Genomic DNA, 61,602 nt, shown 5'->3' with positions numbered 1-61,602 from the left:
TCCCCTGCCAGGACCGGCAAGCAGGCGCTGGGGACTTCTGGGGGAATGTTCATTTGCTGAGACTGAGCTGCTGGCAGTGCCTATTGACCCAGCTGAAGCCTGAGGCTGGGTTAGGAGTGGGAAGCCCCTGTGAGGAGAGTGGGAAGGAGCCAAAGAGCCAGCCTGCTGTCCTGCCTCTAACCCCATGCCTGCCAGGCATAGCTGTTCCCAGAATCACTGAGGCTTGGGGACAGCAAGGGAGCCAGGCCGGCTGGGTCAGGGGAGCAGCAGCATTGAGGCTGCCTCACCCTTATTCAGCAGGACCCGTGCCTGGGGATGTGTGTGTATAACCATGAGGTTAAGTCTGTGTGGGATCTGCGTGGGGCTGTGAGCTTGTATGTGACTTTCAGTATTTTTGTATGTGTCTGCTGCCTGTGGCCTGTTAGTGTCTGTGTCTGTGTGTTTGTGTGTCTGTGGGATTTTGAGTATACAGGTGTGGATGTGAGTTATTCTGGGGAAAGTGGTCCTTGACATGCCCCCTTCTCTCATGCCCCAGCCTCAGGGTTGGGCCCTCCCCCTCTCAGGGAGGGCTGGGATGGCAGCTGGCTTCTGGGGACCAAGAGACCTTCTAGATGACATCCTACAGGAACCAAGGCTCTATGTCCTTCCCCACTTCTGCAATTAGCAAAAGAAGGGGTAGACTGTGCACAGGGACACCTGGGTCCCTCATTCTGCTCCAGAAGCCCATCTGCTTCTCCCAGGGCTGGCCCCTTGGGAGAGAGGGGCCTGGGCTCAGGTGTTCCCCCAGCTTGGCCCAGTGCTGGCTCTGGGCTTGGGGACTGAGTGGAGGTGGGAGGACAGGGCGAGTGAAGCACCCAGACATTGCTGGGGATTGTCTGCCCTGCTTGGGCATTTGCAAAGTGTAAAAGGTGAGACTTTCGCCCCAGGGAGGAAAAATTTATTTTTTAAAAAGCAGATTAGTATATTTCCCAAGGCCTCTGCCATTGGAAGAGAGAGAGAGAGAACACTAGCCCCACACCCTCTGGCTGGGCTGCCTCCCTCCTTGGCAGGTGGCCTGGACTCAGGACCAGCCTGGAGGCCATCTATACGTTTTGCCCAGGGAGACTCCTTTCCCAGGTCCTCTCCACTGGCCTCAACTTCCCAGCCCTTTCCTGTACCCAGTCCCCCTAGGGGGCCCCTCCTCCCTGCACCCACGTGTATAGGAATTTCAGGTGCCTGTTCTCAGCCAGCCAGTGCAGATATCACAAAAAAAAAACTGAGGTCTGTGGGCCAATCCTCCAACCTGTCATCCTCCTAGCCCGTCAGTCATTCAGCCAGTCCCTCCTCATTCCCGCTCTCCCACCCAGTCTTCTCCATTTGTCACCCACCAGCTCCATTCATTCCTCTCCTTCCTTTCCCTCATTTTACTTATTGAGGCTTTTTCATCTAGCCCATTCTCAGAGATAATCTGAAGTACATTTCTCTCCCTAGATCTGAAAATAACATTTTATTGAATTCTTATGTGCCTGCCTCATGTACAGTAACTCATTTAATCCTTACAAATTCCCATGGGGCATTTTTATCTTCATCCTTGTTTTACTGAGAAACTGGCTAATCAATGGGTCCCGAGGTTCTGGGCCAAGTGGCAGAGCCAGGATTTTAGCTGCGCCTCCCGCCTTCTGGACCACTGCTCTACACTGCCCCCCAACGACCAGGCTTCGGGGAAATGAGGTCTCTCCTAGCGTATTTCCCTCTCTGTACAGAAGCCCTTTAATCTTGGCATGGAAGGCTGAGCATGTGGTGGGCTCTGCTAAGCCGAGGAAGGAACTGCTGCCTTGGCGATGGACTGCCCCTCCCTTAAGTCCCCAAAGATTCTCCTGAGTGCTGTTCTGACCGAGAGCTGGGTAGGAGGGTGGCTGGGTGGGGAGAAGGGCCTGCTGGAAACGACCCCAGTTTGGGGGTCCTGGGGGGCGGGGTATGAGCACAAGACACCCTAGAGGATGCCCTTTTTCCCAGTCCAGTTCACTGCTCACTCAGCAGCCCAGGAGGCCAGGGGTCTCTGTCCAGGTCAAGGGAGTATGTGGTGCGCAGAGCATGAGGAGCGTTCACAGAAGCCTACCCTTCTCCAGGTGCAGAGGAAGGGCCTTGCGCGCGCTCCCAGGCCTATGCTTGCCGGCTCCCCAGTGGTCCCCTGGGTGGTAGACAGGAATGGTGGCTGGTCAGCCTGACTCTCCTTGAGCCCCCAGGAGCTGCGGGCAGGAGGCAGATGTGGCTGTTACTGCCTCCACCCCCCTCCCCCCCACCCCGTGGCCTCTCCAGCCCTTCCCCAAGTTACCCAGCTTTCCCTGGGGCCCCTCCAGTCTCAGCCTCTGCACAGGGGCCCCCTCTCCTTTTTCCCCCAGGGCAGGAAGAGAAGCACACCGTCAGAAAATAATTTAATAGAGAAACAATGAATTACATTCTCCAAGCCCAGCCACCTGCAGGGCAGAAAGACAACTCTTGCCCCAAGGAGGCTTTTAAGGGCAGAGAGAAATCTCACACACACACCCTCTGTGATTTTTTAAAAGAAACCCCTAAGTAACTCCAGGTGCGTACATTCTTCTTCAGATTAAAGTCACCCTCTCCTCCTCAGAGTCCCTACAGGGGACTGAGGAGGTATTCACAGCCCCACTGGAGACGTGGAGCTCCAGGCGGAGAGGGGAAGGGCCTTGCCGGGCCACAGTCTGATGGTCAGGCCACCCCCATGCCTCCTCCCAGGCCAGAATCAGCTCTGTGGCAAGTAGGGTGTTCCCCAAAGAGGATGGAGGTGGGAGGGATGAGGATTGAGGACCCTCCCCTTGCACCCCCTGGGCCAGGGCAGGAACAAAGCATGGGTTTCTCAGATTGGTCCTACCCCTAAAAAGAAGATTATTTTCATGCTTGAAGGATTATCTTAGAATACAGAGAGGGTGGACAGGGCTCAGCTCCCAGAAGACCAGTGAGTTCTACAGGGCTGAGTACATACTGTGGGGTGGGTGGTCCCTGAGGGGTCTTGAAGTGCCCCATTCCAGTGCAAGGAGGGAGGCAATAAGGGCTCCCAGGAAGGACAGGGGTGCAGCTGCCAGCTGGCAGGGAGGGGGTGAGAGCCCCTTGCCTTTTTCTCAGATCAAAAACAGAAGGCTTGATGCCCCCAAATCGACAGCCTCAGGGCCCAGCCACCACCAAGTAATACAAGTCACATGAAGGAAACACTCTTCTCACAGAGCCCTGCTCCCCTCCCCCAGGGCCAAGGCCCAGCGCCCCCAGCACACACCATGGGCCATCTGACCCGCGAGGGGTGCTGGGGACCCTGGGATGTGGGGGACTCAGAGCTGCCCATCTAGGAAGGCTGCTCTGCAGTGTTGCAGAGGGCCACGGAATTCTGGGCGTCAGCCTGGGTGACTGTGTCCCCAGCTCCAGGGGGCTCGCGGTCTGTCCAGTCATCCTTCTGAGGTCACTGCAGGGTGCAAGCTGTGGAGGGGTAAACGGGGAGGGTCAGTCTCAGGTCTCTGGCAAGAGAGGCAGAATCCAGGGCCACCCCAGCCTTCACCCCTCCCTGGGTGGAGCATCAGACCCCAGGGCAAGACTCACAGCTACGAACAGACTCTAACAGCCCCTCTTTGTCCAGGGTCTCGGCTTCCCAGCGAGACTCCCTCATCTGTGGAACATAAAGGCAGCACAGTGGGTGAGAGGCAGCCAGAGACACGGACAGGAGCCAAAAGGAATGGCCGCTGAGCAACCGAGTACGCGAAGGACAGAGACAGCGATGGAGAGGCCTTCAGGAGACTGGAGGCAGACACACACAGCAGAGCGGGCGACAGAAAGCCACAGGCAGAGGGAAGCAGAACCCATACAGCTTCATCCCAACATGGCCCCCCATATGCCCACCTTGACCTGCTCCTTCAAGTATTCAGCTCGAGCCATGAGGTTCTGAACCTGCCAAGGGAAGACATGCCCATGGGTGTGGGGGGCAGAGGGCCTTCAGTGGGAGTTCCCTCTCACCCCTGATGCTCTCCAGAACCCCAAGTCCTTCATCTGCACTCTTCCAGGAAGCTCCCCAACTGCAGCAGCCCAGCTGCCTTTCTGGGGCCAGCTTCCCAGATCCTGCCTGCCCACTGCCCTGACCTGAGCACCCGAGCCCCGACAGAGTGCACGGGACCACTGACTTATCAAGTCTGGGAGGTCTGACTCCTAGACATGGAACACCCCAAGGGAACCCGAGAAGGTTCCCCAGATGAGAGCAGGGTAAAAGGGGAAGGAGGAAGCCTCCCAACCCTCCCAACCCTAGTGGGCACCTCAGTGTGAAGCAGCTCCCGCCTCCGGCCTGGGGGCTCCGCTGCAAAGAGAGGGAGGGCGCAGTGGTGAAGGCAGGGCAGCGGGGCTCGGGGCTGTGGTGATGTGGGCGGGGCCTCACCTGCCAGCAGCAGCAGCAGCTCCTCCAGGCCATGCTGGTATAGGGCCAGGGCATCCTGCTCCCCACCAGCTTCCTCCTCCTGCAGCCACAGGGACACAAGGTCACTTAGGGTCATGACCTGGATTGCCCCCTGCCCCACCTGGATCCCTCCCGTTGGGTACAAACCTTGGCCATGGCAGCTGAAGCCACTTCTAGAGCAGCAAGGAGGCGTGGCTTGTCCCGGGCCATCTCTGAGGAGGGGCAAAAGCTCAGGATGAGGGGAGCAGCCTGTTTTTTCGTCTCAGGGACCCTACCCCAACCTGCCTCCCCTTCAGGCTGGAGGGAAGTCGCTGGGGGCTGGTGGTCAGCCAGGAACTAGGCCTACCTCTGAGCAGGTCTCGGGCAGAGGCCCCTTGCCTCAGCAGGGCCCGATTGGAGGAGGAGACGATGGCCTTGAGCTCCTCAGCCCGGGACACGTACTGCCCCACCTGCAGGAGGACAGGAGGCTGAGGAGGGGCTGTCCTAGCCTGCCTCCCTCGCCAGCACCCTCCTCCAAGTTCTTCCCCTGGGTCTTCAGTGACTGCCCCAACCTGTAATGTCAGTGGCCAACCGAGGCCGGCCTGGCCTCTTCCCAGGAGAAGTTCCAGTTCTAAGAGAGCCAGTCCACAGGGGGCCCAGGATCCCTCGCCCTCAAGTGGACTCTCACTCACCCACCTTTGCCTTAATTGCCTCCTTCCGCTGGGCATCCACTTCGTCTGCAGAAAGTGAGGGTTTATGTGAGGAATGTGGAGCGAGAGGACCTCTGCCCACACCAAACCCTCTGGAATCCCCAAAAGCACCAGTCCAAGATTTACCTTCTGCCTTGTCTCCCACAAAATTCTGGATGGGCAGCTGCTTCTGGAATCCATCCGCTGCAGCTATGGCTGACGCCCCCTCCCCCCCCGCCACCGCCACTGCCGCAACCAGGGGCTCCAGACACTCACAGTGCAGTGCAGGCACGAAGAAGTCCAGAGCCTTACAGTAGAGAGACAAGGCAGCTGCAGCATCCCCCTCCTGGTCCTTCTTCACAGCCTGCACCACCAGGGCGGTCTGGGGGACGGGCAGATCAGGAGTCATGCCCACTCCCATGCTCACCATGAGGCAGGAAGAGAGGTCTCCTGAGCTCACCCTCTGCCTCCTGTTGGGCAAGTCACCTGTTCACCACTGAAAGGGGTAGATGAGACCCACAACCCATCCTCACCCCACCCCATCCCCATGGGCCTGCTCACTGCTTGTGCCAGGCTCTCCCCACTGGGCATGTGTTCCAGGTCCACCCAGGGGTGGGCGAAGAAGTCCTGGAAGGAGATGCGACGGCTGGGGTCCCGTTCTAGGAGCCTCTGCAACAGGTCCCGGCAGTCTCGGGAGAGCGGAGGCCGCAGGGGGAGCTGTAGGGAGAGGAGGGTGGGGGACAGATCACACTGGGCTCCAGCACCTCAGCCCCCAGCCCAGGGCCCCGTCAGGCCCACCCTGTCCTGGGATGCCTCTGAGGTACATGTTTGACAGGTGGAGAATCTGAGACCCAGGAGGAACAGTGACAGGCCAGGGTAATGGAGCAGGGGAAAGGCAAGCCTCCTCCCCCTGGCTCCTGCCCATGCCCTCAGTGGAACACTCAGCTGTCCTAGAACCCTGTTTCCAGGTGCTTGCCCCTCCCGGGATTATCCTCCTGGGAAAGCTGGGTCTGGCTCTGTGTTGGCCTTCTCCCCAGGGGCGTCTGCAACAATCTGGGGGACAGGCCCTTTGCTCCCTGTAATGGACTAATCTGGGTCCCTGGAACTGAATGTAGCCCTGACCAGTCTAGAGCATGCCCCCAGCACCACAAAGGTGGCCTGGAGCCCGCACTCCACACCATTCTGGTGGAAGTGAGGTCTCCAACCTCAGGGCCCTGAATCCCTCTGTCCCCCAACCCTGCAGGTGCCAAGGCTCTGCAAGACCCACCTCAATAACCCGGTTGCTCCGGATCTTCTCTTCCAGCTCCGAGAACGACCTGGAGGCAAAGGGGGGCTGCCCGAAGAGGGCTTCTGTGGAAGGGAGGCAGAGGGCAGGCTGGGAGGGGACAGGGTCGAGCCTGGCCTGGCCCACTCCTGGAGAGGCAGCCTAACATCCCTCAGAGCAGTGGTCCTGGGCCAGCATTCTCATTAGAACCCTTCAGGAGTGGCCCAGAGGGCACAGGCCTGAGGACACACCATGCAAACCTCGGGCTAGGGCCAGGGGACAGAGCTCTCACCATATAGGATGACCCCCACAGACCAGAGGTCCACACGGGCGTCGTACTGCCGCTGACACACCATCTCAGGGGCCATGTAGAGGGGGGAGCCACGGAGCACATGCTTCTCATCCCAGGGGGACATGTGCTGTGCAAAGCCGAAGTCTGCAAGCAAGAGGCCGGAAGCAGGGCTCAAATTCCAGCTGCTTCTGCTCCTGGCCTTAAAGCTTCACCCTGGGCTCTAGCACAGGGCTCCTCCATGCCCTCTAGACTCACCAGGATTAATGCTACTTCCCTACTGTGTTCATGCTGTTTCTCTCATGATTAGCCTGTAACATCCTTTTACCTCTTCCTTTGGGAGCATAAATCTTACCTCTCCTCCACAGTCCCTTAAGGAACCTTTTTTCCTAGGAAGTCCACCCTGATCACACCAGCTATGAGGATGAGGGGTCACCAGGGGCCAGACCCTCCCTCACTGCTCCACCAAGTTCAGGTTATACCATGCCCTCTGGCCTCCAGCCTCAAGTCAATTGACCAAATCTTATCAGGGCCCATAACCACCTCCTCCCCCACCTCACACCCTCCAACACTGCCATAGATGGGTCATTATTTGAGCCCCAATTCTGGGGACAGACCAAGTTCTGACCCTGGTCACACACTGAGCCCTGAGACTGGTCACACACTGAGTCTTGACTCTGACCCTAGGCCAAGCATGACCCCATCTATTACAATGCTGGAGTCGAGTGTGGGTAGCCTGAGAAAGGTCCTACCTTTTGGTGATGGGGACCATCCCTGGATCTCCCAGCCTGTTGCCATCTGATGACTCAACAGAGGGTTCCATGAGAACCGGGGCTGCTGAGTAAGCCCAGGCAGAGGCAGACCCTGCACACCCACCCTCCAAACCTCATTTCTGCGTTCCAGACTCACACCTGCCAGTTTAAGGTGGGGCTTCTCCAAGGAGCTCAGGAGAATGTTCTGTGGCTTCAGATCCAGGTGAGAGATGTTCTGTTGGTGCAGGAACTGCAGGGCACTAGCTAAGGAATAGGACCCATGAACAGAAACAGGTCAGAGGAGCCCATCTCTCACCTGCCTCTCGCCTCCCCAGGCTTACGTCTGCCTGCACAACCTTAGTTCTGGCCTGGCTGGTTTCCTGAATACTTTACATTCAAGACCAGCTTCCTGCCACTTCTAAGAATTTGCCCTACCCCCACCCTAAGTGACCTCCTTCCCTTCCCTTGAGCCCCTTCACAAGGCTCCCCTCTTCCCAGAAGCCTCCCTGGATGCCCCAGCTCTTTAGGCTCTTGCCCTTTTCCTTGGTAAAGCACTTGGGTCCCACCCACTGGGCCCTGGAATGTTCTATGAGGTCCTTATATTATGTGCCACGTGCAGATGGGGCTCCTCCCTCTGTCTCCCTCACAGCATCCTTAGGCCAGAGATGGGCACATGGGAAAGATGAAGCCCTAAAGCAAGCTGGGACAGTAGGCAATTGCTAAGAGTGCCTGGGCTCTAAGCCTGATGCAGGGGTGGGATGGGAGGGCAGAGATCACTGGAAGGGGTGTCAGGCTGGGGTCAGAGGCTTTTACCCAACTGCTGCATGAAGACACGAGCCACCTTCTCAGGCAGAATCCTGCGGGTGTGAATGAAGCGAGACAGGTCACCCCCTGCGCAGAATTCCATGATGAGGTAGATGTTGTCACTGTCCCACTGTGGTTAGAGGCAGAGAGGCAGCTTGAAGAGTGTCCCTTATCCAGCCCCCTTTGGGAGTGGCCCCACCCCAGGCCCGCACCTGGAAGTCTTTCAGCTGTACGATGTGGGGGTGTTGAATGCCCTTGAGGATCTCAATCTCTGTCAGGAGGTTTTCCACAGATGCCTTGTTCAGACTCTTCTTGGCCACGCACTTGATGGCTACCACCTCACGAGTGTCCTTCTAGGTGGATAGGATATTTGTAGATTCTGCCTTGAGAGGGCTAGGGCCCATGCCTGGCCAGAAGGGCTCTGGTTCCCTCTGCCCCTCTCCCTCTCACTGGGCCTACCCACTCTCTCCAGCATCCAGGCTTCCCAGCTTCCCCTTCTCAGGCCAATGAAGCACCAGATTCTGAAATCCTAGCTTTCCAACTCTGCCTGCCGTTCGTTCTCCAATCCTCTGCTCAAAAATCTATGTCTTTGTATTCTAGACTGCCTCCGCTAAGGCATGTCATTCAATACTCTAGAACTGCCCAGTCTGCTTCCTAATTGGGTCCAGCCTTCTAGAACCCTATCCCACACCCTTCCAGGCCACCAGCTATCCTCCCTGTTTTGAGCCTATTCTTCAGCTACTGACACCAAGGCTCCATCGAGGTCTCTCTACACAAAACAGGGGTGTGTGTGTGTGTGTGTGTGTGTGTTTGTTTTTAAGACCAACGGGTGGAGTCAGCTCCGGCCTCCTCCACCGAAGGTCAGATTGGGACGTGGCAGGCCGCAGACTCCAGCCTCTCCTCGTTTCCCAGCCCGGCCCCCACCTGGACTTGCTCAGGGTCTGGCAGGCATGGCGGCCGGGCCCTTGGAAGTTCTCGTGCCCCGGATTCCTGCCGCGCACAGGAGCCCCGGGGCGCCCTGGCCTGCACCCACCTTGGCGTAGGCCTTGTACACCGTGGCATACGTGCCACTGCCCAGGCGCTCGGTGAGGATGAAGCCGTCCAGTCGCGGGGGACCCCAGCCGGGCCCCGCCATGCCCGCCGCCCCGCGCCCGACGCCAGGCGCTTCCTGGTTCCCGGCGCCGGGTTCCGGAGGGCGAGCTGCCGCCCGGCCGGACCCCACGCTGCCCCCAGCGCCGCCCGCCGGAAGTGCAGCGCAGAGCCGGGCGCCGGCTCCCCACCGCCCCGCGCCCCGCCCCCCGCCCCGCGCCCCGCCCCCCGCCCCGCGCCCCGCCCCTCCAGGTGCCCCAGGTGCGGCTCCTGTGCGCATCCACGGCCTCCACCCCCACTGGAAATCACATGTTCCGCCAGTCCCCGCAAGATCCATTTGCGGATCCTGAGGCCCCTGCGGGCCGAACGGAAGTGAGCAGAGGCCAGCGGATGAGATCACCCAGGGAATCCCGTCCAGGCTGGGTTAGCACCCCAGAGATCGCCCACGTGAGAGCAGGAAGAGAGGAGCCCGGCCCACCAGGTGCGTGTGGTGGAGGGCGGGGGGCACGGGGAGGGGGAGATTCAAAGAGGTGCCCTCCCCCCAAGACCAGCAGCTCTGAAAGTGAAAGTAGTGGGACAAGAAAGTCCCATGGAAGAGGCCAAGCAGACTTCTCAGGAACGGGCTCATCCCCAAGGATGAGGGGCTTGGCCTGTCACAGACCAGCCATGGCGCAGGGTGGCCACGTGCAGCATCTTGACTGTCCCCTCACCCACTGCTGGAGCACCTCAGCCCCGACCCCTGTGAGCCACCCCCATCCTCCCAAGTCCTGCAGACATCAGAACCAGAGTTGTCTGAAAATGTCTTGTTTTTATTTAAGCACAAAAATTGAAACATAACATATACATTTGTACAAGAAAAAAATATCAGAAAGGAGTTTACGAATCCTTGGTTGCTGCCATCATCATTCAGTGGCTCTGGGGCTGCGAGGCTAAGTCTGAGTGAGGGCTGCCTCTGGGTGGGTCCCAGAGGCAGAAGGTTGGCCAGCTTTTTGAGAAGTTCCCTCAGTCCACACACCCACTCTACAGCCTCTGGAGGACAGGGTGCAGGTTTTAATGTGGACTCCCAGGCACCCATCGTAGTGACACACTTCCCAGGGAATCCCCAGGACCAGTGAGGGTAACCTAGGCTCTACTCGGGGGATAGGGGACCCTGGAGGATTAGTCTGGACTCCTCAGAAAGGTGGCTATTCAGTCTAGCCTGAAGGTTGCAGTTCCCCATTGATTCCCCCTGCCCTCCCTCGGAGTCCCGGAAGCTAGACATTGCTGATGGTGCGGGGCGCCGAGTGGGGTGGAATCTGAGGCCAAGGCAAAGACAGCTGGCCCTCAGAAGGAGAGGATATCAAAACAGAACCAAACAAAGCACACCATGACAGTCAGACCCCAACCTCCTAGACACTGCCAAGGCTTGGCAGGACAAGTCAGGGTCAGCGTCCTCTATCCCTCCCCATCCCCAAATCCCAACCAACCCCATTGCACATTCAGTAAGTCACAAGAGGGAAAGACTCAGGGAAGGCCCCAGAGGGCACAAGGTGTTACCCACACCAGTGGGTACAGGGGCTAAAAGGCTATGAATCTGTGAGAAACACAAGGCAGGGAAGAGCCTGGGGCAGCCAGGCCAGAGGCTCTGGAAGCCCCGAGACCAGCACAGAGCGATCTGGGGAAGAGCTGTCCACTCGCCCAGGCTGCAGCCCATCTACAGGAGAGCCGACCCTTGGGAGGCGACCCAAGCCTGGGCAGGAAGGAAGGACAGAACCGTGGAAGCCACAGGCTGGGTCTGTGAAGCCAGCTTCAGGCCAGGCCTGCTGGGGTAGGGGAGGGAGGAGTGGAGTCCCAGGACCCTGGCAGAAATCAATTCCAGCTGGGGTGGGCCCACGTCAGCTGGTGATCCAAGATGTGTACGTGTGTGTGTGAGAGTGGGTGTGTGGCGAAGAGAACTTCAATCCCACTGCTTCCAGAGAGAAAAGAATCCTACCAAACCACCGCCAGAGAAGAAAGCGTTTTGTTCTTTTTCTTTTCTCCTGTGTGGAAAAAAAGTCCCTGTCCCTCCCTCACTCCCCTTCCCTGGGGCGGAAGGGAGAGCTGGTTGCTGAGGAAGGAGGAAGAGCCATGGCAAGACTCTCCCCAGGTCTGTGCTGGGCATAACCACTGCTTAAGGCACCCATGGAAAGTGCAGCTAGAAGGCAGACGAGAGAAAAGGCTGGGGCAGAGGGAGGAGAGTCAGGAGGACTAATTCCCCTGGAAGGCTCCCCGGGCAGCAGACGAGGCAGCGCTGCGGAAGGTCCTGTTGCTGAAGACGCCCTGGGAAAACTCCTCCTGGGCCTGCTGGAAGCTGGCCCCTGTCCGGCGGTACAGGGAGTGCACCTGGGGAAAGAGGCTGGGGTGAGAGAAGCCCACCCTGTGGGCCCACCAGGAACTGAGCCATTCATGTTATACTCCCAAGGGAGCCACCAGGAACCCAAGCCTGCCTGGCCTCTCACCCAGAGCCTTGGGTAGAGCTGCTGGACCTTTGGAGACCCAGGATGCTCAACTCCTGTAGTGATGAACATCCTCATGGCTACGGCAGGAGAGAGGCACTTGCTTCCTCAGGTTTGCTGTTGGCCCAGCACCCACCACTTACCCGCTTCAAGAGGAAGACCGAGAGCACAGCACAGAGGGTGAAGAACCCAGCCACCACCATCATGATGATCGACAGAGCCAAATGTTTTGGTTGCAGTGTAGACACGGCTGCGATCCAACCACTACAAAGGGAGGAGGAGGCCAGACGGGGAGAGTGAGAGTGGGCCTCAGAGGTCCCTGAGAGGGAGTCTTCTCCAAGTGGCTGCTGTATGCTGACCACCACCCAGGCATCTCCCTGCAGCACAGAGCTCTATGGGCCAGAAGCCCATGGCTATGAGAGGCCAGGCCTCTGTGAAAGCCAACAGGCCCCAGACTGCCCATGGGGAATCTTCCGGCCGTGTGAGGTCTGGAAGGGAGAACGTGGCTGCTTCCCTCACAGTCAAGAGTAGCACTGGGTAGGGCCATTTCCTGCTGTTTTGGGGATTTGGGGACCCCCCCCAAAGCCTGGAAAGCCTGGCTGCTTACTCCTAAGTGCCCACTCTCTGGGAAGGAGGATCACTGGACAACCCACAGCGTGCATCCTGTCCCTCAGCTCCTCCCACTGAGGCCTAGGAACTGACCCTCTGCCTCCAGTCAGTCACATCACCTTCCTGAGCCCCCGTGTCCTCATCTATAAAAGGGGGTCTCTCCACACTTCCTGATTTAAAAGCTTACCATAAAGCTACATTTATCAAAACAGTCTGGTACTCGCATAAGGATAAACATATAGGTCAATGGAATAGAACTGAGAGTCCAGAAATAAAACCATGCATCTGTCATCAATTGGTTTTTGAGAAGGGTGCCAAGACCACTGAATAGGGAAAGAACAGTCTCGTCAACAAATGGTGCAGGGACAACTGGATATCCACATGCAATGACTATCCACGTGCAAAACAATGAAGTTGGACCTTTACTTTGGCCACATACAAAAATTAACTCAAAGTGGATCAAAGACCTAATAATAAGAGTTAAAATTATAAAAATCTCAGAGGAAAACAGAGGTAACTCTTCATGATCTTGGATTTGTCAATAGTTCTTAGACATGACACCTAAAGCACAAGCAACACAAGAAAAAGATAAATTGGCCTTCATCAAAATTAAAAACTTTTGTACATCATAGGACACTATCAAGAGAGTGAAAAAATAACACACAGAATGGAAAAAAATTTTTAAATTACGTATCTGATAAGGAGCTAATGTCCAGAATATATAAACAGCTCAGTGAAGAGACAACCCAATTACTAAATTAACAAAGGACTTGAATAGACATTTCCCCAACGAAAATATACAAAAGGCCATCAAGCACATAAAAATGGCCAACATCATTAGAAATTTAGGAAATGCCAACAAAACCACAATGAGATATCATACCTCTAGGTTGGCTATAGCAGAAAAAAGAAGGAAAATAGTGTTGCTGAGGATGTAGAGAAACTGGAACCTTCATACAATGCTACTGGGAATGTAAAATGGGTCAGCCACTATGGGAAACAGTTTGCTGGTTCCTCAATAGACTTACCGTATGACCCAGCCATTCCACTCCTAGATACATACCCAAAAGAACAGAAAACATGAAAACAAGTATCTGGAAACTTGTACACAAATGTTTATAGCAGCACTATTCATAACAGCAAAAAGGTAGAAACAACCCAAATGTCTATGAACTGACAAGTGGATAAACAAAATGCAGTATAACCAAATAATGGAATATTATTTAGCCATAAGAATGAATGAAGTACTAGTACACGCTACATCACTCACCTTGAAAACATCATGCTAAGTGAAAGAAGCCAGACACAAAAAGTCCCATGGTGTAGGATTCCCTTTATATGAAATGTTCAGGATAGGCAAATCCGGAGGGACAGAAAGCAGTTTAACAGTTGCCAGGGACTCAGGGAAAGAGGGAACGAGGAGTGACTGTTTAATGGGTATGGAGTTTCCTTTTGGGGTGATAAAAATGTCCTGGAACTAGATAGTGGTGATGACTCCACAACCTCTGAATGTACTAAATGCCACTGAAGTGTATGCTTTAAAATGGTTTAAGTGGTAAATAAAATGATAAATTTTATGTTATATGTATTTTACAATCAATAACAAAAAAGGGGGGATTATATCCACCCACCTGTGGGTGTTATGAGGTGAGATGAGAAAGGCTGGAGGCTGCAGAGCTCATCTAGGCAGGCCCAGGCAGGGCAGTGAGGGGTGGAGCCAAGGCCAGAACTCAAGCATTCTGACTCCCCGTCCAGGGTGTAAACAGCACTTATTAATCACAGCCCTTCTACCAGGATCTCACTTAGGGTAATGAGTAATGAAATTAGGTCACCACTTAAAGAGAAAAGGAGCCAGATTAGAAACAGCAAGGTGAGGGGCCGGCCCCATGGCCGAGTGGTCAAGTTCACATGCTCCACTTCAGTAGCCCATGGTTTCGCTGGTTCAGATCCTGGGCACGGACATAGCACCACTCATCAAGCCATGCTGAGGTGGCATCCCACACAGCATAACCAGAGGGACATACATCTATGTACTGGGGTGCTTTGGGGAGAAGAAGAAAAAAAAAGACTGGCAACAGATGTTAGCTCAGGTGCCAGTCTTTAAAAAAAACGAAACAAACAGTGAAGGGAGATAGAAGAGGGGTGGCAGGAGGGCAGCATGCACTTGCTTGGAGTGCAAGGTGGGTCAGCCCCCTCCCCACTGCTCTGGACTTGCCAGCTCTACTGGAGGGAGGGGACCAAAATAGTATAGCCCTTCCAGGCTTGGGTTTTCAGCCACATGCCACCTTGACCTTTCTATAATGTTGCATGTGCACTGGGGCAGAAAGGAAAACACCAGCCATCAGCTTTTCTTTTTGAGACTAATTTTGAGTTGTGGACTGCAGCGCCCAGGAAACTCAAGCCAGCTGTATGCTGAGAGAGAGTAGCCAGAAGGAGCCAGTCCATGAGAGGCTAGGCTCCAACTCCTGATGTACAGGGCATCTGGAAAAGTCACAGCTCAGGGTCTGCAAAGGCCAGGAGAGCCATCAGCAGCTGCCCAAACCCAAGGCTCATCTCGGGCCTGTGGAAATAGCACCAGCTTCCAGGAGGGCATGGCAGGAGAAAAGGAAGAGGACGCCGTCCAGTGCAGGACACAGCCCTGGTAGCCTAAGGATTCAGGCCACATTCACCCACAACACCCTAGAAAGTGGCAAGCAAGGTAAGACAGTGAGCGGCCACTGGTGAAGGACTGGAGAGGGAGCAGGAAGGCACACCCAAGCTGGCACCCCCCACCCCCACCCCAGCTCCCTGCCAGGATAGAAGATGAGTCATCTGTGCGGCATCTCTGGGAGTGGGGAAATGGTGAGAGAGGCCAAACCACCTCCAAAGCGTAATTCCCTCTGCGACGCCCCAGGTCTCACCTGTCCCCCAGGTTAGGGATGCCGACCAACTGGATGACGTAGATCACTATTTGACAAAAAAATACAAAGAAGAACACGAAGAAGCTGAAAGAGTTGTCAGACCTGTGGAGAAAGGGGGAAATCAGAAGTCACAAGAGGACTTGGGGCTCATTCCTCGGTATTCCTCACCTGGTATGACATCTCTCCTCACTATGAGCCAGGTGGCAGGATGGGAGAGTAGACAGAGCTCCAGGGGACCAGCCACACTGTCCATAAGGCCACCGACACACAGACACCCACAACCATAATCAAAAAGGGCTTGCCTTTCACTGCCTTCCAGTTTAAGGGGTCAATGCTTGACCTCTTCCTCAAACAGCTAATAAAGTTGCTCACCCAAAGGACAATATCAAGAGCCTAACACTTATCTGCATTTCATAAGAGGCAAGAAAATCTAAGCCAAAGGTATAAATCTCTAATAATAAAACTGTAGGCCTGGGTAGAAGAAAAGGTATTTGAGGAGTAGAGAACACCAGACAAAACTCTATCTCTGTGTCCTTGAGGGCCCGAATACAGTGAGGGTTCAGGTCCTGCCTGCTGAGTGCAGGGGAGGGTTCAGCCACTGCCCTGCCCCCTCCTTCCAGGGCCTGCTGGGCTCCCAGCCCTGAAAGCATCAACTCTGAGGAGCAATTCCAAAAGCTCTAGGGGTCTTTGAGGTGGACCCATTAATGTCCACGGTGTCTATTCTAGGTCAACTGGTTAAGTACTGGCACTCAGCAATGCTCAAGAGTTACTGGGGAGGTGGGGGGAGGCATAAATGAGCATGGAGAGATAAGCAGCTGAGAGCTTATCTGACTCTGTCAGAGAAATACACTCTAGAGCCTCAGAGGGGAGCTAAGAAAGTCCCCTCCCTCTTCGCACTGACTGAAATCCCACTGCACAGACTGGGAGCAGTGGGAGGGCAAGTAAGCTCCTGATCCCCTCTCTACGTTTCCTGTGCCTAGTCCAGGGACAGTGCCCAGAGCAGACCTCAGGCACAACAACTGAGGAAACTGGCTTTTGATCCCTGTCTGCTCTCACTATGTGTGGGAATGGGAAAGTGAATTTCCCCACCATTTGATTCTGCTCTAAGATTGGAATGGAGACCCAGAGCATATGGCCCTTGGCCTGCCACCTAGGATGCCAGCCATACACTCACCCCTTGCCCTACTCACCTAAAAGCCTTATAGATGGGTCGGTACCAACAAAGGAAGGCACAGGGGGTGAACATCACAAACCACAGGATGGAGAGGCCAAAGTCTATTCCCTTGGTGTTGTCGACTAAGAACCAAGCCAGGCAGGCAAGCAGGTTCAGAAACAGAGTCACTGAATGCACTGGGAAGGGGGAAAGGAGAGAGAGATGGGCTGGTACCAAGGTGGCTGAAGGGCTCCCCAACATGGCAGACCACTCCCTGGAGAGGAAATGAGGTCCATGCTGTGAGGGCAGCTGGAGAAATACGAGAGGACCTTGGTCTGTACCTAGGCAGGGTTAGCTCCCAAATCCTGCTTTTCTGGGACCTCAAAACCAGGGACTAAACCAAGTTCCTAAGAGGTGATGGGACAGCCCAGGTATCTGATTGGTGGCGGTGGAGGGGGGAATGCAGACCAAAGGGCTGATCCTTGGGGAATGAAGTCTTCCTCTCAACAACTCTCCCCTGGCCCTGGATGACCCACAGTGGAGCTACAGGGAGTCTTTGATCCTCACTCCCAGGAGCCCAGGGGCCTATGGGGAGGGGAGGCCTTCACCTACAGAGGGCCTTTCAGAGCAATGAGCTCCACAGGAACTCAGAAGCCTCTGGCTAGTCCCACCCTACTTGATCCGTGGTTACTGGCCCTTTCAAGGAGATTCCCAGGACAGGAAGCAGACTGTGGAGGGCCAGTTATGCAGGTAGAAGGTAACCCCCTAGCCTGGCCTAGCACTGAGGAAGGCTGGAGTCTGCCAGGGAGGAGCAGCCACAGCATAGGTAAAGCTCTCAAGTCACATCCCATTTCACCCTTGAGCTCAAAGTGCAGGAGGGGGACTCACACATCCAGAGATAGTAGAGCATCTTGCATATCCGTTGGTAGTCAGCAGGGATCTCTATGGAGAAATCCTGATAGAAGCAGGGCTTGATGGGGCAGAACGAGGGCAGGGGCGGCCAGTTGTTCTCTCTCACTGTGTGGAAACAGGCGACCAGATGAGGCCCAGCCTCAGCAGCAGCATCGTGGAGTGCACATACAGGCCCAGTTTATGGGCCAAACCAGGGCTCGCAGAAGGGTGCCAGGAAGTGGGGCTCAGGGTCTTCATGGGTATGCAGCGGGATGGGAAAAGGGTGATGAAACACCAACACTCACAAGCTCACTCCAAGATAATGGACCCCAAATGCATGGGAAAACACAGAACTAAATGGCCTAAGTGATTATTTTTATGACAAGCAGCCCTTAAGCACAAAAGTTCATCATCACGAGCAAGGAATTGTGGCACCAGTGCCCTCACTCTATCAAAGAATTTCAGAGCTGGGAAGGAGTGCAGAAGTAATCTGCATCCATTAGGATTACACTGCAGGTCTCCTGAATCCCACCTTATTGCTTTTCCCCAGGACCAACACCATTCTAAGATGATCAAGAGCTCAGCAAAGTCCCCAGGCGGCCCCAGGAACAAGCAGGCTCAGGGAACTCTCCTGTGCCAGGCACAGCAGCCCAGGGCCCGCGGGGCCTCCCTTACCATGTAGGTTGGTCACAGTGTTCTGCAGCTCCCGCTCCTTGCGTTCCAGCTCAGCTGCCTTCCTGTCCAGCTCTTCCTGCTGCCGGAGCAGGCTTGCCTGGGCTGCAGAGGCCACGGCCTGGAGGGAACCAGGGAGGTAGAGGGCAGCCAGACACGAGACATAGGGACAGTGTCAGCCTGGGTAGGAAGTCAGAAGGGCCTTGCCCTATGCAGGGACAGGCAGCAGGGAGTCCCAGAGGCAGTCCCAGCCCCACAGTGTCTTGGGTACCTGAGACCACGACAGAGAGGCCAAGGTGACCTGTCCTCTACTACCTCTGTACCACCTCTGGCCCCCTTAGCCATTACCAGGGCTCTCCTCTCCCCTTCATCCCTGAGCTTGAGATAGAACTCTCCCCCATCCTGGAGTCCAGGCAAAGTTCAGGTATAGTGACTTCTGGGGTATCAGCAAAGGGCAAAAGGCCTCACAAGAGACTGACCTGTAGTCAGAAACCCAGAGACCCAAGCCCCACTTGAAGAGCCTGGAGGGCGTGCATGTGAAGGGAAACAGTACCATCCTGTTAGCAGTGAGTGGGGAGGGCGACACTTGTGGGCAGACCGTGTGTAGCTGGAGTCTCTGGGGTCTATATTTAAGCAGCTCCCCCGCTCCATCCCCAGGAGCTGCCACCTGAGGTCCACCTGACCTGTGACCGGCTACATTCCAGGACAGCCCCTTAGGCTTGGCCCTGCCCTGCCTGGCTTTCCTGATGTGCAGAATCCAAGCTTTTTCCCTCTTCAGGCAGTGCAGGGCCTCCAAGTGAGGCAGCTAGGGGACTCGACATGAGGCTGAGCAGAGCTGGCCCTGGCATTCCAGCTGCAGCTGTTGGGCCCAGTTCCTCATGAAGCCTACACTCCTTTTTAGGGAGCAGATATTAAACTGGTCACCTCGCAGGATGACAAGCCAGGCATAATGTATGTACATATGTGTACACACACAAGTACACACTCTCCAAAAGGAGTTCTCCAAGGAGCCGAGGCTGCCATCAGGAGGTAAACTGCAGGCACTGGGGGCAGAAGCAGGACCACTGACTACACTGGACCATGCTGAGGGTCTTAGCCTCCTCTCCCCAAATCTGTGACTTCAGTTGAACAGGACCCCGGTCCCTACAGCCCACCACCCAGCTGAACAAGAAAGTCACCCCTCCCTCTAAGCCTTGCCTCACCTCCACAGGGTTCTAGGGTCATGGGTGGGGCCTAGGGCCGTAGGGTGCCAGGAAGGAGGAAAGCAAGACCAGTCAGACGGTGGGAGCAGTGTGGGACCCACGAGAGTGCAAAGCCCAGCCTGGGCAGGCTCCAGGCACCTGGCCCTCCCTCGTGTTCATCTACACTTTGCCTACCTTCGGAAGCTCTCGCATGTAGCTGTCTCTGAGACTACTATCTCCTCCTAGTAGCATCTGCCTCTCTGAGAACTCGCTCACTGCCAGGAATCTGGTAGGCAGGAACCTGCTGGCCTGTCTAAGCAGGAGCTGCAACATACAACTCCACTGTGGGTCATGCTCACTGGGGGCACAAGGAGTACGGGGGAAGGCAGGGAGGTGATGGCATAGAGTGTCGGGCAGGAAGCCGACAAGATTCACAGTATTTGGTGAAGGGACAATGGAAAATAGGAAGGCAGGCAGAAATAAGTGAGGTTAAAAAAGAAAGACAGAGAGATTCTCGGCCCTGAGTAAGAGAGAATAAACCAAAGGCCCCAGGAGGATCTGGAATGGCACAACAGGCAAAAGCTCTCTCTGAAGACACCAAGGACCCCAGTCTGGTGAGTTGAACTCAGGTTTTAGTGTTGGTAGTGGGATGGGGGGATGAGGATAAGGGTGACAGAGCAGACCCTTCATGTGCAAGTGACCAACTCCAAAGAGATTATCAAAGAGGCCCCTGCAGGAAAGAGTCAGGGGTTACGGCCCTCTGCCCACCCCCAATCTCAGGACTCAACTACTGGTCTGGGTGCTTCCCTTTCTGGAAAGGAGAAGCCAAAGGGATCTTTGTTAACAGTACCTGGGGGCTTGGCTGGGTTGGTTCCACTGAGGGCTGAAGAACCGCTGGCTGCGAGGGCCCAGGAAGCTGTGTGACAGGAACCGTTGTCGCTGCATTTGTCTGTGTGGGCCAGATCAGAGGAGGGAGGTGAGTGGGGCTCCACTAGTTGGCCATGTTGGGGCAAACCCACAGCAGGGTGAGTGTTGTGCCCCTGCCTGTGAGAGGCACTCCCTTAGGACCTGCCCTGGGCCTCCCCCTACAGCTTCTTGGCCAACCAGTCTTAGGCCCCGGGTAATGTGATGCCTAACCCAGCACCCCTGGCCTTGCTGGATCCAGAGCTCCCTGGCACTGCCCTGCCCTCTTCAAAGAGGGGCCCTGTTAATGGTCCCAAGGGGAGAACTGGTGACTTCCTCATCCTTACCCCTACCCCGAGTTCATGTTAGGACTGTCCCTTTGAGGACTGCAGCTGCTTAGAGCTGTCTCTGTCTCTGCCAAGGCTCCTTGCCCCAGAGACCCCAGCACCACCCAGAGGACCTGGGGACTCAGAAAGAGGACATGCTCACCAACCTCTGAGAAGGGGTTGAATTCAGCCAGGCCACCTTGAGGGGCACTGGTCAGCTGGGTCACAGAGGGATCCTAAGAAGGTGAAAAAGAGCCATTAGACACTGGGGAGAAGAGAGAACCTTGGCAAGGGGGGTCATTACTATCTCTTAGCCCCACCCAGGGACACCTGGCTGAAGTGAGGCTACTGAGGGTCCTTCCTAGTGCCCTGAAAAGCCTCTCCTGAAGGCTCCTGTGCCTGGCCCGTGCCACACCACAGCTGCAATTTCTTCTCCCTTTCTGGAAAAGGAGTTCCATCCAGACGACTTCCCAGAAGAGACCCTGAGCAAGCTTTACACTCTGAGGCCTGGGAATAGACACCACACTTGTTCTTGTTAGTGCCCTTTATAGGTTCAAAATGGTTCATAATATTTATTTCCAAGGAGTTTTTCTTTGGTGGGGAGGGAGGGTGGATGGGGTGGTGCGAGTGGAGACTCACTTTTCACTTTACAACTTTTCTGGACTGTTTTATTTATTATTTTATAGAAAGCATTTATTCCTATTATTATTTTTTTTTTTTTAAAGATTTTATTTTTTCCTTTTTCTCCCCAAAGCCCCCCGGTACATAGTTGTGTATTCTTCGTTGTGGGTTCTTCTAGTTGTGGCATGTGGGACGCTGCCTCAGCGTGGTCTGATGAGCAGTGCCATGTCCGTGCCCAGGATTCGAACTAACGAAACACTGGGCTGCCTGCAGCGGAGCGCGCGAACTTAACCACTCGGCCACGGGGCCAGCCCCAATTCCTCTTATTTTTTTAAAGGACAGTTTAAGATTCTGGAACACAAACATGGTGCTGGCTGCCAGTGCTGATTTGATTAAATCAGGCACGCTTGCTAGGAATAGAGACACGAAGGGCTCAGATGAAAAGCCGGGAAAATGTTTGTTTTTGGTTTTTTTCCTGGATTCTTTTCAAAAAATGCAAAAATGTCCTCAGAACACAGCGTTTTCCTGAGTTTTCAGTCTTCGCTTTTCCATCTGATCTCTGCTGAGGCCAGCCCTTCTGGCCTAGGGCCTGCACAGGGCTCCCTGCCATCTTCTTCACCCAAGCAGCCTCCCTGCTGGCCTGAGGCTGGTCTGTCTTCACCCTGCCCCTCACCAGCAGAGGTCCTATACACCCCTTCCCCAAACATAATATGGTATGGGGCTCAGGTCCAGCTTGACAGTGATGCCTGGGCTCTGGGAGAAACAGCTGTGAAGGACAGGCAGCCTGCCACTGAACTCTGCCAAGGCCCCTGTTACAAGGCCTCACTTAGGCTCTCCTGTCTGCACACCTTACCCGCCCTGTCCCTCACCACTCGTCCAGATGCTCCTGTCCTTCTGGCCCAGCCTCACCTCCACCAGGAAGCCTCCATAGATTGGATTCTTAAACACACTGTTAACATTAGATAGACCCTCAGAGAAAAGCCCCTCAATTTTTAGATGTGGGAATGGATACTCACCATGGTGCAGTACTTGTCCTTGGTCTCAAAATGGGAGCTGGCTCCCTATAACATTTCTAGAGCTGAGGGTCAGCGCTGAAGGTGTTTTCTGACTTTTTCACGCATGCTAACTCTCATCTTCCCACCTGGGCCATGAGTTCCTAGAGACTGTGTCCAACAGGCCCCACGGCCTAGCCCAAAGCTGAGCACACCACCCCAACTCACTTCTTGTCTCTGGATGGGCCTCATCCCCTGCACTCCCACCCAACCTCCTCTGCAAGGAGGGAATGTGGCTGTGTCCTTTCTGCTGGACACCATCCCTGTGTGGTGGCTCCTACAACTTGGACAAAGTGCCAAGGTGAGGTTCAGGAGGCCACCTGAAGCTGTAGGAACTGGCCTTGAGATTATGTGTTGGCTGAACGACTAGATGATTTCTCCCAGAATTACTGGGCTGACTTCCTGCAAAAAAGATTTGGGGTTCAGTATCTGTACCCCTTTCAGACTCAGTAGACACCAAGCCCCAGTGCAGAGTGTGCTAAATCACTGAAATCATATCCACCATCCAAGGAACTGGTTACTTGAGTCTGAGTCACTACAGGACAGAGGGGGGCTCTGGTAGCAGTTCTGCGTGCTGGCATATACACCCGGCCGAGGTGTACAAGTTTAACAAGCACCTCCAGACCCATGAAGAGATTTCATTTCCTTTACCAATGTCAGCCAGAAGAGGATTTGGGGGAGTGGGTGTGGGGGGCTGACTACCCTATCCACACTGATCCTTTCTTCCTTTTCTAAAATCTTAAAGACCGGGTCCTAGACCCCTCACCAAGGTTCACCATAAACAAATCCTGTCTCCACTAGCAGGCTGTAACTCTGCAGCCAGGTGCTTCTGTGTCCAACACTTCTGGCTCCCTAGTGCTTGGTGAAGGGCCTGATGCAGACCAGAAGTAATGTTTGAGAATAAATGCTGCATGCTGTAGGCCCTCCTCTCCTTTCTCTAGGAGGTAATGCCCAAACGCTAGGGCATGGGGAGTGGGGGCACCTGCATCACAGCGGCAGCCCCAGGCCCAGAAGCACCTTGCCTAGAAAGAGCCTGGACCACTGAGAGATGGGTATCTTCCATCTGGATAGAGTCCACCTGGATTTTTCTGAAAGATGTGTGTGGCTTCAGGAAAGCTTCAAGAGAAGCTGAGGCCTGGTGAGAGAGGGAGTGAGGAGGAGGGACTGAGGAGGGAGCTGACATTTACTGAGTGTCTACTACGTGCCAGGCTTACCATGCAATGATGCTATTGTGAAATTCTAGTCACCCTAGAACTGCCCACTGTGTCAAGCTGTCAGAAAAGAAGGTTCTGGGGCTGGCCCCGTGGCCGAGTGGTTAAGTTTGCGCGCTCCGCTGCAGGCGGCCCAGTGTTTCGTTGGTTCGAATCCTGGGCGCAGACATGGCACTGCTCATCAAACCACGCTGAGGCAGCGTCCCACATGCCACAACTAGAAGGACCCACAACTAAGAATACACAACTATGTACTGGGGGGCTTTGGGGAAAAAAAGGAAAAAATAAAATCTTAAAAAAAAAGAAAAGAAGGTTCTACCAGCCTTTCTCCACCTGATTCTTGACAGAATTAAGCCCCACTGCTCTAAGGCATCCACTGTCTACAATGACTTGACTTCTCTCTTGTGCACCTAGAATGGTCCTGGTTACATCCCATCCTTGAGAGAATGGAGAAAACAGTCACTCCAATCAGTTTCTGTGTTCTGTGGCTCAACTGCAAAGCCCTGGCTGAGAAAAGCTACAACACACCTCCTCATTCAACCTCCCAACCACCGTGTGAGGGAGAAAGCCCAGCTCCCTCGTGCAAAATCTCAGGGCTAGTGGCTGAGCCCCATTCTGATTCTAAGTCTGTCTGTCTCCAAAGACACGAGTGGTAAGCCTGAGAGGACAAGGCCTGGGTCCACTTTGTTCAGCAGGGCATCCCCAGGGTACAGTGCCTGACAAACGTAAGGTGCTCTATCAACATGTGGTTGAATGAACGAACCCACTCTGGAGGGACGCTGAGAAGGGCACCGGGAGTGACCAGGATGATTGCTTCTGCTCGTTTCTTTATTTCTGGACTTCAGAGAAGTCCTTAGTGGAGAACACCCTTGGTGGGACACATGCAGAGAGGTTGCAAGTAAGGACTACACTGACTGGCCTGAATGAGGACCCTCAGCTTTTACTCCAAGTCATAAATGGAAGTCAACAGCAGCATCCTTCATTCCTGCTCACCAAGCATCAACTGGCTCGTAAGTGGGTCAAGTGGTTATTTAAAAGGATGGTGAGAGCTAAGTTTCACCTGCGAAGAAGTAACCTAAAACTCCCTGAGTGCCGAAAGGACTCAGACTGACTAATGCCCTTTACTGAATTTATAACAAATATAAAGCTCTTGAACTCACTTCTTCTCATTCAGCAGTGACAGTGTGAGGGACACACCAAGATGAAGAGGACACAGCTTTTGCCCTTCTGGAGTCCACAATCTGGGGTAGCTGAGATAGGTGCACACAGCACAAGAGCCGTGGGAGGAGTGAAGACAGGAGGGGAGGGGAGGGGAGGCCTGGGGAGGGCTTCGAGGGAAGCAGGGTTCCAAGAGGAGGGGAGAAAGATGGGCAAAGACCCAGTCAGTAAGGCCCACCACAGCTCTGGGGCAGGGGGGCACTTCTGCGTAGCTGAGGTAAGAGGGACCTAAGAGAAAAGAGGCAGAGTTATGTTCGAGCTCTGCCAGGAAGGGCCTTGAAAAACACACTTGTTTTCACTGGTTTAGCAATGTCTTCCCATGCATTTCACAGGTCCTGGCTGTGCTCGAGCTTTCTGTGACTCTTCCTTGTTTTCCCACCCTACTCTCCACCCAAGCTCCAAGCATGGGGTTTATTTCAGGCTCCAAGTAAACACATTAAATAAATACCTCATGGACTAAAAAACCCAGCCACACTCTCCGGGGGGCAGAGAGTCACCAATACTTTGGAACTTCTGTGAAGTCCTATTTGCTTTGGAGACATGGCTATGTGTCATAGAACAAGAAAGGGCAATCAGCCCCAGACTGGCCAGTGGCAGGGTCTCACGTGCAAAAAGAGCACAGGTAACCTTGGTACTCTCTGACCCGGAATCTGAGAATCCATCCTAAGGAAATATGACAAAAATGTAAAAATCTGTATCTGCAAAGATATTCATTGCATCAGTATTTACAAGAGGAGAAAAAAAGCAAGAAATGATTTAAATATCCAATGTCAGTGAGCTCAGTATGTTTTGGTGCACATCCCCTCGATGGCCTGAACAGCCATTAAAATCACACCTACGAACACAGGGCAGAATAGGGAAAAGGCTTTGTTACATGAATACCAAATGATGATTTTGTCAAAAGTACCCACATGAAAAGAGACTGGCAAGAAAACACATCAAAATAACAGTGGTTGCACAAGACTGGTAGCAATACGGATGATTTATTTTGTTTTCCAAATTTTCTATATTGTCCTTATGTTATCTTTACTTTAAAAACACACGTACACATATATTTTTTTAAAAGAAAGTCTGAGAACCCACCAAATGAGCAAGGTGCACTCTTGGGCCTGCCGCCCTGCCACAGCAATGATGCACAGACCTGCCGGGAAAAGCGAGTCTGCACTAGCTGGCCTGGTGTTCAAGGCCCTCCCTCACCCGGCACGAGCACTCTTTTCAGCACAGTCTGTCCTCAGTCAGACTGAGCCATTGCCATCTCCTTCCAGCTGCGTCTGTTTACTCCCTACACAAAACCATTCCACACCAAGTGTAGGGCCAGGGCATCAAGAAAAAGCCTTGGTCCCTGCACCCAACAAGCAAACACTACAGAGAACAAAACAGAAGCCAGGGCAAAAGTGATAGCCCAAGGGCCGGCCCGGTGGCGCAGCGGTTAAGCGCACACATTCCGCTTCAGTGGCCCGGGGTTCACTGGTCCGGATTCTGGGTGCAGACATGGCACCGCTTGGCAAGCCATGCTGTGGCAGGCGCCCCACATATAAAGTAGAGGAAGATGGGCACGGATGTTAGCTCAGGGCCAGTCTTCCTCAGCAAAGAGAGGAGGATTGGCAGCAGTTAGCTCAGGCTAATCTTCCTCAAAAAAACCCCCCCAAAACAAAAAAAAGACAGTGATAGCCCATGATCAGTGCTGTAACAAGGTGAGTGCTGTAACAGGGTGAGGGCAAATGCAACGGGGTCACAGGGGAGGGAGGGACTAAGCTGTTGGGGAGAGTCAGGGAAGGCTTTACAGAGGCGGCATCTGAGTTGGATCTTAGGAGACGAAAGAAGTTCAGCAAGCCCTAAGGAGGGAGGCAAGAACAGCATTTGCAAAGACACAGCATCTTTAAAAAGAGCTTACATGTGTTCAGGGAACAGGAGAAGGTTCTGGGGGCTGTGGAGCAGTGTGTATAGAGAGGAGCCAGGAGTGCCAGGGAAGCAGCCTGAAGAGGAGGCCAGGCCAGCCTACAGGAGTTTGGACTTTACCTCAGGGGCATCGGAGGACAAGTAGAGATTGGGAGCAGGGAGTGCCAGGGTCATCTCTGCCAGCAGGGAGGAGAGTGCAATGTGCAAGGAAGGAGGATGGTGGGAAGACTGGCTGGGACACAACAGTCCACTGGGTGACAGTGCAGACTGAATTAAAGCATAACAGCTGGGGATGGAGAAGAGGGGATGGACTCGAGACCCTTCTCAGGTAGATGCCACAGGCTTGGCCACTCTCTGGTTGGTCAGGGTATGGAGTTACTGCAAGGCAAGAGAGAGGGGAAGGGAAGGGAAAGGAAAGAGTTGAGTGTCTGGGGTTGCTAGCTTGGCTAACAGGTGAACAGTGCCCCCACTGAGCAAGTGATCATGGGAGAAGAGAAACAGGTTTTTCAGGAGTGGGTGTGCAGGAGCAGGGAGAGGATCCAAGAAGAGAGCGCCTTGGAAATGCTGGTTTGAAGATCAGGAGACAGGTGAAAGCCAGAGTTCTAGATCTGGGATCGCTGGTATGTGGATGCTATTCTGAAGCCATAGAAGTGGAAGAAATTACTCAGAGTATACAGTAAGAACAAAGTCAAGGACGGAACTCCAGGACCATCCCTAAATGTATGAGACAGCAAGTGAAACCAAGCTGAAGGAGGTGAGAGTTACCAGTGTTAAACAGGCCAAGGACAGAAAGCCTGGCTAAACGAACATGTGTGTCACAAGAAGCAGACATATCCCAGGCCCATGGCTCCCGAAGAGACCACAGGATCTAAAAGTGAGGAGGTGCCTGAGGCTGTGGGGGCGACAGTGTGCACAAGCGATTTTTGGTTCTTGGTGCTCCTTTACCTGAAATATCCTCTCTTCCCGGCTGCCAGGCTTTCTGCTTTCGGCCCAAGCCCCATCTACTACAAGACTCTGCCCTTCCTCCTCAGATCCCTCACAGCTCCTTTAGGCGAGTTTTAACTGCCTCTATCGTACCCACAGTGTTGTCATGATCAGCAAGCAGCTCTGGCTTAGTCTCCTACGTGGGCCCTCGGAGCAACAGGGCTCAGTGATGTGCACTAATGTGTCAGCATCTCAAAGGGGCACTTCTGGATACTCACACCTTGCTAATATGCATGGCACTCTTCTCTGAACGACTGGCAAGTACCCCTTGTTTGTCCTGGTTAAATATTACCATTTCTCCGAACACAGGATTATTCTACACCAAGTGGCTCCAAAGAAAACTTAACAGAAGGGTAGGGTCAAAGTTCACCTATGTCTCTGGCCAAGAACTTTCTAACACCCAGCTTGGCTCCAGGTGCCAACCATAAAGGCAGAGAGACACCCTCCCACCTGGGCAGCTGTCTGGAGTCAGTTAAACTATATGAACATTGCCATTTTCAAATTTCTTGAGTCAATGCTCCTGTTCCACAGGAAAGTTCTACCACTTCCATCTGGTGGTTTTGAGAATTCCCAAAGTTACAGTCAAGCTGGAGCCGATCCTCTCTGAGAAATGGCAAAGTGCTTAGTGTCTGTTCAGGGAACTTCTTGTAACTTTGTTCATACCCACATCACGTTTCTGCCACCACTTTCTCCTCCCACAGGACAGAAATGTTTTAAATCCTTGGGAAGCAGCCAGGCCACTAAGATTATCTTGTAACTGCGAGGAGGCAACATGTGAGAGTGATATTGTGTAATCTGGCAACTCACAAACACTGAAAGGCTTTCTCTGTTCAGCACCACCAGCTAGTCCACTCCCCCTCCTCGAGATCGATGCTGCCTGCCTGGGTAATCCGGCAGAAAGGCCAAGGACAACAGCAGCCCCAGCATCTGCCTGGGTGATCTGCTTGTTAGTGGACAGCTGGAAAATAAAATGCACAGTACAGTGCCAACCTATAGCCCTCTACCTCTTCATTCACTCAACAAGACATAACGAGAAACGTTCGGGAGCAGACAGGTTGGAATCAGTGCAAAGCAGGGACCGACATACCCAAAGGGTACAAAGCAGATGCGCCATTGTTAACAGAGGGATGAGGGTGTGCCAGTGGAGGTTGTGAAATTGGCAACACTTGGCTTGCAGTTTCCTGCTTCCTCTTAGGAGTTGGTAAAACCTCTGCTGCACTCTTGTGACTTAACTCTCTACTCACAGCTCTTACTGTGCAGGAAGTTTTCTAATAACCCAAATTATAACTATACACAAGGGAGAGGTCATAAAATCCCATGCCCACAGTGTGGGGTCGGGATGGGAGTGAGAGGTGGGTAAAGAACATGGGTAAGGAAGTCAACTTAAAGGCCCACTGGGAGTTTCAGGGGATATTACAAGAGTTAACAGAAAAAGGATTCCACGGTTGAAAAACTCTTAGAAATGCTAGATCAAATAAAGTTGAGCAAATGTCTTTATTGTAGGATTTCTCAGAACCTTTACCCAACAACAACCCTTTTCAATCTTCAAGAAAAATGGACGGGATGGCCCCATGGCCAAGTGGTTAAGTTCACACGCTCCACTTCGGCAGCCCAGGGTTTCGCCCGTTCGGATCCTGGGCGTGGACATGGCACCACTCATCAGGCCATGTTGGGGTGGCGTCCCACAGGCCACAACTAGAAGGACCTACAGCTAAAAATACACAACTATCTACTGGGGGGTTTTGGGGGCAAAAAGGAAAAAAAATAAACTCTTTAAAAAAAAAGAAAAATGGAACTTATTTGACCCCAGAACCTTGAGCAGCTTTCAAGACTGGTATTACTCAAAACATGTGCTGCTATAAAGTACTGTCTTTAAAAGCACAATACAGTCTGCATTATTTCATCCCCACCCACTGGGAAAAGAAAAACTGGTTAGCTAATACTAATTTACTAGTTTCACCACTACCAGTACTCTCATTTCAAGAATGATGACACTGGTGAAGTTACATTGTTTCCTCAGCTGACCTAAATAACCCCAAGGCAGTTTAAGACCAATATCTGAGCTTCAAAAACTTTTAAAACAGCACTGGCCTGGGACTGAGACCCAGGTTTGGGCCCCTTCCTGCTGCTAATTAGCTGGGGACTCTAGCATGTCCCATCCTCACTGGGGTCTTGGTTTCCTCATCTCTAAACTGAAGGGTTGGAATAGATTTCTGAGGATGTTCCTAGCTCTCATAGTCCACCAAGGACTCGGAACACTAAGTATATTTTCGTAACCCACCATGGAGTGACAGAAAAAACAACTCTGCTCTGAAGGCTGACTAGGTGTGACAGTTTCTGAGCCTATCTTCTCCCTACCTGCTCTCTCCTGAGCTCTGTACCAACACCCTGGGTAAATGAAGCTGGGCTCACACCCAGTCACCCAATGTCCCAGCCCTGGCAGTCAGGGAAGCAGACAATACCATCACAAGGAGAGCGAGGGCAGTTTTCCAGAAGAAGGAGCCTGGTGGCCTCAAGTCCAAAGCTCCTTCTCCACAGAAGTGTGTGCCAAGAGGAAAAACCCAGCCCAGGATAGAGAGGAGGAAAATCGTAGGCAGCCAGCCCTCTTCTCCTCACACAGCATTCCCACCAGATGTTGCTGTTTACGGGACCACAGTTGCTTCCTGTCCTGCCATATCCTGGGGCTGCGTGATAGACAGACTCTCTTGCTTGAACGCAGAAATTACTTCTACCACAGTTTGCACAATCATTTCTGGGGCTGAAGATGTGGTTTAAGCCTTTCAAGCTGCTATTAATACAGGGCAGAACTCAGGCCAACTATCTTGCCCACTGCTGGCACTGGGGACAAGTTCTCTGCATCATTAGACAGCATACTGCCTATGACTTTCAGATAGGGGCAGACATTTCATTTCTGACTCTGACAGAATAAAAATTAAAAAGGCAAATCATCACACAGCAGACACACCAAAAGGCTACTAGATCCTTACTAAAACTCAAACTCCAGTATTATACAGCGGTATTGTAAAAAGCAAAACAGTTACCAGAAGACACTGGCAGGAAGAAATTCAAACGTTTTTTCTTTACTCAACTACTAGAGATGACTGCATTACATAAGAGCCGAGGTCTTGCAAAGGTTCTGTCAAGAAGCATTAAGCTACAAGAACGTCTGGAATTCCCTGTTGCAAAGAACAAGCCACCAAAATTTGCCTTGAGAGCTCCTGTTGGCTAAGTCACTTTGACACCAAGAAAGCAGCAGACATTTTTCACTCTCCTGACAGCACATAATTGTTTCAGTTAAGTCTCCTTTGTCTTTGCTCTGACCCCTGAAGGGATTTAAGGTGGGAAAGCTAATGCTGTGAGACACAGGAAGGACCCCTCCAAGGACTTCCTCTATACCTGCAGGAAACTTTGAAACTGTTAATGACCAAAAGAAAGTACAAGCAGGATAAGTTCATGTGCCTGGTGACATCCTGACAGGGCAGAAACCTCGGGGCTCATAAATCACTAGTCAGCACAAGCAAGCTTCCCTAGAACTGGTTTCGAGCAGACATGAAACGAGAGGCACAGGAGCTTTGGAGCTAACAAGAGTCCCAGTCCTACATCAGGAAAAAGGAATACCCCTGTGCGCTCAGCTCAAAGGCAGAAAGGTCTTGGCTTTAAGTAGGAAGATTGTTTCTTTCTCGATCACCTGTTCCAAAGGTCAGGCCAGCTCATAAGTGACTGCGCCTCAACTACCCTGCCACCACACACAGGCCCATCAGACCAACATTACCTGTGCTTCAACACCCTCAGAGCCCCCTCACTTCTCTTCTCTCCCTAATCTGGGCTGTCCTGTCCGGCCAAAACCCAGTCCAAACTAGACCTATGACCAAGGAGTGGAATTCTTATCAAGGCCACTCTCTCAGCTGGGCTTACCTTCTCACCCTCTCCCAGCCTTCCTTTCCTGACAAATCTCAAGGGCTCTCTTATAGTTTATAGGTCAGTTTGGCTGTTGGGTGGGTGGGTGGGGGGTGTCTTGGGATTTTCCCACATTTCTCCATCCCACCAGAGGCTTCCACTTCCTCATTATGTTGGGGTCACTCCCTCTCGTAAGGTGACTCAAGGCAGGTATCTCCCCAAGACTGCGGGATGCGGTAGCCACACTTCCCCATCAGATGAAGTCGCTTCTCTCCCTGACAGTACGGGATCTCCCTGACCGTACCTACTCCAGTCCCCTTCCCCAGCAGTGTCTAGTCAAAGGGGCTGCGTCCCAGGAGCTGGAAGATCCCACTTCTTCCCAGGCTACAGAGCCCCGCCCCTCCGCAATTCCACCTGCTGCTAGTACCGCCCTCCAGACGCTACGATAGGCCAGCCCTCAGAGCTCGCTGTCCCATTGGACAGACAGCCCATCCCTCCTACGCCACGTCTCCCGGCTCTGGCGAAAGAGGCCCGGGCGGTGGCCCTCGGAACTAGAGAGAGCTGTGAGCTGGTAGCTCTACCTGGAAGGGGTTTACGTCCACTGGGTCCGCAAAGGGGTTGGTATCGAAGGTCGACATGGTGGTCGGGGGCCGAGGGGCGAGCTCCGCAAGCGCTTCTGCCTCTAGGCACCCAGAGCCAGCGGCACTCCTCGGACAGACCCTGGACTTCCGGGAGCTAGGCAGCCGTTCCAGCGCAGGCGCAATGCCCTCCCAGAGGGGCGGGGTCATGCGACGACACAGAGGTCCGCTCCGCCTCCCTGCCCACCCCACTGCAGAGCGGCGGTAGGCGTTTGGTTTCCATCCGCTTCTTCTATATTCCTGTGCTTCAAAGTGGAGGCGGCACAGAGGCACTAGGCAGCCAGAGATGGAGCCGGAGCTGGAGCCGTTCCCAAATGCCTCGGTCTGATAGCTTCCAGCTTTGTGTTGGAAACTCCCCAAAGTGGAACCAGAACTTAACCCCTTCACTTCTCTGGAGGGCAAGTTTGGAAAGTCGCACTGCTTCAGGAAGGGGCAGGACGGTGAGCCTACTTCGGCGGGAGTGGAAAATGGAGTTCCTAATCTGAGAGGACTTCGATCTAGGAAACGGTTCTGGTGGTAGGGGCCGAGGAGAGGGGTTCTTTTCGGAAGAACCGGCCGTGTAGCCGTCCCCTACACTAGCTGACCCCTGCATCTTTTAGGCCTCGCCCCCTGATGCCAAGTTTTATCGTTTTAGGGATGAGCACCCCTGAGCCCAAACAGGTTTAGGGCCTCAGCTGGGATTTGAATCTGGGCATCAAGCATTTATCAAGTGAACGAAGGAATTCAGCAATAGAGCCATCAGCCATGGGGAAGGTGGTTGATTCGCTCCCCACAAACACCTTATTTATTCATATCTCTCTGGCTTTGCTCATCTCCGCTGCCACCGAACCCAGCCACTGTCATTCCTTACCCTGGACTGGTATAGGGCTGCTAATTGTCCTATTGTTCATGTTGTAACCAGAAATCTATGTAAAGGGGACAAAATTATTGTGGGACTTTCGGTTTAAAATCGTTCAATTAGGGGCTGGCATGGTGGCGCAGCAGTTAAGTGCGCACATTCCGCTTCAGCGGCCCAGGGTTCCCCGGTTCGGATCCTGGGTGCGGACGTGGCACCGCTTGACAAGCCATGCTATGGTAGGCGTCCCACATGTAAAGTAGAGGGAGATGGGCATGGATGTCCGCTCAGGGCCAGTCTTCTTCAGCAAAAAGAAGAGGATTGGCAGATGTTAGCTCAGGGCTGAGCTTCCTCAAAATAAATAAATAAATAAAATGATCTGTTTATAAAAAAACAAAATCCTTCAATTATTTTTCCATAAAGGCCCATATTCTTAGTTTGGCCTTAAGGTCCTGCAGGATCGGCCCTCCACCCCCCCCCCCCCCACCCCTTCCTGTGCCCCTGCATACCAGCCTTCCTAGTGGCTTTTCAGTTCCTCAAACTTCCCGTGTTCCCTCCTACCTCTTTGCACATGATGTTCCCTCTTTCTGATACACTCTTAGCCCATGCCCTCATCATCCCCTAGTTAACTCCTACCTATCCTTCAAATCCAAGCTCAGATGCCCCTTCCTCAGGAGTGGCCTCTCTCCACTCTATAGGTTAGATCAGCCTCCCCTCCCCCAAACCCGGCTGCCCCCACCCCCCAAACTCTCATATTACCCTGTACTTTTCCTTCATAACACCTCTTGCAGATTGCAATTACACACTTGTACAGGGGGTTACTTGTTTATATCTGTCTCTCCCACTAGACTATAAGCTCCACAAAGGCATGGGTGGCACTAATATAGTACCAAGCACATAACAGGTATTTAGTAAATATTTATTGTTTCCCTCATCCATTTCTCTTACCTTCCTCTCCCCTGGGTAAATCTCAATGATCCTTTAGGGTCCAGCTCAACTTTTCTCCAGGAAATGTCCTCAAGTGGGAGGATGGGAAGGGATCCATGTTTGTGTCCCCTTAGCATCCACCTACCCCTAACCCCTCACAGCCACCATCAGAGGGCAATGTAAAGAAAAACTCTTGTGTTTCTCCTTTGCTACTCACACAGAATACTTCTGTGACCAGACATGTGGGTTTTTTCCCCACACTAACCAATTCTCTGACAGTAGCTGGGTATCTCACATTCAATTCAGTTCTGATACTATCTACCTGGAGTTAGTGTCAGATCCTACAGGTTAAGTAAGGGCTCAGTCCCACAAGATTGCTCCCATCTCACATGCCAATTGAAAGCCCCAGGTTGTCACCTATACTTCTGTAAATCAGGGTCCCCACGACCTCCTCCTCAGGTTCAATAATTTGCTAGAATGGCTCACAGAACTCAGGGAAACATGCTTACCCATTTATTGTATAATAAAGGATATGATAAACGATACAGATGAGCAGCCAAATGAACAGATACACAGGGTAAGGTCCGGGTCCTGAACACAGAAGCTTCTGTCCCCGTGGAGTTGGGGTGCACCACCCTTCCGACACGTGGATGTGTTCACCAATCTAGAAGCTCTCCAAACCCTGTAGTTCAGGGTTTTTATGAAGCCTTCATCACATAGGCATGATTGATTAACTCAATCTTCAGCCCCTCTCCCCTCCCAGGAGGATGGGGAGAGGGGCTGAAAGTTCCAACCTTCTAATCATAACTTGGCCCTTCTGGTGACCAAGCCCTTCCTGAAGCTATTGTAGGGGAGGAAGACATTTCCTCTTCCCAAATGTGGGTTCGTCTGGCCGGAGAATGAATTAAATTCACATGAGACAGAATAGCAAGAGAAAATTAAACAAAGTTTTATGAGGAACCATGGCCCGGGGCCTTTCTTCCCAAAGGAAGAAAGGGCACTGAAGAAGTGGGGTACACAGAGTGGTTATATACCCCCAAACAGGATATTTCACATATGATTGAAATGTCCCTCCCACAATACTCACAAGATTGCCCTGTTGGCACAGCTCTTGATGGACACAGCAGGTAGTGGGTCTGCTATCTTGGTGGGTGTAGCAGGAGGCAAGTCTATTGTCTGGAGCTGGGAGGTCACAGGTGAACGCAGCAATCAGTTCCTAGCCTAAGGAAAGATGCTTAATCCTTAAAGAAATGCCAAAGTTGGGAGGGGGAGGGAAGTCAGTTACAGGAGGTTACCAGACAAGCACAATAAACAAATGCAGATTTAAGTCCTTGCCTTTGGCATTGATGAAGAGTTTCTAGAGAGAAGGTCATCTCCTTTCTTCTTCCTGGTACAGAGAGGGAGGCACCTTTTACAGATAGAGATTTACCTTACAAATGTAAATGTGTCCTAACAAAGGGCAAGTTCCATTCCTCAGAGCCTCCTTCCCTGTCCCAGTTTGTCAAAAGCAATCAGCCTCAAATAATTCTGATGCCAAAGAGACATATCTTGGGGTGGCCATTTCCAGGTCCCCACACTATCTAGGAGCCCATTAAGAGTTGCCTCATTATGGGGCCGGCCCCATGGCTGAGTGATTAAGTTCACGTGCTCTGCTTTGGCGGCCCAGGGTTTCGCCAGTTCGAATCCTGGGCGCAGACATGGCACCGCTCATCAAGCATCCCACGTGCTTGGGATCCCACATGCCACAACTAGAGGGACCCACAACTGAAAATACACAACTATGTACCGGGGAGCTTTGGGAGAAAAAGGAAAAGTAAAATCTTTAAAAAAAAAAAAAAGGAAGAGTTGCCTCATTCAAACAAAGATGCTCCTAGCATCTTTATTGCTTAGGAAATTACTAAGGTTTTAGGAACTCTGGCGAGGAGCTGGTTATTATATCCCAATATCGTAGGCAGCATACAGAGATCTTTGCTGTCTGCAACCCGAGAGAACAGTACACATGACATGAGGCTGTCCTGCTTCCTCCTTGTCCACTCCAGCCTAGTACAGTGCTTGACTAGTGAAAACAGAATGGAACTTGATATCACCAATGTGCAGCCTGCCCACCCATCTGTCTCTGAAGACCCCTGGGATCTGTCTATTTTCCTATGAAAGAGACATCATGCATTTATTCACTCATTCACTTATTCACCAAGGGAGAAGGTATAGCAGATTGGACGCCTATGCCCTTGGACCAGTTCCTTCCCCTCTCCAAGGTATATTTTTCCCATCTCTAAAATGGGGCTAATGACAGTGCCTACGTCATAGGGTTGTCTTGAGAATGAAGTGAGAGAATTCTTGAAAAGGGCTTAGCATAGTATCTAATGCATAACAGACAGTAAATTTTAGCTGCTATTATAGCTTGAGCCCTCAGGTGGGCACTGGCAAAAATGTGAAGCTGAATTAGACATCTAGTAGGGAAGAGAGAGAGGAAAGCAAATCATCACTAGATAATAAAGTGTGATCAGTTCTACTAGACATAGACAAGAGTTAAAGATAAAAAATTCTAGATTTTCCAAACACCCTAGTTTCCCTTACAGATATATTTTTCTATGTGCAGGGAGGGTGGTGTGGGTTGTGGGCTCTGCCTATCCCAACTGTGAAAATTAATGAACAGAAACCTCATTTAAAATGGAGTTGAGGGGCCGGCCTGGTGGCACAGTGGTTAAGTTCGCACGTTATGCTTCTCGGTGGCCCGGGGTTAGCCGGTTCAGATCCTGGGTGCAGACATGGCACCACTTGGCAAAAGCCATGCTGTGGTAGGCGTCCCACATATAAAGGAGAGGAAGATGGGCATGGATGTTAGCTCAGGGCCAGTCTTCCTCAGCAAAAAGAGCAGGATGGGCAGTAGTTAGCCCAGGGCTAATCTTCCTCGGAAAAAAATGGAGTTGAGAGGCCAGAAAGGGGACCTCTCACACACCTACCACTCAAGGTCAACACAGACCTCAACAGGAAGAGACCTACCTTGCATCTCCAGTAGGAAGTGATCCTACTTTACTACCTCAGAAGGAGAAAGGAGATTTCTCCTTGCTCAGCAACAGCTCAGCGAACGAGTGACTGTCACAACTCAGCCAATGAAAAGCCGCTATACTGCAAACTCCCAGTCTCCTCCAATAGACTCTTCATTTATAACAGCGCCTCCCAACTCCCCCTTCTCCCCTATAAAACAACATAGCTCTCCTTCGTTCTCCAGATTTGCATGTGGTTATCATAGATTGCATGTTTCAAACTGCAATTCTTGGCTATTCCCAGATAAACTCATTTTGCTGGTAAAATAAATGGCTGTTTTATGTATTTTAGGTCAACACAACCACCTAAGTTCTTCCTTCCGTGTGCAGAGATATTATGAGGAAATGACTCTAACTCTGGCTTCAGTGGTGGTGGTAGTGGGAGGTACTCCAAGAGTCTCCTGTGCTTAAAGTAATCCCTCATTGTTCTCCCAGGAGGTTCACATGGCTAGAGGGGTGGGGATGAAGGGAAAGAGAGGATTCAGAGGTAGAAGGTATGTGACAGGTGCTGTTAGTCTGATTCTTATGTTTTCCACTTTACTATTCTTTAGTGTATAGTGAAGCTTCCTTTGAAAAGCAGGCTGATTTATCTGAGCCAGGGGACCCCAGAGAACGTCACCCTCCACAGCTGGGTAGAACACTACAGAGAAAACAGTACCTCTCTCTCCCTGGGCATGTGTGGTAGAGGCTGTGGGAATCAGGGTGTGTGTGGGGGTGGGAGGGAAGGCACAGTCAGGACTGTAGCCCTTCACTCCAGGCTCCCTGGATCTTTGGTTGCTGTGCTCCTGGACCCCTCCAGCTGGCTACTCTCCTCCTATGCTGTTGACTGAAGAAGTCTGGGTGCCAGCCCGGTGGCACAGTGATTAAGTTCACATGTTCCACTTTGGGGGCCTGGGGTTCACCAGTTTGGATCCCAGATGCGGACCTATGCACCGCTTGTCAAGCCATGCTGTGGCAGGCGTCCCACATATAAAGTGGAGGAAGATGGGCACAGATTTTACCTCAGAGCCAGTCTTTCTCAGCAAAAAGGAGGAGGATTGGTGGCAGATGTTGGCTCAGGGCTAATTTTCCTCAGTAAAAATAAAAAAAATAATAAAATGATAAATAAAAGATAATAATAATAAAGAAGTCCAAATGTCAGAGCCTTTCTCTACAGGATACAGCAAAGTTACTCCACAGCCAAGGCCCAGCCCAGCCTTTGCCATGCAGGGCTTCTGGTGACTCTCCTGATTAATGTGTGTGTGACTTGTGAGCAGCTCAGCCTGGAGGAGGGGCTAGGGTTTTTTTTTAATAAAACCTTCGTTTTTTTTTTTTTTTAAGATTGGCACCTGAGCTAACATCTGTTGCCAATCTTCTTTTTTTTCTTCTTCATCTCCCCAAAGCCCCCGAGTACATAGTTGTATATTCTAGTTGTGAGTGCCTCTGGCTGTGCTATGTGGGATGCCGCCTGATGAGCAGTGCCATGTCTGTGTCCAGGATGCGAACCGGTGAAGCCCTGGGCCACTGAAGCAGTGCGCATGAGCTTAACCACTCGGCCACGGGGCTGGCCCCAGGGGGGTTTTGAGTCCTGCTGTACCTAGGCAGGGAGGATCAGAGGAGCATTGAGCACTGACTGCCTTCCTGAATCCCACATCATCCCATCCGACCCTCCAGCAAGCCTGTCACGTGGCATTATTATCCTCATTTTACAGAGGAAGAATCTGAAGCTCAGACAGATTAAGGGCCTTGCATGTGATATTTGTCATCATCGTCAAGCATCAGTGAGTCCCTGCTTAGATCATGGCAATTCTTTGCTCAAATCCGCTAATGACTGAGATACTCAGAGGAAAACCGGAAGTCCTCACAATAGCCTATAAAGTTCTGCCCACTGCCTTTCTTTTCTGATCACTTCACTTCCTCCTTGTTCTGCTCACTCTGGTCCAGCCACATTGGCTTCTTTGCTACTTCCTCCTGAATATGACAGACACATTCCCACGTTCCCACCTTAGGGTCTTTGCTCTAGCTGTTTCTTCTGCCCAGAACATTCTCTCCTCCTCACCTCCAAGTCTGTGCTCAAATTTCACCTTCTCAATAAGGCATACCTAGACAACCTTTTAAATTCTGCAAACTGCCTCCTACTCCTACCCATCCCCCTTACTTACAGTAGCACTTATCTTTCACCATGCTATATGATTTACTTATTTATTATACTTATTTGCCAGTCTTCCTTCCCCAGAATGTAAGCTCCAAAAGGCAAAGGGATTGTTATCTTGTTCTCTGATGTTATCTCCAGCCCTTAGAACAGACTGTGGCATTTACCACGTTCTCAATAAAATGTGTCCCGTTGAAGGAATGAATGAATGTATACTGACCCAGGATTGAGGGTTGGAAGCCTCTGGGTTCAGCAGGGTTCCTCCTGAACTCCTGAACTCCTGGAGGGTGGAAGAGGGACTCCGAATGTGGGGAGCGGCCCGGCCTTTGAGGAGGCGCTCGAGGAACTACATTTCCCATGAAGCTCTGGGCGTAGAGGGGCCGCGGGTGCTGCCGGGAAGGGCATACGTGCGAGAAGGCAGGTTCGGGGCCGCAAGGATGACCGCTCAGCAAGGTGAGTTGTTGGCTGGGGTGCTGGCCAGCGTGTGGGTGAGACGCGTCCTGGGATCTTTCCAGACTTGATAAGCCAGGTCGAACACACCCTTGGGGCTCCGAGGAAAGATGGATGAGCGCTGGGTAGAGAAAGGAGCACTTGCGACAGGGATTGAGCCGTTATTGCAGCCGGCGAAGGAGGTTCTTCAGGGGAGGGGGAGGCATGGAATAGATACCTCCTGTTCGCTCCCCTTCACCTCAGTGCAACTATCTGCCTCACGTCAGCAGAAGATGACTACTGCCCGTTTTACAGATGGGAACATCAAGACCTGCAGAGAAGAGTCTCAACTACCTACAAACTCCTTACTTGATTTTGTCCGCCAGCCAAAACCCTCAGCTGTGTCTAGTTTCCCTGGACAGTAGGGTCAGGTGTCAGGAGTGGAGTGGAAGCTGACCCTCTGTCTGTGCCCCCAGTTTTCCCACTTTCCTGTGTGGTGCAGCAGTATGCCTGGGGGAAGATGGGTTCCAACAGTGAAGTGGCTCGGCTGCTGGCCAGCAGTGACCCACTGGCCCGGATCTCAGAGGACAAGCCATATGCAGAGGTGAGACCTGGGCTGTATTTCACCCCACTTTACCAGCAGCTGAGACCAAGGGACGTCTCCACTCGGAGAGCCTGAGGCAAGTCATGTGGATCAGCTGAAGAGGGGAGGCAGCAAAGAAGAGACCCTCTTGGCTCTTCTTATCAGTGCATGTTGATGAACCCAGATGGTGGCATCAAAAGAAGAGAGGTTTTGTCATAGTGGGCTGGGATTTCCAGTATCATTCTTCCCCCATGAACTGTCAGCACTTAGTGAATTTTAATTCAGCCCTCTTTGACAATTAAAATTTTTACTTTGACTTTGACTTTTTTTTTTTTTGAGGAAGATTAGCCCTGAGGTAACTGTTGCCAGTCCTCCTCTTTTTTCTGAGGAAGACTGGCCCCAAGCTAACATCCGTGCCCATCCTCCTCTAACTTATATGTGGGACGCCTACCACAGCTTGGTCTGCCACACGGTGCCATGTCCACACCCGGGATCCGACCCGACCCGGTTAACCCCGGGCTGCTGAAGCGGAACATGCGCACTTAACCGCTGCGCCACCAGGCCGGCCCCAACTTTTACATTTTTAATAACCTAAAATACATATTTCTCCTGCCCTTTAGTAGAGAAAAAACCCAAAGCATAGGAAGACTTTAGCTTCTACTTCTGAGACTGGAATAAATGACTATTAACCCTTCACAGAGCCATTTGAGAGTCAGAACTTTTCAGTGACCTTGACAGTGCAGGTGTCATTCTCCTCATTGGACAGATAAAGAAACTGAGACCCAGAGACAGGAAATAACTAGCCCAAGTTTAGAGGTAGAGCCTGGGTGTCCTGACTCTTGGTGTTCTGTGGTCTGCTGCCTCCCTATATGTGGGTGATGGCATGAGCATTTATACCCAGTCCTGGGAGGCCCATCTCAGGACTCAGCTGCCCCGTGAGGAGCATGGAGTGAGTAGGTTTGGGGCAGGCCAACTGGTACTGCTAGGTTTTCCCCCTTTCCGCCCAAGTTTCCTGTTTTTCCAGATGTGGATGGGGACCCATCCCCGGGGAGATGCCAAGATCCTTGACAACCGCATCTCACAGAAGACCCTAGGCCAGTGGATTGCTGAGAACCAGGACAGCTTGGGTTCAAAGGTCAAGGACATCTTTAATGGCAAGCTGCCCTTCCTCTTCAAAGTGCTCTCAGTTGAAACAGCTCTGTCCATCCAGGCACACCCTAACAAGGTACAGAATCAGACTGGGGCACAGAGGTCAGGGTAGAGAAGAGCTTCTGTCAAGGCCCTCCCACGATTTTTGCTGCTACATTTACCCTACCCATGCCAGGCTCCAGCCCAAAGCTAAATCCAGGCCTGACAACTCCCACTTTAGCTCTGCAAGGCCAGATGCTGGTGACACATGCTGGCAACTAAGTCTAAGTAGACAGGTGAACAGCCTGTGCCAGGGAAGCTTCTCCAGGCTCATTCCTGGGATCTTGTTCCTGGGTTCCCCTTACCCAGCCCAAGACCATTTATGTCTGCCATTTTCCCACCTGGCTCTGTAGGAGAGTTCACTTTCCAGGGCAGGGCAGGGCAGGTACCCTAGCTGTTGCCTCAACTCTACCCCCGTAGTCTTTGCGCACAAGTCTCTGAGTCACAGCCTAAGCATTTGTCTGTCAAAACTCTTCATTTCTAGATGAACAAACGAAGACCCAGAGAAGAATGGGGTTTACCCAAAGCCACACAGCTTGTTAGGGTCAGAGCTTGGCCTGGTGTTAGGGTTCCTTCATTCACAGTCCCGGTCTTTTAAAGTCTGCCCAGCTTTCCCCCAGATTTGGCCCATGTCCCTGCCCTGGGTTGGCTGAACCTCAAGTTTCCGCATTATGCTTTGCCTGGGTTCGTTGCCAGAGGTAAGAGGCCACTGCTGTCTGGTGACTGGGGAGGGTAGAAAGCAAGGGCGGGGTGGGACTTTCCAGCTAGGTGAGGGCTGCACCTTGACCATCCTCCTCTTTCCCTGGCCACCCCACAGGAACTGGCTGAAAAGCTGCACCTCCAGGCTCCACAGCACTACCCCGATGCCAACCATAAGCCAGAGATGGCCATTGCCCTTACCTCCTTCCAAGGCTTATGTGGCTTCCGGCCAGTTGAGGAGATTGTGACCTTTCTAACAAGTAAGGTTGGGCAAAATGCTGAGAGCATGCACACTGGGCCTAGAATGCATGGGGGACCCAGGCCAGAGCTGAACAGTGGCAGAGAACAGAGGCTGAATGCCACAGGAACTGAGGGGCTGGTTGGCCTTACGAATTCTTGGAGCCACTGGGTAGGCCTGTGAGACCAGGCTCAGGTATGGTTGCCGAAGTGGGGAGTGGTCAGTTTTCACTACAAAGTTTGCTTAGCATTGCCTGGCTCCATGGTTAGGGATGGGACGAGGAAGATTCCTCCAACTCCCCACTTCTGTGGGTTCCATCTTGCCATTCCTGATGTGGCCCTGGCCTGGCCTTTCTGCAGAAGTGCCTGAGTTCCAGTTTCTGATTGGAGATAATGCAGCAACACAGCTGAAGCAGAGCATGAGCCGTGACTCCCAGGCCACGGCGTCTGCTCTGCAGAGCTGTTTCTCTCACCTGATGAAGAGTGAGAAGAAGGTGGTAGTGGAGCAGCTCAACCTGTTGGTGAAGCGGATCTCCCAGCAAGGTGAGTATTGTCATAAGCCTGGGTGCAGTGCTCCCTCCTGGGCCCCCAGCACAGACACTAGGCTGTGGGGACAGGGTTCTCAACCCCTTTGCTCAAGTGGAACATTAAAATGGGCCTGACTTAGATGGCCTGTTAGCAACTTAGCATTTCTTTCCCAGTCTTTGTGGAGCAGGGCCCTAGGTTGAGTGCTGCTTCCTAACTTGTCATCTTCTCTAGATGGCTGGAAGCAGACTGGCCTAGAAGTCTCTTAGGATATCTTCCACACAGGCATTCTGAGACTTCTCCAGCCCTACAGCTGCTCCCCATGGATGGATTTGTACTTTGGGGCTAGAGAGCAGGAAGGGGACAAAGAGATTCCCCTCTCCTCCAAAGGGCTGATGCCCAGAATTCTCAATTATGAGATCTTTCCTTAAATACTTGCTCTGTGCCCAACCTTGTGCTAACTAAGGAAAGTTCAGGAAATGACTGTGATGGGTGTGGTCCTGTCACCTTTGGGTTAGGGAGTCAATAGAAGCAGCGTAAAACACAAGGCAGTGGACTCCCAGGTATGACCTTATGTGGCACGTGGGGCCCCAGCCCTTTCTCCAGGCAACTCCAGAGCTCTTCTGGTTCTTTCTCTAGGCATTTCCCCTGCTACCTTTGAGCCACAAGGAACTATTTACTTTACCCAAGCATACTGTATGTTTTCTTTGCTTGCGTGTCTCTCCCTTTAGGGCTTCTTGCACTCATAGCAGAACCGATTACTCCTGCCCGGAGCTCCCATAACACCCTGTTTGTATGTCAGGTATAGCCCTTAGCACCTGTGAGTCTATATCATCAGGTGCACACTTGTTAAAACTGGGGTTATCTCCAGGCCAGGGACCTGTCTCCTTGACCTTCGTGTCCTCGCAGTGCTTAGCACAGAGTAGGTATTCAGCAGTTGCTGTATGAAGATTCAAAACCACCCTCCAATCCAGACCAGCTAGTGTCTTCACTGTGGCACTGATATACTATGTTTCTACTTACAAACACCCTCCCCCCTTCTCTGCACACTGCAGAAGACTCAGCGCACTGACCTCCCCTCCGACTTCCCATAAGCCTTCCTTCACCACTCTGGCCCAAGCTGAGCTCATCCTCCTCTGGTCAGTCTCCAGGACACATTTTGGCCATTGGAGCATTCTGCCTCATGCTACCTGGGGTGACCAACCACCTCAGTTTGCCTGGGACTGAGAGATTTTTTGAGACGTAGGCTTTCAGTGCTAAAAAAGAGAAAGGCCTGGGCTATCTGGGACAGTTGGTCACCCTACGTGGAACTCTCAGATATCTCCCTAACTAGATTTTGAGTTCCTAGAATAGTGGTTCTCAACCAGGGGACATTGGCAATTGTCTGGAGACATTTTTGGTTGTCAAAACCTTGCTTAGGGGTGCTAATGGTATCTCATGGGTAAAGTCTAGGGATGTTGCTAAGCATCCAGTGCACAGGACAGTCCCCACAACAAAGAATTATCTGGCCTAAAATGTCAGTAGTGCTGAGATTGAGAAAGACTGTGCTAAAAGGACCACACTTTAGCCCTTTTAGTGCCTAGTATAGTGCTGGGCAGATAGACAGTCAAAATGGGAAAAATGGCACCTCTCTGGGCTGGAGTATCAGGAAGCCTGGCACCCAAAGGACTAGAGGTGTGGCTAGGACATGCTCACCAGTTTCCAGATTCATGTGGGCAGGGACTTCCTAAGAGCTCCCTGGGCAAGGTGGGGCTGTGAACACCACTGTGTGTTCCTAAGTGGCCTTGGGGTGTTCTGTGACCCTCAGTGGCTGCTGGAAACAATATGGAGGACATCTGCGGGGACCTCCTGCTGCAGCTGCACCAGCAGTATCCAGGTGATATTGGATGCTTTGCCATCTATTTCCTGAACCTGCTTACCCTGAAGCCAGGGGAGGCCATGTTTCTGGAGGCCAACGTTCCCCATGCCTACCTGAAAGGAGGTGAGCCACACTGCAGCAGTGAGCCCACTGCCATCCCCTTGTGCCTTGTTTCCCCATTGGGACAAAGGTGGAGAGGGTAGTCAAGCAGACCTTCTTTAAGCTCCCATCCAGCTCTGACCCCCCAGGGTTCCTGGGGTCAGCAGGAAAGCAGCTAGTGGGGATGATGAATGCCAGCTTGGTGTTGTACACTGCTTGAATCTTCACACTAACTCCCCTCGTGATACTCTCATGATAAGTCCTGTCAGAACTACAATTTGAACCCAGGCTATACTGGATCAAGGCTGCTGTTCTCCCCAGCATCACACTGCCTTTGCATGTCTGTCCTATCTACCCAGAGATTTTTACATTAAAATACACGTTACCACAGAAGGGTGTCACATTTTGACTGTTGGCTGTTTATCCACTTAGGGACAGGATTCTGTGGTAGAAGTGGAGAATACAGAATCTGGGGAGGGCTGGGGCTCCTCCAGGGGTTAACATGACTCCCCTGACAATAGTGGGTGATGTGTCACCTGTTTTCGGTATCTGATGTCTTTGGCTGGCTCTCCCAGAGACTGCAATTCACACATTTTTACCTACTTCTGCAGGGGGTTCATGGCACTCAGGTTAGGAGGCCCAGCCCTGAAGAGTCAGATTCCAAGGTATCCTTCATCAGCTTAGCACATAACTGTCTGTCCCCAGACTGCGTGGAGTGCATGGCATGTTCAGACAACACAGTGCGTGCTGGCCTGACACCTAAGTTCATCGATGTTCCAACCCTGTGTGAGATGCTCAGCTATACATCCAGCCCCAGCAAGGACAGGCTCTTTCTTCCAACACGGAGTCAGGAAGACCCCTACCTCTCTATTTATGATCCCCCAGTGCCAGACTTCACTGTTATGAAGATGGAGGTGAGTGGGGGGCCATGGTAGGTGTTGTGTGGCATGAAAAACCCTGGCAAAGGCTACAATTTGGAGTATACCTAGGGCTGGGTTTCCTTTCTGTCCAGCTCACTTCCTGGGGGATGGCCACAGGGCCTGCTCACTCCTCTCTGTAACAGGGACCAGATGTGGGCATCCATGCCAACAAGAGCCTGAGAGGTGGCAGAGCACTCCCTCTCACTGTGCTTGGGGTTGTTGTGGGCCCTGTGAGCTACACTATCCTATTGTTTCTTTTTGCCCAGGTCCCTGGCTCCATCACTGAATACAAGGTCTTAGCGGTGGATTCTGCCAGCATCCTCCTAATGGTACAGGGGACAGTGACAGCCAGCACTCCCACAGCCCAGTCAACAATCCCCCTGCAGCGTGGCGGGGTGCTCTTCATTGGGGCCAATGAGAGTGTCTCATTGAAGCTCACTGTGCCTGAGGACCTGCTGATATTCCGTGCCTGCTGTTTACTGTAGAAGCCACAGCCTTCTGGCTCTCTTCTGCAAGTCACCCTAAATCCTAGTCAGCCTCACCTCCGACCCAGGCCAAACCCCTTCCTGCTCTGGACTCTTTGGGTACACCCTGGAAGAGCTGGGGTAGAGGAGTGAGCTTGAAGGTATGACTCCTGAGCAGACCTAGGCTGATCCATCTTCTTCCTGGGAGGAGGGACCCATGTGAGGACTAAGGGCTGACACTCCCCCTTGTATTGTTGCCACACCTGAGCCAGGCTCTCCTCAACACAGGAGGCAGCAGCTCTGTTCCAGCCTACAGCATTAGGCAGGCTGGTGAAATCTATGATTAGCTCAGCATCAGTCACAGCAAGAGGGTAGGTAATTAATTTCTAAGAACAGGGTTCTGGCCCTGAGACTGCCCATTTCCTTAGGTGCAGAGGAGGAGAAAGGGTAAGCCTGTGGACTGATAAATTGTTCTTCATCACCCTCTTGTTCTGTCAAAGCAATTAAAGATCACTTGTGTAGAGGCTGTGGGGTAAAGAGCACTCAGCCTTTGGCATTCTAGTCTCTGAAGTGGGCTGAAAGATGCCTCCCTGGATGTTATCCCGCTTCTGCTTTATTCCTGCTTCACACAGCTTCCTCAAGTGGGCAGGGTGGACTCCAGAGCCCTTTTATGGGAAGGTGTGGGAGAGGCAGCTGGCTTCAGCCTCAGATGGAGAGCTTTCAGACAAGCCTTGGGCCCTCCAACCCTGCAGACAGTGAAAGGTGGGTCTAAAGATACTATGCATTGTCAGTGCAAGCTGCTTCTCTCTAGTGTTTCAGTTGGCTCTAGGGCACGGATCAGCAAGCTAAGGCCAGCAAGCTGGATCTGGCCACACCCATTTGTTTACATCCTGTCCGGCTGCTTTCAGACTATAATGGGAAAGTTGGATAGATGTGCCAGACTATGTGGCCTGCCAAGCCAAAAGTATTGACTGGCCCTTCATAGAGAAAGTTTTGTCAAGCACTTCTCTAGAGCACATTCAGTCATTCTAGATAGAAGGAAGGACCCGGGGACAGACCGATCCAATTCTCATTGTGAAGAGAAACCTAGCTACTTTTTCTAAACTGGCTGCGGAGTACCTAGGAGAGCATCTAGTCTCCCTTTTCCTACCCTCTTGAGGTGGGACACACCTCCACAGGAGGCTGCACAGCTGTCTGCTTTGCCACTGAAGTTTCTGACTGGTAGTCTTAGATCCTGTCACCCCAGACTAAGCAGAGACCTAGGCTATTGGCTCCTTCCTGTGAGGTAAGGGTTTAGACTGGCACAAAAGGATCTTTCTGAGCTGCTGCCCACAGTAGACCCCCTGTACAATGTAATTCCTTCAAAAAAGTTCTGATCAATCTGTTCTGTTTTTATTGGCTTCCAAATTTTCTTCAGCTAAAAAATAAAATAAAATGACCTGGGAAGAAAGGGTCTGCTAAAGGGAACCCATTTTAAAGAGAAGTGATGTGCAAAGGTCTAGTCCATCTGTGGTCTCCAATGAAGCAGGCCTGAAAATGAGGCCCATTGGGAATAGCAGAAAGGAGAGAATGTCCTAGGAGGAATGGTCACAGTTGGGGTTATTAGCCTATTTCTTCATTTCAGAATTCAGAAAGAACAGTGATTTTTGTCTAGGCCTTTCTTAAAAATCCTATTGCAACACAGAGACAGCTCTACTATCATGATTCTGTTTATTCTTAGAAACTTACAGAGCTGTAGAAGCATAAGCCAAGAGTTCTGTACTCTGTAAATACCATACAGTGCCACTCCCACCTGTGAGGTAAGCCCAAATACACACCTCTCTCCCCACAGCGGTGTCACTTGCAGAACACCCAGCACTCTGAATTAAGGCAGTTTGGCTCTGGGCACTTTGGTGCCTTTTATTGGTGACATTTTAGGCCGTGGCCTGGGGCCCCAAACAACTATTTCTACCCTGCCTTGCTGCACAGTGTCCTCTGTTCCAGGTTCCTGCAACTTTTTCCACAAAGGTAATACCTCCCACATGGGGTCAACCAGCTCTGAACATCCTCTCCAGGGACAGCTGCAGCCAAATACACCACTGCTGATTTATAGCAACAACTACCCAGAGGGCCTTGGTCTTGGAGTCCTGCTGCCACCCTCCCCCCCAGCAGCTGCCAAATGTTCAAGCTACTCTGCCTTAACTAACCCCCACAGAAATGTGGCCCCACAGTTAGCTTCCAGAGCCGCTTTCTGGCCCCCACTGGGTTTCCCACTACCACCACTTTTTTTTTCTTTTTACACTGTCCTGCTTCTGAACCCTTTCTTCATGTGCACTCTTCCACATCTGCAGAGACCAGAAAGGCCTGGATGTAATCTCTGTGGGTGGCCAGGGGCTTCAGAATGGAGATGTTCTCACTCCCTGCAGAACTCTCATTCTCATCCCATTCCAGAACAGAATAACTATCTGCCTCCCCTATTCCCCAGACCCCAACCTGAAGTACCTCTGGTCTCTGTTCCCTCTCGCTCCTGCTGTGATGCTGCTAGATTGTAGAATAAAAGTTAGCCACAGCCCCCTGGATACCGTATACTCCTCACAACTTTCTATGACTTGAGAAAAGCACCAAGATAGATGCCAATTGAGCAGTGAGAGGATTATCCTCACGAGGACAGTCGTATGACAAATAAGGCCTTTTTATCGATGTTTTTCAGTCTTCCAATCACCCCATGTGGTAGCGGAAGAGACTGTGCCATCCCTCATATATTCCTGGCAGTCATAGGACATCAAATGAAGCAAAAGACTGGCACTTTCCCATGTTAAGCCTACACCCCAATCCTGACTGCCATGCCCCTTAGGCTGGGAACTCTGTCCACTCCCATTCAGTCCTCACCACAATTCTGGCTGAGGCAAGAAAAAAAGGAACCATTGCAAAACTAAGTTCTAGAAGGAGGCCTGATATAGCAATAGATGTTATCTAGTGGTAATCACAGGGGAGATCATGCCTGTCTTTGCTGTTGTGTTCAGACTGGGGCCTGAGAGAGGCTGTGTTGCACCCAGAGGTTTACTATAAAGCCCAATGCTGAGTATACACCATGAGGCCCATGCAGTGGTCAGAGAAATCTGGAGGGCTGGATGGCATAGAATGGACCACACTAGGATGCAGGAAGGCCTTCTGCAAAGGCAAATTATCTCCTCAGGCAGGGGCCTTGGGACCCGGCACAGGTCTCTCTTCCCCATCCTGTCTCTGGGCTTCCGTCTATGTCAAAGCCCACGTAACTGTGCCAGTGTACCTTTCACCCATTGCTAGTCAAGTTTAAAAAGCTAAACAAACAGGAAGGCACCTGACTGCTCCCTACAGCTCCCTCTGCTGGTAATCAAAAACTGCAGGCTTCTGGGTGAGCTCCAGTCCCTTCAGCCAACCTTTAGCTCAAAGAGCAGGTGGAGAACTAGCTAAGACCAAGGCGAAGAATGGTGACCAAGGAAAGACAAATAAATATGTACATAGTGGAGCAGTTTTTCTCTAACTAGGGATGGCCTGACCAGAGTCACTAAACCCACTCAGACTGTTGGACCAGTTGGGGATGCCCTGGGTCCAGTGATTCTGGAACCTTGATCCTGGTGTACCATCAAGCAACCTGCTATACTCCCTGCCAAAGTCAGACAGGCACAACCAGATGAGAGCCAAAGGGCCCTGCTTTATGCTCTCTCAAAGGTCAAACATGTAACCCACGTTGGAGCTAGGAAGAGGAGAACACATGGAATTTCTTGAACTGGTCCCAAATAGTTAAATTAGCTTTCAAAGATTCCCAGCTGCAAGTCATAAAGTGCTATTTTCTGCCTCCATATAACACCATCCAGCATAGCCTGGGCACAAAAGCTCTCTTTCCCCCTCCCTAGAGTATGATAACAAATACCAGTCAAGAAGTCTGCAGGTGCTTTTCTTAGCCAACTTTGCCACTCACCATAAGATCCACAATTACCTCTGTTCTTGCCCTTATTAAAGTGGTTTCTCCAAAGTCTGCTCCAACAGCAGAGGAAAACTGCAGAATTCCACCCATCACCCCATGACCCAGATGGGGGCCTCTGGCCTGAGAAGCACCAGGTCACTGACCTTCCCAGAGGGTCAGTGCCTCCAGTGATTCTGGGGCTGACAGTAGTTCCCACTGCACTCTGTGAACTATGAATAATGGCCAACAGGGCTCTGCTGACATGGAGAGCAGGGCCCATCTTAGAGGGTTATGTCTACTGGAGGGTACAGGAGGAAGAGTCCCCAAGACAGCACCAGCAGCAGGAGCACGTTGAGGAGGCCATAGGCTTGGGGGGAATGAGATCCAAGTCCTCATCATCTGGAATCTCATCTAGGTGATACCCATCCTGGAGCAGCTGCCGGCTCACATCCTGGTTCACCTGCTAAGAGCAGGAGAAGAGAGAACTATAAGCCAGGCTGCAAAGCAAAAATAACTGCTACCCAAAAGGCAGACCCACATTCCCTTACCGGAGCTTCCTGTCTATGCTCCCTCCTTAGGCCAACCTGGAGGAACTAGGAGGAAGTAACACCTTTTCCTACCTGTGCCTCGTCCAGCAGTGAGGGGCAATCAGGGGCCTGAGCCAGTACTGTCCAGACTGCACTCCCAAGGGAGATGCTCTCACTAAAGAATCCTGAGGCATCTGATGTAAATATCAGATCCCAGATTATGTTTGAAAGTCAATGCCCTGACCATTCCCTATGAAGGCTTAAGACTATGGGGCAATGATACAAGAACAATGGGGTAGAAGAGTAGAGGAATCTGGTTATAGTGGAATGGGGTGGGGAGAAGCTTTGTCTGCACTGCCAGTTAGATGTGCCATCCTTCGATGCCAGCAGAGCTCGTTCCCTACAAAGTGGACCCTGTCAGCCTGGCTTCATCAGTTCCACTGAGCAGAAGGAAAATGAGACTGGGAATAGTGTAGTACTTTCTCTGGCTCTTGGCTAATTTTTCTTCTCTTAGCTTTAACAATCTTAGACACCCAGATATTCAAGGAAGATACAGTTTATAAACTGCCTGGGGGCCAGCCCGGTAGCGCAGTGGTTAAGTTTGCATGTTCCACTTCTCGGCAGCCCAGGGTTCGCCGGTTCGGATCCTGGGTGCAGACATGGCACCGCTTGGCAAAAAGCCATGCTGTGGTAGGCATCCCACGTATAAAGTAGAGGAAGACGAGCATGGATGTTAGCTCAGGGCCAGTCTTCCTCAGCAAAAAGAGGAGGATTGGCAGTAGTTAGCTCAGGGCTAATCTTCCTCAAAAAAAATAAAAAACAAACTGCCTCTACTCTCTTTGGCAGAAACTTAGGGGGTGGCCAAGAGTTTCCAGGAGAATAAGGAAGAAATACCAGTGGTGTACAATCATGTCCCCAGCACTTCACCTCTGTCAAAGGCAGTAAGCTGCACATGTGAGAACTTTATGTCCCTTTGTTTCTGTCTGGGACAATCACTCTGGAAACATGTCCAAAAGGCCAGCCCAGGAGTATCTCAGTCTGAGTTCCCATAGATGGAACAACTGAAGGAACAGAAGTCGTTGGCCTGGAAGAAAGTAAGCTTGGTGGAGGATGGCTGGGGGAGGGACATGAATGCTGACCTGAGAGAAAGGACAATCAAAAGAAGGGAGACTACAATTACTGTGTGACACTGGAGGGCAGGCTTAGGACCACTGAGTCCAGGCTGCAGGAGACATTTCAAATTGATAATCAAGACTTCTCTAAGAGCTACCTGAAGAAGGAATTGTGCATGTGTGTGTATTTGCGGGAGGGCAAGCAGCAAGGCTTCTTGGAGGTAGTTGAGTACCTAATTATAAGAAGCATTCAAGCAAGCAGAAGCTAGTAAACACTTAGCTGAGATATATCAAGAGGATTCCTTTTCTCAGTAGTGACCTGGACTAGAAGGTTTGTGAGGTCATTTCCATCCCTAAGGTTCTGTGGTCTCCTGGATTTTCAACAGCCCTTCTCAGACACCTATACCTCTGTTGGGGGAAGAGGGCAGAGTAGAAGATTGGAGAACAGACCGGAAGTCTGGCACAGTGCCGTGCACACAGCAGGCACCAGACAAGCATTTGGCAGTGGCGGTGACGCTGCCTGCAGCCTGGCCTTGCGCAGAAAGGCGCTCTGGACTTGCCTCTGCAGAGGAATACCCGGAAGAGTATCTGGATTCCAGCTCCCCATCACTAGGAGAAGAGGAAGACAGTCAGTTCAGGGGGATGCCTGTGGAGCACAGCTGCAAATGGCAAGGTAGAGAGCATGCAAGGGGTCTGGAGGACTTGTGAAGCAAAGGCCACACACCATAGAATTCAAGCCCAGTATCTGCTGTGAGTACAAATAGCTCCTTCAGTTCGCTCCAGCAGGGAAAGGGTCACTGTCACTAACAGTACAGACATGATAGGGTAGGATGACTCCCCCAGAGAAGGTTGGTATTCCAAATCCAAGAGCAACACGTTCACCTAGGAGTCTGCTAACCAAGCCTTCCTGGGAAGGGATAGTGCTCTGAAGACAGCCCTGGAACATGCAGGAAGGGTCTTGGAAGAACAGGGAACAAGCAAAGGCACCAAGCTACCTGCAGTTTTACCCAAGTCACTCCCCAAGGGGTATTTCTAAGGAGAGCACTCACCTGTCAGAGTCGAGGGACACCAGGTTTTCATCTGGACTCTGACTAAGAGCAGTATAGCCCTTGTTAAACTTCACCGACCTGAGGGGAGATGGAGGAGAGACCAAGCATAGATGAAGCACCAGTATTTCACAGGGAAAGCCAAAGTCCTCTCCCTTATGGGAAAAGAAGGGACTGCACTACTCCTGACTTGCCTTCTCCCTGGTCACACAGCCATCACTGCCTGCCGTGTACTATCTGGCATTTGCACTTCCTCGCACCACTCCCCCCTAACTGTTCCTGAGGAAAAGCCCCTCCCCCCACCTTACTTAACCAGAGAACAGAAACGGCAAGTCCCTTCACCTCTGAGTTTTACCTCTTATCTGTAAAAGAAGCACTGAAGAAGCTCCAATTCAGCCCTCAGAGTTTACCACTCTGTTAAAAAAAAATAACAGCGCTGGCTGTTCCCACACTGCTCTCCATCCTCACTCCTGGGGACCCAGCTACTCTGCTCCTCCCTAACTTGGTCAGACAGTGATGGATCGCAGGCACCGACTAAACTCTCTCATTCCAAAGCGCTTTCCCTGAGACCATCACATCCTTAAAGGGAAGGAAAAGCTCGCTCCTCTTCCGGTTTTAAAATAGAGAACCTGACAGGCTGGCGTCATGGGATTCACCAGCCTTAACCGTGAGTACTGTCGCCCAGCCTGAGGACCAGGGCCTTCTCTGGAAAGTGCTTGCACAGGGGAGGTGGCGCCTGCTGGACCTTTTCCCGGAAGAATCGGGGCGCTTCGGCGAGGCCCCCAGCATGCCTTTTCTCCGCAGAACGGCCTTGGCCAGGTCCCGGTGCTTCTCTGGAAGTCAAAGGGCCCGGGTCAGCGGGGTCTTCCCCACTCGCCGTGGCTCCCAAACAGATTTTCGGGGGCGGGAGCGGGCTGCAGAGCCCCTCCGAGGTGGCCCAGAGGGGCTCCGGAGCCTGCCCCGGGACCCGGCAGCCCGCCCAGGCACAGACCCGCTATCGGGCCGCACTCACGCAGCTTGGCCTGAATGGAAGGCGCTCGCGTCACCATGTAGGGCCCCCGCTTCTCCACAGCCGCCGGGGTCCGCTCCCCGAGCCTGGGGACTCCGCTGCCCCTTCGCCCAGAGGGCGGACCCGCAGCTCCTGCCACGCGGGCCGGGGTCCCCCCGGGCCGGGCTGCAGGACTAGACGCCCGCGCCGCGTGCACGCCGGGCTCCGCCGTCGCCATGGTCTGGCCCCGCCCCGCAGGGTCTGGGAGCCCCGCCTCATGGCTAACGAGCCGTCGGCCGGGGGTAGGCGGCCTCTCCTTGAGCAAGATGGCGGCGCGCAGGTGCGGGCCGCACTCTTCCGAGCTTTCCGACCCCGCCTCCTGTGGGGTTGGCCCAACTGTTCCGTCCTTCCGGGGGCTGGGTAGTTTCACTCCCTCCTTTCCGGCACACTGCGGTACTTGTAGTTGGCCTGAGGCTGGGATGTGGAGGCCAGTTCTGTCTCTAGTTGAAACTGAGTATTGATATTTATGGCAGGCCGCGAGTGGGCGCCCGCGGGCCGGAGGCCGAGCCCTTTACGCCCTGGCACGCGCGCGCTCTCCGCAGTGTCTTCTCGCAGGTCATCTCGCCACAGCTGGAGCTCCCCAAGGACGAACCCGGGAAAGCCCGAGTCGAACCGAAAAGAGCTGTATGAGAAAGGGAGTTATTAGAGCCCTTCTCCAGAAAAGGAAACAGGCCTGAGAGAGAGGTTCTAGGACCTTGCGGAGGTCACACAACTAGAGACCTCCTGTGCTGATCCATCTAACTGACGCCAAACCCGCGTTATATCCAACACCACGCGGTGCCTCAGACGTTTGACAAGGCCTGACCCTCCCTAGGCGTCAGTTTCCACATTTTAAAGTAGAACTGACGTCACTACCCGCCTTAGAGGGACAAATAAGGGAAAAGTAGGCCTTGAAAAGAAGGGTGAAAGTGCTAGGAGTCTGTTTGTGGCAGGGCACAGAGCTGTCACGGCTCTTGACTTCTCTGGCCCCAAGGGATGTGCTTGCTTGTGGCTAGCTGGAAGGAAACTCCAGATCCTCGAAGGAATTGCCAAATCTCACGAGGCTGTCCCAAGGCTAATTTATTGGCCTCCTCAGGGTAGGTCAACACTGTGCAACTTCTGAGCCCCCAGGACCACCCAATCAGTTGAATAGAACTATGCCTTAGGGAAGATAGGAGAAAAGAATTTAGGGCTGGAATTTTTGAAAAGTCAGAAGCACAAAGGAATGCTAACTGTTTTGGTAGATTCCACCCGTGTTTTTGACTTCTAGAAACAGCAGTTTCCTATGGCTCAACTTAATCTTCCCAGTGAAGCCAGTTGTTACTGCTGTTATGCAAATAAAGACCTAGACTTGGTCAAATTCACCAGTTAAGTGGTAAACCTTGGAATCTGAACCCCAGCTCCCAGTGGACTCCAAAGAAATGGTTCTTCTCGTGGCTATGCTGCCTGTTAAACTGATGGGGACCCCACCAAGGACCAAAGAAAATGCCATCAAAACCCACTTGATGTCACAAAATCTTTTGTAGTGAAAAGAGTCTGAGTGCCCTCATCTATGCCCCTCCTGCGTCTCCCATCATTAGTTTTCAGTTAATTGCTATGTGATTGAACACGGACCCTGAATCCAGATTATTTGCTCTGCCACTTGCAGGAAAATTATTTAACCTCTTTATGTGTCAGTTTCTTTAGCTGAGAAATGGGGATAATAATAGTATGTATCTAATAGAATTGTGAAGTTAAACTGTAACGTGCTTGGAATGGCACCTGGCATATGGTAAGCACTCAAGAATGTACCCTTACAAAGCTTACACAGTGTTCTAAGGACTTAGTGTTTATTCTCTCACTTGGCTTTACACTCCCCAAGGGCAGACTGCCTTATTCATTTTGTATACCTTGTTTTTAGCACAAAGTCATAGTAATACGTATTTATTGAGTGGCTGTCCTATTTCTCCTCTTAACTTTTAGTTAATTTAGAATCATAGAACTTTGGGGCTGGGAGGGACCTTAGAGACTATATAGTCCAAATTCTTTTTTTTTTTTTTGAGGAAGATCAGCCCTGAGCTAACATCCATGCCCATCTTCCTCTACTTTATATGTGGGACACCTGCCACAGCATGGCTTGACAAATGGTGCGTATGTCCACACCCAGGATCCGAACCAGCAAACCCTGGGCCCCGGAAGTGGAATGTGGGAACTTAACTGCTGCGCCAGCAGGCCAGCCCCAAATTCATTTTATTAATGAAGAAATTGTGATTGCCCAACTGTCCTGACTTGGGTGTGGGCAGTTCTCTTTTCCACTGAAGATATTATGTTCACTAGGAACCTAAGAAAAATAAATTACTCTTCGCTCCCCAAAACAAACAACAAAGAATAAAATCCAGGTTGTGAGGGGCTGAGTCTCCAGGGCAAGAACTGCCACAGCACACAAGGCACAAAACCCCTCCTGCTCACCCCTGCTACTCAGATCCTAACACAGAATGACTGTGCTCACTCCCCTGATGGGCCTGGGGGTCCTCAGGTCCTCCATTCAGCGAAGGTTTATTCATCTCCTAATGTGTGGCAGGTGTTATGCTAGGCCCTGCAGATCTAATGATGAACAGGACAGATAAGGTCCCTCCTAGTACCTGATTCTCCGTCTTGTTTTATTCTTTGTTGTTTGGGGTAGGGGGTGGATTCTTGGCTGTTAAGAGCAAAGGCTCCCGCCCTGGCTTTCAGGTCTTCCTGCCCACATTGGGGAGTTATATCCTTTATCCTTGGCTTCAGGTCATGGAAATCCCACCCAGTCCCTAACCTTTCTTGGTCCTGGGACGCATGAATCATGATCAGTTGAGAATTCTGGTTCTGCTGTCCATTGGAGCCAAATTCCTTCATCTAGGCAGGTATCTGGGATTAGGCATAGGAAGGGATGGGGGACAGTGGTGAATTTTTCTTTTTAAAGCTTTATTAGCAGGCTTTTTTTGGTGAGGAAAATTGGCTCTGAGCTAACATCTGTTGCCAATCTTCTTCTCTTTTTTTTTCCCCCAGAGCCCCAGTACATAGTTGTATTTCCTAGTTGTAAGTCCTTCTAGTTCTTCTATGTGGGATGCACCACAACATGACTTGATGAGCGGTGTGTAGGTCCATGCCCAGGATCCACACAGGTGAACCCCGGGCCACTGAGGCGGAGTGCACGAACTTAACCACTATGCCACTGGCCAGCCCCTGAATTTTTTTAATTGAGGTATAATTGTCATATAACATTATATTAGTTTCAGTGTACAACATAATGATTTGATATTTGTATACACTGTGAAATGATAACCAGAATAAATCTAGTTAACATCCATCGCCATATACAGTTATAAAATTTTTTTTCTTGTGATGATTACTTGTAAGATCTACTCTCTTAGCAACTTTCAAATATGCAATACAGTATTAACTACAGTCACCATGTAGTACATTACATCCCTATGAGTTATTTATTTTATAGCTGGAAGTCTGTCTCATTTGATCCCTTTCACCCATTTCACCAACCCCCAACAACTGGCAACCACCAATATGTTCTCTGTATCTATGAGCTTGTTTGTTTGTTTGTTTTGTTTTTCAGATTCCATATATAAGTGAGATCATACAGTATTTGTCTTTCTCTGTCTGGCATTTTCATTTAGCATAATGTTCTCAAGGTCCATCCATGTTGTCACAAATGGCAAGATTTCATTCTTTTTTTATGGCTGAGTAGTATTCCATTGTGTGTATATATATCTTCTTTATCCATTCATCCATCAGTGGATACTTAGGTTGTTTCCATATCTTGGCTATTACAAATAATGCTGCAATGAACATGGGGGTGCAGATATCTTTTTGAGTTAGTGTTTTCATTTCCTTTGGATAAATACCCAGAAGTGGAATTGCTGGGTCATATGGTAGTTCTATTTTTAATTTTTTGAGGAACCTCCGTACTGTCTTCCATAGTGGCTGCACCAACAGTGCAAAAGGGTTCCCTTTTCTCTGCATCCTCGCCAACACTTATTTCTTGTCTTTTTTATAATAGCCATTCTAACAGGTGTGAGGTGATTTCTCTCTGTGGTTTTGATTTGCATTTCTCTGATGATTAGTGATGTTGAGCATCTTTTCATGTGCCTATTGGCCATCTCTATGTCTTCTTTGGAAAAATGGTCATTAAGTAACTACCCATTTTTAAATCAAATTGGTTTTTTTGCTATCAAGTTGTATGAGTTCTTCATATATTTTGGATATTAACCCCTTATCAGATATATAATTTGCAAATATTTTCTCCCATTTGGTAGGATGCCTTTTCATTTTGTTGATTGTTTCCTTTGCTGTGCAGAAGCTTTAGTTTGATGTAGTCCTACTTGTTTATTTTTACTTTTGTTGTCTTTACTTTGGAGTCAGGTCCAAAAAATCATCACCCAGACTGACATCAAGGAGCTTACTGCCTCTTTTCTTCCAGGAGTTTTATGGTTTCAAGTCTTACATTCAAGTCTTTAATCCATTTTGAGTTACTTTTTGTGTATGGTGTAAGATGTCAAATTTCATTGTTTTGAGTGTGGCTGTCCAGTTTTCCCAACACCATTTATTGAAGAGACTGTCCTTTCCTCATTGTATATTCTTGCCTCCTTTGTTGTAAATTAATTGACCGTATATGCGTGGGTTTATTTCTGGGCTGTCTATTCTGTTCCATTGATCTGTATGTCTGTTTTCATCCCAGAACTGTGCTATTTTGAGTTCTGTAGCTTTGTAATACAGTTTGAAACCAGGGAGTGTGATTCCTCAACTTTGGTTCTTCTTTCTCAAGATTGTTTTGGCTATTCGGGGTCTTTTGTGGTTCCATGTAAATTTTAGGATTGTTTGTTCTATTTTTTGTGAAAAATGCCACTGGAATTCTGATGGGGATTGCATTGAATGTGTAGATTGCTTTGAGTAGTATGGACATTTTAACAATATTAATTCTTCCAATCCATGAGCACAGATATCTTTCCATTTATTTGTGTCTTCTTCAGTTTCTTTCATCAGTCTTATAGTTTTCAGTGTGTAGGTCTTTCACCTCCTTGCTTGATTTTTTTTTTAAAGATTGGCGCCTGAGCTAACATCTGTTGCCAATCTTTTTTTTTTTCCTTTCTCTCCCCGAAGCCCCCCAGTACATAGTTGTATATTCTAGTTGTACGTCCACCTAGTTGTGCTTTGTGGGATGCTGCCTCACCATGGCTTGATGAGCAGTGCCATGTCCGTGCCCAGGATCTGAACCAGCAAAACCCTGGGATGCCGAAGCAGAGCATGTGAACTCAACCACTCAGCCACGGGGCCAGCCCCTTCTTGGTTAAATTTATTCCTAGGTATTTTATTTTACTTTATTTATTTTGTGGTGAGGAAGATTGGCCCTGAGCTAACATCTGTTGCCAATCTTCCTCTTTTCTTTTCTCCCCAAAGCCCCAGTACATAGTTGTATATCCTAGTTGTAGGTCATTCTAGTTCTGTGGGATGCCACCATAGCTTGGCTTGATGAGCGGTGTGTAGGTCTGTGCCCAGGATCCACACAGGTGAACCCTGGGCCGCTGAAGTGGAGCACATGAACTTAACTACTTGGGCCCGGGGCCGGCCCCCATTTTATTCTTTTTGATGCAACTGTAAATGGAATGGTTGTGGTTTTTTTTTTTTTTGAGGAAGATTAACCCTGAGCTAACATCTGCCACCAATCCTCCTCTTTTTGCTGAGGAAGACTGGCCCTGAGTTAACATCCATGCCCATCTTCCTCTACTTTATATGTGGTACCACAGCATGGCTTTTGCCAAGTGGTGCCATGTCCGCACCTGGGATCTGAACTGGCAAACCCCGGGCCGCCGAAGCAGAACATGCGAACTTAATTGCTGTGCCACTGGGTCGGCTCCTGGAATTGTTTTCTCAATAGCTCTAATAGTTAGTTGTTAGTATATAGAAATGGAACAGATTTTTGTATATTGATTTTGTATCCTGCAACTTTACTGAATTCGTTTATTAGTTCTAACAGTTTTCTGGTGGAGTCTTTAGGGTTTTCTATATATAATATCATGTCATCTGCAAATAGTGATAGTTTTACTTCTTCCTTTCCAATTTGTTTGCCTTTTGTTTCTTTTTTCTTGCCTAACTGCTCTGGCTAAGACTTCCAATACTATGTTGAATGAAAGTGATGAGAGTGGGCATCCTTGTCTTGTACCTGATCTTAGAGGAAAAACTTTCAGCTTTTCACCATTATGTTAGCTGTGGGTTGGCTGTATATGGCCTTTACTATGTTGAGGTACATTCCCTCTATACCCACTTTGTTCAGAGTTTTTATCATAAATGGATGTTGAATTTTGTCAAATACTTTTTCTGCATCATTTGGATGATCATATAGTTTTTATCCTTCATTTTGTTAATGTGGTGTATCATGTTGATTGATTTGTGAATGTTAAATCATCCTTGCATCCTTGGAATAAATTTTACTTGATCATGGTGTATAATCCTTTTAATGTGCTGTTGAATTTGGTTTGCTAATATTTTGTTGAGGATTCTACATCTGTTTTCATCAGGGGTGAATATTTTATCATGCTACTTTCCTCTCAGGCTCTCTTTTCTCATCTCATCAGGTTTCAGACTCTAGCCTTCGACTTTTCCCATTGTTGGTAGAACAAAGATAACTGACAGATGAAACTCATTAATCTGCAGGTCTTTCTGGGCTCCGAGGTCACTGGCCCCACCTTCATCCAGATATTAATTCATGTCACCTCTCTCTGGGGAAGAGATACTTCCCAATCCTCACATGGCACTGTCATACACACTTCACATATGTATAAGGAAACTGAGGGTCACAGGGGTTAACTGATTTGCCTAAGGCCACAAAGTTGTAGAGGTGAGAGTTGAATCACCTGCCTCTAATGCCTGTCCTCCTTTTATACCAGTAAGCTGTGTCCTTTTTTTTTTTTTTTTTTTTTGGGAGGAAGACTGGTTCTGAGCTAACATCCATGCCCATCTTCCTCTACTTTATACGTGGGACACTTGCCACAGCATGGCTTGCCAAGCAGTGCCATGTCCGCACCTGGGATCCGAACTGGTGAACCCTGGGCTGCCGAAGCAGAACATTTGAACTTAACCGCTGCGCCACCGGGGGCCAGCCCCATCAGTGTATTTTATTCTTGTATTTTTCTGTACTGTTTCATGAACATGTATTATCTTTATATTGAGGAAGATCAGTAAAGACATTTTTATTTGAAGGAAAAAAGGCCACCACCAAAACCTAAAAAAAAAAAAGTTTAAAGTCTTTCTTTATTGTGGTGGTGCTTAAAAATATATATACTTTGAGATATTCCAAGCTATTGGTTTACAGATGAAATGACATGATATCTGAGATTTGATTCAAAATATTTGGAGTTGGGGTGAATGAGGATGAAATGACATGATATCTGAGATTTTATTCAAAATATTTGGAGTTGGGGTGAATGAGGATATAGACGAAAAAGAGTGGCCAGGAGTTGATAATTGCTGAAGTAGAGTGATGAATATATGGGAATTTATAATGTTACTCTATCTTGTAAATGTTTGACATTTTCTTTAATAGTTACTCTCCCTTTCCCTTCTAAATATACCTGCTCCTGCAATTTCAGCCACCAGCTTATTTCACATCTGCCTCCAAATGGCCTTCCTTAGAAATCTTACTTTTTGCTGTTTCGAACCTTAAATTCTTCTCTCTAGTCTCAATCTCTTTTCAGAGCTCTAGGCCTACTTTGCCCATTGATACCTGATATTTAACAGGTCCAGAATGAAACGCAGTACACCTTCTCTACCCTGCATAAAGCCCCTCTTTTTGCTGACTCCTATTTTCCTAAGAATGGCACCATCACTCAAATCTGTAAGATGGGCCTTCCAAGAGTTCTCACTCCCTTTCACTTAATTACACCTCAAAAATGTGACTCTCAAAATTAATCTTTCTATTTCTGCTACCACCCTAATTCAAAATCTTAAGTTATAACTACAGTATATAACTTCCTAAATTGTGTCCCTACCTCCAGTTTCTCCAGGCTCTAATTCTGTCTCTGCCGTTCACTGCTCTATCTTCAGTACCTGGCAAAAAGCTTGGTATATAGTAGGTG

At 50.9% G+C, this 61,602-nt stretch overlaps 4 protein-coding genes across 26 annotated transcripts; 1 reads left to right on the top strand and 3 right to left on the bottom strand.

Annotated features, from left to right (window-relative positions):
* Positions 1-2,399: 2,399 nt before the first annotated feature.
* ULK3 (unc-51 like kinase 3) lies at positions 2,400-9,484 on the bottom strand. 11 transcript variants are annotated; one of them, XM_008522240.2, is made up of 16 exons: positions 9,240-9,484; positions 8,419-8,559; positions 8,216-8,336; positions 7,560-7,666; positions 6,654-6,797; positions 6,365-6,430; positions 5,659-5,814; positions 5,374-5,479; positions 5,105-5,145; positions 4,776-4,878; positions 4,577-4,641; positions 4,412-4,490; positions 4,293-4,333; positions 3,886-3,933; positions 3,589-3,655; positions 2,400-3,468 (listed from the first exon to the last, which is right to left on the bottom strand). In XM_008522240.2, exons 1-16 carry the CDS (start codon positions 9,339-9,341, stop codon positions 3,452-3,454), a joined length of 1,404 nt encoding a protein of 467 aa, XP_008520462.1. In that variant the 5' UTR covers positions 9,342-9,484; the 3' UTR covers positions 2,400-3,451. The 11 variants fall into 11 exon arrangements, with proteins under 11 accessions (XP_008520462.1, XP_008520460.1, XP_070477209.1 ...); XM_008522238.2 differs by having other exon boundaries at positions 6,365-6,447; positions 7,562-7,666; XM_070621108.1 differs by having other exon boundaries at positions 6,365-6,447; positions 7,562-7,666; positions 8,216-8,259; positions 9,240-9,458.
* Positions 9,485-10,083: 599 nt separating this feature from the next.
* On the bottom strand, positions 10,084-33,152 carry SCAMP2 (secretory carrier membrane protein 2). Of its 2 annotated transcripts, XM_070575006.1 has the most exons (10): positions 31,868-33,152; positions 20,572-20,640; positions 20,026-20,124; positions 19,371-19,499; positions 17,998-18,115; positions 17,320-17,448; positions 16,469-16,628; positions 15,279-15,380; positions 11,913-12,033; positions 10,084-11,656 (listed from the first exon to the last, which is right to left on the bottom strand). In XM_070575006.1, exons 1-10 carry the CDS (start codon positions 32,072-32,074, stop codon positions 11,522-11,524), a joined length of 1,269 nt encoding a protein of 422 aa, XP_070431107.1. In that variant the 5' UTR covers positions 32,075-33,152; the 3' UTR covers positions 10,084-11,521. The 2 variants fall into 2 exon arrangements, with proteins under 2 accessions (XP_070431107.1, XP_008520465.2); XM_008522243.2 differs by lacking the exon at positions 19,371-19,499.
* A 6,042-nt stretch (positions 33,153-39,194) lies between these two features.
* On the top strand, positions 39,195-47,349 carry MPI (mannose phosphate isomerase). Of its 5 annotated transcripts, none has more exons than XM_070574892.1 (8): positions 39,195-39,317; positions 39,770-39,897; positions 40,901-41,101; positions 41,882-42,023; positions 42,361-42,543; positions 44,333-44,506; positions 45,188-45,396; positions 45,669-47,349. In XM_070574892.1, the coding sequence occupies exons 1-8, from the start codon at positions 39,302-39,304 to the stop codon at positions 45,885-45,887; spliced, it is 1,272 nt and encodes a 423-aa protein (XP_070430993.1). In that variant the 5' UTR covers positions 39,195-39,301; the 3' UTR covers positions 45,888-47,349. The 5 variants fall into 5 exon arrangements, with proteins under 5 accessions (XP_070430993.1, XP_070431012.1, XP_070431000.1 ...); XM_070574911.1 differs by having other exon boundaries at positions 39,204-39,317; positions 39,770-39,973; XM_070574899.1 differs by having other exon boundaries at positions 39,236-39,317; positions 39,609-39,897.
* A 210-nt stretch (positions 47,350-47,559) lies between these two features.
* Positions 47,560-53,971, bottom strand: FAM219B (family with sequence similarity 219 member B). Of its 8 annotated transcripts, none has more exons than XM_008522248.2 (6): positions 53,489-53,818; positions 53,222-53,309; positions 52,480-52,557; positions 51,991-52,039; positions 51,750-51,838; positions 47,560-50,254 (listed from the first exon to the last, which is right to left on the bottom strand). In XM_008522248.2, exons 1-5 carry the CDS (start codon positions 53,700-53,702, stop codon positions 51,755-51,757), a joined length of 513 nt encoding a protein of 170 aa, XP_008520470.1. In that variant the 5' UTR covers positions 53,703-53,818; the 3' UTR covers positions 47,560-50,254; positions 51,750-51,754. The 8 variants fall into 8 exon arrangements, with proteins under 8 accessions (XP_008520470.1, XP_008520471.1, XP_008520466.1 ...); XM_008522249.2 differs by having other exon boundaries at positions 47,560-50,251; XM_008522244.2 differs by lacking the exon at positions 51,750-51,838 and having other exon boundaries at positions 53,489-53,971.
* Positions 53,972-61,602: the final 7,631 nt, after the last annotated feature.

This window comes from Equus przewalskii, chromosome 1, assembly GCF_037783145.1.
Source record: "Equus przewalskii isolate Varuska chromosome 1, EquPr2, whole genome shotgun sequence".
Lineage (NCBI taxonomy): Eukaryota > Metazoa > Chordata > Mammalia > Perissodactyla > Equidae > Equus > Equus przewalskii.
Note: the sequence above shows the minus strand (reverse complement) of the source record. Positions and strands in the feature narration are given on the sequence as shown.

What these genes read in the sequence shown, in the direction of transcription:
- ULK3 (XM_008522238.2), bottom strand. Translation starts at nt 9,341, where the DNA reads ATGGCGGGGCCCGGCTGGGGTCCCCCGCGACTGGACGGCTTCATCCTC. An exon ending in CTTCGTGCCTGCACTGCACT is followed by an intron (nt 5,146 to 5,373) that starts GTGAGTGTCTGG and finishes CACTTTCTGCAG; the next exon opens with ACGAAGTGGATGCCCAGCGG. An exon ending in GGGAGCTGCTTCACACTGAG is followed by an intron (nt 3,934 to 4,292) that starts GTGCCCACTAGG and finishes TTCCCTTGGCAG; the next exon opens with GTTCAGAACCTCATGGCTCG.
- SCAMP2 (XM_070575006.1), bottom strand. Translation starts at nt 32,074, where the DNA reads ATGACCCCGCCCCTCTGGGAGGGCATTGCGCCTGCGCTGGAACGGCTG. An exon ending in TGGACGTAAACCCCTTCCAG is followed by an intron (nt 20,641 to 31,867) that starts GTAGAGCTACCA and finishes TCACCTTCTTAG; the next exon opens with GATCCCTCTGTGACCCAGCT. An exon ending in CCCATCTATAAGGCTTTTAG is followed by an intron (nt 15,381 to 16,468) that starts GTGAGTAGGGCA and finishes CTTTCTCCACAG; the next exon opens with GTCTGACAACTCTTTCAGCT.
- MPI (XM_070574892.1), top strand. An exon ending in GATTGTGACCTTTCTAACAA is followed by an intron (nt 42,024 to 42,360) that starts GTAAGGTTGGGC and finishes GCCTTTCTGCAG; the next exon opens with AAGTGCCTGAGTTCCAGTTT. An exon ending in TCACTGTTATGAAGATGGAG is followed by an intron (nt 45,397 to 45,668) that starts GTGAGTGGGGGG and finishes CTTTTTGCCCAG; the next exon opens with GTCCCTGGCTCCATCACTGA.
- FAM219B (XM_008522244.2), bottom strand. Translation starts at nt 53,702, where the DNA reads ATGGCGACGGCGGAGCCCGGCGTGCACGCGGCGCGGGCGTCTAGTCCT. An exon ending in CCCGATTCTTCCGGGAAAAG is followed by an intron (nt 52,558 to 53,221) that starts GTCCAGCAGGCG and finishes ATCTCCCCTCAG; the next exon opens with GTCGGTGAAGTTTAACAAGG. An exon ending in GTGTCCCTCGACTCTGACAG is followed by an intron (nt 52,040 to 52,479) that starts GTGAGTGCTCTC and finishes CTCTTCTCCTAG; the next exon opens with TGATGGGGAGCTGGAATCCA.